Genomic DNA, 72089 nt, shown 5'->3' with positions numbered 1-72089 from the left:
TTGTCAATTCATTATATAGGTGTGTGTGTGTATATATATTGAATTTTTATTAATTGTTTTCTTGTTGCTAAAATAAGTGCCCTTTTATTGTGTGTGTCTGGGGTTTATTTTTACTAATTTGTTAAAACTGTAAAAAGTGAGATTTAAAATAATAAAAAAAAAAAAAAATAAAACTGAAAAGATAAGCGCATCCAAGGAGTTGTAATTGAATAAGGAAATTCATACAAAACAGGAGTTAGGTATGAGGACTGAGGGTATTACTTGGGTTAGACACAATTATGATTATCTGGACTTGAAATTAAATTGAGTCATTTTCCAAGTCCAATTTCAATTGTGGACAATCCATGAGAGAATGAGTTTGTTGGGCTTCTCCGCAATCAAATTTTACTAAAAAAATAGTGTAATTTGATTTTTTTGTTTTTTGTTTTTTTAAGTGTTGGATTTGACTTAAGGTAGTTTGTTATGATATTTGATGTACACACTATCTTAGGTAATATGCTCACAATTTATGTGATTAACAATATGAGACTGCCGCGCGCCTATCATACATCCATGTGGTTAGTAAAATACTATATAAAATATGAGATTTTGATTTTATGTTTTCTCCTACACATAAACATAATCTTTTTGAAATTGTTTTTGAATATAATAAATTATGTTAATGTGGTTTTTAAAGTTATAAAAAGTCCTAAATTATGTTAATTTAAATTAATTCTAATTCATGATCAAATAACCCAATAATAAGCAAAATTGTTTTAAAATGAAGTTAGATTTCTTTCCCAAAAATTATATATTTGTATATATGTATTGCAGCCATAAGGTAGTACGATATTCAAGTAAATTCATGCCCACTTGATGAGACATAAATATAAAGACATTCAAAGAATAAAAAGGAGAGTAAAAATCAAGAGATAAAGAGAAGACCTTCAGCACGAAGGAAAACCTAAATTTAATTTGAGGCTATTTCAGGTTTTCAAGCAGAAAAGTTTGCGGAAAATTAATCTTGCAAATCGCGCGATATTAAAAAACCATTGTGAAATTGCCTGTTTTGAAACACGAAAATCTGCAGATTTAAAAACGCAATCCCTCATTTATTGTCTAGCTTAACATATCATTAAAGTCAAGTTTTGCTAAACTACCGTTTTTAGCTCTCAAAATGTCTACAAAATACGGCTCCTAAAACTCAAGATCAAGGTTGTCAAAATTGGAATCTTATGTAAGATCGTGGGATGTAAGTAGGATCGTGGATCGTAGGATCGGATTGTGGATCGTAAGATCCTACCTATTTTCAGATTTTAAGCAAAAAACCTATTGATAGTAACTTTGTATGTTATATAATCATTTAAAATATTAATCCATCCATTAAAAAAAAAAAATTGCATCATATTGTACGCATTACATCGTTCTTATGTCATTCTAACGAAACAAAATATATTTAACTTTTGACATAATGTATCTCAAAAGTTCAGTACATGTTTAATTAACAACTAAGTACCAAAATATTATCCACACATATGGAAAATGTTTTCCAAATTCTAAGTTCCAAATCCAAAATAAGTTAGGCTAGTTAGCATATAAAAACTAGCTAACTACAAATTTACAATATGTAATTAAAAAGAGAATTCTCAATTTAAGGTAAACTAGCTAATTATAAATATGAAATCCAAAAGAGAATTCCCATTCTAAGGTTATTCTAATCTAATCACTGCCATTGTCATATCCCATTTCATCATCTATATCCTTCCTAGTATCAACATCCAAATCGTTAAACTTAAGTACTATAGGTTTTTTTGATATTTTATGTTGACATAGGTGTAAATTTGGAACTTCAATTCATTATTGGGCTTCTGATAACCCATTGGGCTTGTGGGTTTTGGTGGATTATCTTACCCAAATGAATCCCACTTAAAAAAAAAAAATCAAGCTAATGTTAGAATCCCATACGATCCTCCTATACGACCCTACACAATCCTTCCATTTTTGCGATCCTGCTACAATTTTAAACTTTTTGGTGAGGTGGGATCATAAAATCGTGCGATTTTACAATCCAGATCGCGATTTTGACAACCATGCTCAAGATTGAGTTACCGCTAATGGTGAAAATTATTTAAACCATTTTTCAAATTACCTAAAACCACCCTTTCTTTCCAAGGATAGAGGATGCTTGTTTCTAAATGGGATGTGCCCTCCCATATAAATATTGCCAATAGGGGATCCTATTCTATTGAGCAAAGAAAACCCAAGGGAAGTCCTAATTTTCCTATATCCACACAAGCGTAGAGAATATGGAGCTTGCTTCTTCCAAGATGGCTTCCATGGTCATGATCCTACTGGTCATTGCATCCTGTTAGTTCCTTTCCCTCTCATGGATACAATAGTATAATTTTTTCACACCACGTAGAAGTAGCTAATGAAAATTATGAAATTACTTTGAATGCAGGTTTGTCATTGTCCAAGGTGCTAAGAGCCGAAGCAAAGGCAATGGGGAAAGTTTCGTGTGATTCTACTGAAGACTGTGAAAAGGCAGCTGGTGCCTGTTTTAGTAGTGGCAAGTGCGATTATGAGGCTGCTGTAAAAGTGTTTACGATCGACGCTTGTTCTAAGGATAGTGACTGTACCGCGCCCTGTGATGTTCAATGTAAGAATGCTAACAAAACAACACGATTCGCGCAGTGTATAGGAGGAAGCTGTGTTTGTGTGTGTCAAACACTCTGAAATTTTCACTTCAACGCGTAGTGTTAAACACTTTGACGATGTAGTAAAAGTTGCGATCGATTATGAATAAAATGAAATCTAGCCATATTTTGCAGCTGCTTGTGGAAATATTGTGGGAAGTGTTGGTTAATCATGAACTTGTTTGGTCACTTTTTTTTTTTTTTTTTGTCTAATATGAATGAAAAATTTTATTCCAACAACTGCAAGACAAAAAAAAAAATTTAAACCACCACAACTAAGCCAACAACTGCAAGACTCTAAGCCTCTTGCCTAATAGGATTAACAAAACATGGAGGGCAATTGCAAAGATAAAAATAGACAGAAACTACAGATCTTGTACAGTATTTTGCTAAAGAGCGGACTACCATATTAGCAACTCTAGGTGGACCAACAAAAGGATGGTTTTGGGATAGATTCAACCAAGTTTAATAATTACAACGAATAGCTTGAATGCACCCCTGTGAGTCTCCTTCAAAGACAACCTCCTAATGGTTGAGAATGAGTTTTATATGGGAAAAATGTCTTTGCATGTCGAGGCATTTATCAATTTTCAGTATGTCATTTTAAAAAAGATACTGACTATGTTAGGCGATTGCTTCAATTAGGCTTGTTTTCATCAGCTTATCACAAAAACCTTTTTCTTTGGGGTTGGGGGGTTGATTTCTATTTTTCCCATACCAAACAATTGATTGTAAAAAGCCAAATTTTGTGGAAAAAAAATGTTTTTAGTCAAAACGAATATAACCTTAGTTCATTTGCTGATTGGTTTTTTTTTTTTTTTTTTTTGGGTCTATCTAATTTATTGTCGTAAACTGATTGTCTTATTTGGTTTGGTCCCATGGGCCTACGCGACCTTCTTCTTTAGCTTTACGATCGATCAATCTCTCTCTCTCTCTCATCAAATTCTCAATATTTAAGTTGTAAAACATAATGCAAAAATACATTTTTGATCCCTACATTTTGGGCTTATTCTCATTTTGGTCCCTCTCGTAGGTAAAGTGTGGAGTTTACAACCACAAGTAGGCAACTTCAATTTCGACCAAACCACAGGTGGGCAAGTTGTAATTTGCCCTTTGGAGTTAGTTTTGTGCATGCATTAAGTCATATTAGCCATGTAGTGCAATTAAGAGAAATTTTAATGTCTTAATTAAGAGAAAAAATAATCAAGGGAGAAAAATGGACAAAGTACCAAGCTTAAACATTTAATTTTACTCTCTCACCAAGTTTAAACTCGATACTTAAAAGTACCACTACAAAAGGGTCTAGCTCTTATATTAAATTAACAAAAATATGTGCTACAATACATAATTGAATATATATTTTGTCAATTCATTATATAGATGTGTGTATAGATATTGAATTTTTACAAATTGTTTTCTTGTTGCTAAAATGAGTGCTCTTTTATTGTGTGTGTCTAGGGTTTATTTTTACTAATTTGTTAAAACTGTAAAAAGTGAGATTCAAAAAAAAAAAAATAATTAAAAAAAAATGAAAAGATAAGTGCATCCAATGAGTTGTAATTGAATAAGGAAATTCATGCAAAACAAGAGTTGGGTATGAGGACTGAGGGTATTACTTGGGTTGGACTCAATTATGATTATCTGGACTTGAAATTAAATTGAGTCATTTTCCAAGTCCAATTTCAATTGTGGACAATCCATTGGAGAATGAGTTTGCTGGGCTTCTCCGCAATCAAATTTTTCCAAAAGAATAGCGTAATTTGAATTCTTTTTTTTTTCTTTTTTTTAAGTGTTGGATTTGACTTAAGGTAGTTTTTTATAATATTTGATGTACACACTATCTTAGGTAATATGCTCACAATTTATGTGATTAACAATATGAGACTGCCGTCTATCATACATCCATGTGGTTAGTAAAATACTATATAAAATATGAGATTTTGATTTTATGTTTTGTCCTACACATAAACATAATCCTTTAGAAATTGTTTTTTAATATAATAAATTATGTTAATGTGGTTTTTAAAGTTACAAAAAGTCCTAAATTATGTTAATTTAAATTAATTCTAATTCATGATCAAATAACCCAATAATAAGCAAAATTATTTTCAAATGAAGTCAGATTTTTTTCCCAAAAATTATATATTTGTATATATGTATTGCAGTCATAAGGTAGTACGATATTTAAGTAAATTCATGCCCACTTGATGAGACATAAATATAAAGACATTCAAAGAATAAAAAGGAGAGTAAAAACCAAGAGATAAAGAAAAGACCTTCAGCACGAAGGAAAACCTAAATTTAATTTGAGGCTATTTCAGGTTTTCAAGCAGAAAAGTTTACTGAAAATTAATCTTGCAAATCGCGCGATATTAAAAAACGATTGTGAAATTGCCTTTTTTGAAACATGAAAATTTGCAGATTTAAAAACGCAATCCCTCATTTATTGTCTGGCTTAACATATCATTAAATTCAAGTTTTGCTAAACTACCTTTTTTAGCTCTCAAAATGTCTAACCAATATGGCTCTTAAAACTCAAGATCAAGGTTGTCAAAATTGGAATCTTACGTAAGATCGTGGCAGGTAAGTAGGATCATGGATCGTAGGATCGGATTGTGGATCGTAAGACCCTACCTATTTTCAGATTTTAAGCAAAAAACCTATTGATAGTAACTTCATATGTTATATAATCATTTAAAATATGAATCCATCCATTAAATAAAAAATTGCATCATAAAATGTAGTTTGCACACACTACATCGTTCTTATGTCATTCTAACGAAACAAAATATATCTAACTTTTGACATAATGTATCTAAAAAATTCAGTACATGTTTAATTAACAACTAAGTACCAAAATATTATCTACACATATGGAAAATGTTTTCCAAATTCTAAGTTCGAAATCCAAAATAAGTTAGGCTAGTTAGCATATAAAAACTAGCTAACTACGAATTTACAATATGTAATTCAAAAGAGAATTCTCAATTTAAGGTAAACTAACTAATTATAAATATGAAATCCAAAAGAGAATTCCCATTCTAAGGTTATTCTAATCTAATCACTGCCATTGTCATATCCCATTTCATCATCTATATCCTTCCTAGTATCAACATCCAAAACGTTAAACTTAAGTACTACAAGTTTTTTTGATATTTTATGTTGACATAGGGGTAAATTTGGAACTTCAATTCATTATTGGGCTTCTGATAACCCATTGTGCTTGTGGGTTTAGGTGGATTATCTTACCCAAATGAATCCCACTTAAAAAAAAAAAAAAAAAAAAAAAAAAAAAAAAAAAAAAATCAAGCCAAATGGTGGGATCCCATACGATCCTACCATTTTTGCAATCCTGCTACGATTTTTAACTTTTTGGTGAGGTGGGATTATAAAATCGTGCGATTTTACGACCCGGATCGCGATTTTGACAATCATGCTCAAGATTGAGTTGCCGCTAATGGTGAAAATTATTTAAACCATTTTTCAAATTACCTAAAACCACCCTTTCTTTCCAAGGATAGAGGATGCTTGTTTCTAAATGGGATGTGCCCTCCCATATAAATATTGCCAATAGGGGATCCTATTCTATTGAGCGAAAAAAACCCAAGGGAAGTCCTAGTTTTCCTATATCCACACAAGCGTAGAGAATATGGAGCTTGCTTCTTCCAAGATGGCTTCCATGGTCATGATCCTACTGGTCATTGCATCCTGTTAGTTCCTTTCGCTCTCATGGATACAATAGTATAATTTTTTCACACCACGTAGAAGTAGCTAATGAAAATTATGAAATTATTTTGAATGCAGGTTTGTCATTGTCCAAGGTGCTAAGAGCTGAAGCAAAGGCAATGGGGAAAGTTTCGTGTGATTCTACTAAAGACTGTGAAAAGGCAGCTGGTGCCTGTTTTAGTAGTGGCAAGTGCGATTATGAGGCTGCCCTAAAAGTGTTTACGATCGACGCTTGTTCTAAGGATAGTGACTGTACCGCGCCCTGTGATGTTCAATGTAAGAATGCTAACAAAACAACACGATTCGCGCAGTGTATAGGAGGAAGCTGTGTTTGTGTGTGTCAAACACTCTGAAATTTTCACTTCAACGCGTAGTGTTAAACACTTTGACGATGTAGTAAAAGTTGCGATCGATTATGAATAAAATGAAATCTAGCCATATTTTGCAGCTGCTTGTGGAAATATTGTTGGAAGTGTTGGTTAATCATGAACTTGTTTGGTCACTTTTTTTTTTTTTTTTTTTTTTTTTTTGTCTAATATGAATGAAAAATTTTAGCATCTTCTTGCCTAATACAGTATTTTGCTAAAGAGTGGACTACCATATTAGCATCTCGAGGTGGACCAACAAAAGGATGGTTTTGGGATAGATTCAGCCAAGTTTAATAATTACAACGAATAGCTTGAATGCACCCCTGTGAGTCTCCTTCAAAGACAACCTCCTAATGGTTGAGAATGAGTTTTATATGGGAAAAATGTCTTTGCATGTCGAGGCATTTATCAATTTCTGGTATGTCATTTTAAAAAAGATACCGACTATGTTAGGCGATTGCTTCAATTAGGCTTGTTTTCATTAGCTTATCACAAAAATCTTTTTTGTTTGGGGTTGGGGGTTGATTTCTATTTTTCCCATAGCAAACAATTAATTGTAAAAGGCCAAATTTTTGGGAAAAAAATGTTTTTAGTCAAAACGAATATAACCTTAGTTCATTTGCTAATTGATTTTTTTTTTTTTTGAGTCTATCTAATTTATTGTCGTAAACTGATTGTCTTATTTGTTCTTGTCCTATGGGCCTACACGACCTTCTTCTTTAGCTTTACGATCGATCAATCTCTCTCTCTCTCTCTCCCATCAAATTCTCAATATTTAAGTTGTAAAACATAATGCAAAAATACATTTTTGATCCCTACATTTTGGGCTTATTCTCATTTTGGTCCCTCTCGTAGGTAAAGTGTGGAGTTTACAACCACAAGTAGGCAACTTAAATTTCGACCAAACCACAAATGGGCAAGTTGTAATTTGCCATTTGGAATTAGTTTTGTGCATGCATTGAGTCATATTAGCCGTGTAGTGCAATTAAGAGAAATTTTAATGTCTTAATTAAGAGAAAAAATAATCAAGGGAGAAAAATGTACAAAGTACCAAGCTTGAACATTTAATTATACTCTCTCACCAAGTTTAAACTCGATACTTAAAAGTCCCACTACAAAAGGGTCTAGCTCTTATATTAAATTAACAAAAATATGTGCTACAATACATAATTGAATATATATTTTGTCAATTCATTATATAGGTGTGTGTATATATATTGAATTTTTATTAATTGTTTTCTTGTTGCTAAAATAAGTGCTCTTTTATTGTGTGTGTCTGGGGTTTATTTTTACTAATTTGTTAAAACTGTAAAAAGTGAGATTAAAAAAAAAAAAAAAAAAATTGAAAAGATAAGTGCATCCAATGAGTTGTAATTGAATAAGGAAATTCATACAAAACAGGAGTTGGGTATGAGGACTGAGGGTATTACTAGGGTTGGACTCAATTATGATTATCTGGACTTAAAATTAAATTGAGTCATTTTCCAAGTCCAATTTCAATTGTGGACAATCCATGAGAGAATGAGTTTGCTAGGCTTCTCCGCAATCAAATTTTACTAAAAAAATAGTGCAATTTGAATTCTTTTTTTTTTTTTTTTTTAAAAAGTGTTGGATTTGACTTAAGGTAGTTTATTATAATATTTGATGTACACACTATCTTAGGTAATATGCTCACAATTTATGTGATTAACAATATGAGACTGCCTCCTATCATACATCCATGTGGTTAGTAAAATACTATATAAAATATGAGATTTTGATTTTATGTTTTCTCCTACGCGTAAACATAATCTTTTAGAAATTGCTTTTTAATATAATAAATTATGTTAATGTGGTTTTTAAAGTTATAAAAAGTCCTAAATTATGTTAATTTAAATTAATTCTAATTCATGATTAAATGACCCAATTGTGGGGCCGGAGAATTTGTGGTCCCGGCCCACCTCATAATAGGGCCCAAGACCCAAGCCGAGGAGGATAATTTCCGAGGACGCATAGTAAGAGTCCAAAAGAGACTTAAGAATATGGCTGAGGACGATCTTATGCCCGGCACCTCACAGAACGTTTAAAGAAAAGGACAAACTCAGTACAGGGGCAGGACAAGGGAGAAAGTTGCCAATACTGTAGTACAGAACCTTGCATCTGACAGGCCCATGCTCCTCACTATGTTATTTAGCTTTTACAACCACCCCCAACCACTCCGGGTATGGACTGATAGGACAGGTCTACACCCCAAAAAGTAAAACTCACACGTGGACACTGAGAAGGAAGTTAATACTAGTATAAAAGGGAAAGAGGGTCAGGGGGGAAAAGGCCCAGGAAAAGGAGTCCTACAAAAGGGAGAATGAGAAGATTACAACGCTTCTCGGACACAGTCCGAGGACCTAAACCCTACAAACCGCATCGACGGGAGGTTTAGCTAGGTCCACCCTCATATAAACCTCCATAAAAATCCTGATTAAACCACTGTCCGGTGACTAAGGTCTAGCCTTTTAACCCCACGCTCTACAAATTGTATTGTTTGGGCCCTTTACGTACGAGCCCACAATCATGTGTGGGTCATTACAAACTGTGTCCCTACAATTGGCACCATCTGTGGGAAAGACTTGTGCGTTGGCCCAGGCGGTGGAACGAAAAGTCCTCCCATCATTTCCAGTAATCCGCTGCCGTATCCTAATGTAAAGTTCCACTAGGGGCTGCATTTTGAAACGTTAACGACGTGGACAGTTCTAGGGGTTTTCAACGTCAGGTCAACATTTTACACCTTGACTGGGGCGAATCACCCAGGGAGCTAGCCCCCCCATATTAAAAAAAAAAAAAAAAACAAAAACAAAAACAAAGGTTTTGGACAGAACCAAGGCATTGTATGGTCCTCGGACTCAAGCCTATGGGGAAACCAACTACCTAAGAAAAAACCAAAGGTTTTGGACAGAATCAAGGCATTGTATGGTCCTCGGACTCAAGCCTATGAGGAAACCAACTACCTAAGAAAAAACTAAAGGTTTTGGACAGAACCGAGGCATTGTATGGTCCTCGGACTCAAGCCTATGGGGAAACCAACTACCTAAGAAAAAACCAAAGGTTTTGGACAGAACCAGGGCATTGTATGGTCCTCAGACTCAAGCCTATGGGGAAACCAACTACCTAAGAAAAAACCAAAGGTTTTGGATAGAACCAGGGCATTGTATGGTCCTCGGACTCAAGCCTATGGGGAAACCAACTACCTAAGAAAAAACCAAAGGTTTTGGACAGAACCAGGGCATTGTATGGTCCTCGGACTCAAGCCTATGGGGAAACCAATTACCTAAGAAAAAAAAAAAAAAAGGTTTTGGACAGAACCAAGGCATTGTATGGTCTCGGACTCAAGCCTATGGGGACAAAGGTTTTGGACAGAACCAAGGCATTGTATGGTCTTCGGACTCAAGCCTATGGGAAACCAACTACCTGAAAGAAAAAACACAGGTTTTGGACGGAACTAAGGCATTGTACGGTTCTCGGACTCAAGCCTATGGGAAACCAATTACCTGAAAGAAAAAACAAAGGTTTTGGACGGAACCAAGGCATTGTATGGTCCTCGGACTCAAGCCTATGGGAAACCAACTACCTGAAAGAAAAGACAAAGATTCTAGACACAATCTGGACATTGTATGGTCCTCACTCTATCCCATGGAGGGGTTACCCATCAATAATTGGGTTAATCCCTAGACCGAATGGAATCCTCGGTCTATCCTCGGATCCTCAATACCAAGGGAACTAATGTGATTGTGTTGGGGCCAAGTGCTATAAAAAACACAGCCAAAGTCCCTCACTACTCGGCAACCCTCTCGGATGGTTTATTTTGAGTTTCTCATTCTCGAACGGCTACCTCACGCGCATTACGGAGCACTCAGCTATTATCTCGGTTAGTCTCATAAGTTTATTCTACTGTGGATTGGCATTATTATATCTGATAATGTTGATAAGTTCAAATTAATAGCTTTTTGTTACAAGGTTTCTTGCCCTAAGTATTATTAAAGGAAAATACACATGTAGTACACCCATTCACAAAGTACTTGTTGTAGAAAAGAAAAATATTTAGAAGAAAACAGATTCATCTTTTATTAAGACAAAGAAATAGTACAACGTACAATGAAAGAGCTTGAATAAGCTTATACTAAAAATTAACTACATAAGCAAAATGAAAAGATACAAGGAAGTGAAGAAGAAGCAGTAGAAGGGGTGCAGAGAAGAGAGATGCAGCAATTCCAAGTTGTTGTTTAAGGAAACCATTTCTCAATACTTTTACATGCCCATAACTCAGGTAGCAAAAGAAATTAACATGGGGCTAGCACCTTTGAAGAAAAGGTGCAGGGAGCGGGGTATTCGTAGGTGGCCACATAGGAAGTTGATGAACCTCCATATGAGCCGCGCTCGTGATAGAGCAGATGGAGCTGACGATGGAAAACCTCACTGCTGTTACACCAAAAATCTGACGCAGCCAGTACCTACTTCGGATTTTGACTGAAAGAAGTGGAGATATCGCCCCCACCTTGTAAAAGCAGAGGATCATCTTGAGTCTGTGTCTCCCCCGTCCAGACCGCACCACCTTGAGCCTCGGAAGGATCCAGTGCCTCTAGAGTGGGTATGGTTCCTTCATCCCCATTCGTGCCTCAAACATATTGCTAAGGGTTGATTGTACTGGAGATGAAGACTGTGAATATGGCTAGAGGATTAGGAATTTGAAGGGGCCGAAGGGTTTATACATAAAGGGAGTAACCCCCTATCCTATTTATATAGAGGGAAAATTGCTGGCATTTAATCTATGCAGGTTTCCAAGAAATGCTACAGACAAGACGGCTTTGGTTCAATTTCCCACACCGTCTGCAACCATAAAGATTTGAATAACCTCGTGAAGGGTACATATTAAAAGCGTGCCTCGAGCACTAAAACGTCGAGGACGCCGCGTGAGTAAACCTAGAGGGATGTCTTATAATCCGACGCACCTCCCATGCAAATGGAGAAACCCCGACACTAATAAAGTATAGAGCTAGGCAAGCCATGGTTTGAGCCCGACATCACCAAAACCCTCCTCCCCAACCAGGAGGTCGGACAGCAGGATTTTGAGGGGCTATTGTGGGGCCAGAGAATTTGTGGTCCCGGCCCACCTCATAATAGGGCCCAAGACCCAAGCCGAGGAGGATAATTTCCGAGGACGTATAGTAAGAGTCCAAAAGAGACCTAAGAATATGGTCGAGGACGATCTTATGCTCGGCACCTCACAGAACGTCTAAAGAAAAGGACAAACTCAGTACAGGGGCAGGACAAGGGAGAAAGCTGCCAATACTGTAGTACAGAACCTTGCATCTGACAGGCCCATACTCCTCACCATGTTATTTAGCTTTTACAACCACCCCTAACCACTCCAGGTATGGACTGATAGGACAGGTCTACATCTCAGAAAGTAAAACTTACACGTGGACACTGAGAAGGAAGTAAATACTAGTATAAAAGGGAAAGAGAGCTAAGGGGGAAAAGGCCCAGGAAAAGGAGTCCTACAAAAGGGAGAATGAGAAGATTACAACGCTCCTCGAACACGGTCCGAGGACCTAAACCCTACATCACTACTCTAAGTGGGCTTGGGTTTTTCCTTTTGAGCCCTTAGAGTATTCTTATTAAAGGTGTTAAAAATGCTAAATGCTATTTTTTTAGCATTTTTAACACCGCAAATCATAAAAACTCATCTTTATCAAGGCTGCTAAATCTTAAAAATTTTAGCAACTTGCTACAGTGAGATTTTATTTCTAACACCTCACTGTAGCAAGCTGCTACTATTTTTTATTCTTATCTTTCTTTCCTTTTCACACTCTCTGTCTTGTGCTCTCCGTCCCATCTCTCTTTCACTCTCTCTGCCTCTCCGTTTCCTTTTCTCTCTACATCTCGTGTTCGTGGGTCTTGGGTGTGGCCGGGTTGAGTCGGCGTTCTTGAGGCAAACCCTAATGTTGACGTGATTGGTGTTCTTGGTTGGGGTTGAGATCGGAGAGGCTGGGCAGTTGGGTGGTGATCATCGGAGAGGTTCAGGTGGGTTTTGGCTGCGGTTTTGTGGTGGGTTCAAATCGAGGTGAGTTTGATTTGATTTTGGGTCTTGATTTGTTTGGGGTGGGTCTTGATTTGATTTACAGTGCAAAGGAGGACGTCAAGTCACGCCGTGGAAGAAGATGACAACAGGGAGGGAAGTGGTGTCCGTGTCTTGTGGGTTTTGGTTTGGCGTGATGGGTCTGCTAGCAGCAACGATGGTGGAGGTTTTTTTTTGCTGTGGTTTGTGGTGGTGAGTGGATGCGGTGGTTGTGGGTGGATGTGGATGTGGAGGTTTCTTTCTGCTGTGATTTCTTTTTTTCTATTTTTGTTAGTGGTGGTTGTGGTATGGGTGGTGGGTTTTTGGTGGGTGGTTGGGTGGTGGGTTTTGTGGTGACTGCTAGTAGTGTGGTGGCTGGCGGTATTGAGAATAGTTGGGTTGAGAAAGAGAGAGACAAAGGAGAGAGAGACAGGGAGAGAGAGGAAAAATAAAAAATTATTGAAAAATAATAAAGAAACAATATTTAAATGAAGTGGTAAAAAAATAGAAGTTTTGATGTAGGTTGTATTGTAAAGTGATGTGTTAAATGTTATAAAATTGGTTTTTGAGATGTTAAATGCTAAATTTTTTAGAACTTTTGATGGGAATGCTTTTACAATAATAATAATAATAATAACTAGTAACTAACTCGTGCGATACATGGAAAAACTATTTACTCTGAAAAAAATGAAGAAATATTTACCTTCTATACTTTTCCATAATTTAAAAGTGTTGTCTAACATTGAATGTTATTAAGTTGCAAGTGCATAGTTACTGAAACATACAAAGTAATTTACAATTCTTAAATTAATAAAGCAAAACTTCCAATAGTTATATATACACACACATTTAAAACTAATATAAACTATAAATATATAAACAAATGCCATGATATAAGGAAGATACACCAAGTTTCAAATTTGAGTAGCAATATAACTTTCTCATAGTAATAACAATATAGACAATTCAAAATTATAATACCTAATTCCATTATCTTTATGTTGAATCCATACAAATAATTAATTGAAATAATCCAAACAAATAATTAATCAACCAAAAATCATAGCTTTTAATAAGAAAACAAAAAATCACATGAACCTAAATAAAAAACATTTAAGGTGAAGAATTAAGATCAACATATGAAAGAAAATTAATTCTAAATATAACAAAAGAATAAGATAGAAAGAAAATCACAGGCACATATGAAAGCAAATAAAAAATTCATTAATAACAATATAAACAAATATCCACATATTTTGAATTGAAATTTTATTAATAATAACAGTATAAACAAATTTGACATAAAATTCATTAATCAAAGAAGAAAGTTGAATTTTTGTTTTTGAGTCTTATCAGAATCTTTGTTTTATATAGATTATCAACGTTTGAGTTTGAATTTAAGTTGGACTTATTAGAAAAATAAAGTTTTACTCATTGTTAAGTTTTGATCAAACAAAAATAATTTTGTTTTAAAAAAATGATAATGATGAGTTTGAGTTGAAGTTGGACTTATTAAAGAGATAGAGTTGCACTCTTTATTAAGTTTTGACTAAACAAAAATAATTTTATTTAAATAAAATGATAATAACGAATATATATATATATATATATATATATATATATATATGTGTGTGTGTGTGTGTGTGATCAATCCTAACGAATATCTTAAAAGATCTATAACCGACCACAAAAAATATATTAGATCATGATTTAGTTGTTGTGGTTGAGGATTATATTTAAAAAATAAAAATAAATACAGTACTTAAAAATTAAAAACCAAGCCTACAAAACCGCCTGAACAGCTCAATTTTTGGAGTGGCTTGAAAACAATGGTTAACGTTTGGTTGTGTGAATGCATATTAAACTTAAAATAATTAAAAGTTAGTTTTGCTTATCTATATATAAATTATGAGGAAAACAGTTTTTGAACATTGATTTTTATAATACGTTATAGTGAAAAAGTGTAGAATAGAAAACAAAAAAAAAATGGAAATAGTAAGAGTATGAACCTTCAATTATGTCGTCTTCGTCTTTGTCATCATCTCTTTCAATTCTCTGTTTCTTCTGAACCTTCATGCTTCCTACCATGGCTTTAATTTGCCGTGTGTGTTTTCTTTGTGAAAATTTTAGTGAGTATGAAGAGTTTTGACCTTGGCAAGGGTTTATATTTGTTGAAATATTTGTTATAGAATTTTAGTTGAATTAGAATTTTCAAGCTCTTGAACCATATATCTAATAGAATTTTATTTAAACTAAACTATTGCAACACTTGATAAGATAATTACACATTGAAGAGAAATAATAAGTATATAAGATATAAAACCTAAAATAAAAGGAATCTAAAATAAAAATAAAAACAAAATAGTGATGACGTGGAAAATTTGTAATACTTGATAAGATAATTACACATCGAAAAGAAATAATAAATATACAAGATATAAAACCTAAAATAAAAAGAATCTAAAATAAAAATAAAAAGAAAATAGTGATGACGTGGAAAATTGTGAGAGTTTTAGAGACTTCGGTTTTATATATATATATATAGATAATAGTTGTTTGCAAGATCCAAAATAGAGTACTTGAGCTCTCCCAATAACTAAAAAGAATATCACGCCTAAATCTAACTGGGTTCACAGCAATGAAGGAACTGGATCAAAATTATATTACTAGCTTTTATCATAGAAAAAATAGTCTAGAGATTTGAATAATTTTAGTTTGGGGTTTTACTTTTTCATTACCATTTTTATTACTAATTTTTTTCCTTTTATTTTCATAATACCTAAATTCCAAGTCACGTACAAGCACAAAATAACATCAACAAGGATGGGAATGCCGCATGCCTCCTATTTATTAAAAAAGATAATCGGAGCAATATTCACACTCATACCAGGCTAATAACGAGCATATCTGGTGCTCAATGTCGAATTGGTTGACAATAGGTTGATAAATTCCAAAACAACAGTCACTGAATTATTGGCAGCAAGGGATATGAAGGTGTTATCATGATCATTTGAGTCGGCAGAACCCCTTTCAGGTGGGCCAGAGTCTCTGCCGGCCCTAAAAGCGATGAAATATTTCCTTTGTTGAAGACAATCAGAGCCACAAATGCACTTTTCATGTCCACAGGGGGCTTACATGGAATTTGTTATAGATGAAGCTTCGGTATGCGGCATTGCTTAGGAAAATGCTTGCACTTGTTCCTCTTTGGACGATGGTCACCTTTGGTGTTTTGGACAAGCATGTTGTTGAGTTAATTCAACCTTGTAGTACAAGATCCTAGACATGCATGTAACTCAAATTTTAGGCCACTAGTAATGTACATGGTTTTTTTTTTGGGTGAATGCAACAATAGAATGAGGGGATTCGAACCACTTTATCCTCTATGAGAGAATTATTGGAATGAAGTGAAAACAATTACCACTAGCGCATGATTCCACAAAATAATAATAATAATAATAATAATAATGGTAATACGCTAATGCGTGGCAATTGATCGGTGTACAATGTACTAATTATTGGAATAAGTTTAGTTTCAAATCCATTTGGATATCTCCCTTTAAGTCATATGACTTTTCTAATGAGTCATGTGATTTATTTAAATAATACACATAAATAGTCTTGTAAATTGTCATTAATGAATTTGAAGAGATAGATACAAACTAGTTTGGAGTTAAATTTTGTATTTAATTATTTTCTAAGTCAGTATCTTTTTTTGTTGGAATCATTTAAATTAATCAGTATTTGTTTGTGTGTGCTTTCTCAAAAATAATAGAGCTAATCCAGCAATCAATGATTTGATCGATGAAAATTTATAATATACATACTAATATAAAGTGCAAATGAAAACAATAGGTAACTTACCTCTAGCTGTTGTGAGATTTCAAAGTAGAGGTGATCAACAGAGACCCAAAAGGCATGCTACCTTTCCTCAGGAGTCCCACCTATGGGGGATAACTTCCTCAGGTTGAAACCAAATATTATTCAAGAGGTTGTCATATGAGCTACCATCTGTGACATTCATTGTATAATTCTCTGTAAAATTTAAATACCCAAATTCTCTCGTGTAATCTGCATTTGATTCCAGGGGTAGCTCTACCTTCAGGCCCTTGCCCATACCTCTGCAGCATAAATGACAAAAATTTGCAATAAATCAATATTACTTTAGATTATAGTTACTACAAACATGGCATGCATTTCTAGATAATTTTATTCACTCTGATCCCGTGAAAATAATCCATTTTTATGATGCTCCTTATAATACTAGAGAGTATGCACAATCTTTATACAAAGTTAACACTATCCACAAACTCATAAAGCGGAATTTGGATGTAAGGTAGACAATCAAATTTACTACCTGACCGCAGTGAGGATCCTTGGCAGAAGCTTCGGCTTACATTTTCATGCTAGGAAGTGGTTTTACGTGTTTGCACAAAAAGCCAGTATTAAAAAGATCTCACGCTACGAAATGGTTTAACGTCTTTGCCAACAGCCTAGTGTCACAAAGATAAAATTTCTGAACTTTGCCTTTTGAAGTTGGACTTTGCCAAGTTTGGATTTTACCATTGAATTTGAACTTAGCCATTAAAGTTGGGGCTTTCTTTCGGTTTTGGGTGCGAGGCCCATTTGAAGCATTTCTTTGAACTGAAGTCGGCTTGACCATTTGAAAAAAAATTTGAGGACTGAAATAGACTTGTGCCATTTGTGAAAATTTTAGCACTGAAATGGGCTTGGCTATTTGAAAAGCTTGGAAAATTTAAAATGGGCTTGGCCGTTTAAATAATTTGGAGGATTAGCATGGACTTGAATAAAGAAACTTTCAGAAACTGGAAGTGGGATTGGGCTTAAGCTGAAGACCCATTTTTTTCATATAGCCAGCCGAAGGATGTGAGTTTAATTTCCCTTCAGATTCTTTTGCTCTTTAAATTCCTCCTCTTGTTACGGTTAGCTCTTCCTTTTAATTTTAACCTAACTTCAAAGAAGGAAAACTTATATTTCTTGATGGGTACTTAAATTTAGGTTGTCCACACAGAGCCTTGGACGACCATATTGCTTCAAACAAACAATAAAATTAGGTCTTTTTGGATATACATTACTGTAAATTTCTTTAAAAAATATTCTTTCCTCTCTTCATGTATGTGTTAAAAATACTTAGTATTCTTAAAAAAAAAAAAAAAAAAAAAAAAAAAAAAAAAAAAAAAAAAACAATAAATTTAGTCATTACAAATGTAAGGCTCGGAGAGAAAAGACCATTGGAGACCTCATCAATCACCTCATTAAGCCACCAATGGCATTACCCAAAGTATTAAAACCACCATTGAAGATCTCTAACGGCTAGAAATACATAATCTATATAAGCCATCTGAGAACCAAGAGAAGGTACACACATACATATTGAAGTACATTCTTGATTCTTATTATCTCTCTCTTCATCTTCAAGTATCTAACTTTGTAACTTGAACAAGATTTGTTGTGTAGGAGTTTACGAGAATAGTTAGATGATGAATGTGTGTTGAAATACATGATTGAATAGTTGGATGATGAATGTGTGTAGAAATAACATAATCATGGAATGACAGTTGAGATTGCTAGTGGGCACTCACGTTCATGAGCAGATTGCAAGGGTTATGGTTAATCATGCTATCTAAATATCTATGTTGTCATTTCATGGTTTAGTAGTTTTTCAGCATGTCATCAAACCACCTATCAAAGCCAAGCACCAATCCACCATCACTAACAAATTGGCACAAATCCACCCACCACTTCACTGACCACCCAAGAATATCCAGATTCACATCAACACACATTAGTTTCTCAAACAACAAATCCTAAAAACACAAAACCTGCAAATGCTCATTCAATAAACCATCTTTTGCTTGAAAACCCAAAAACCAAATCAAAACAATAACTTTCAACAGAGAACACACCCAAACCCACAGATCTACGAACTACCATGCCCAAACTCCTGATTTCAAACCCAAGCTGAAAAATTCAGATCCTAACAACCCAAAAGGAAACCCAATCTCCAAACCCACATAGAATCTGAAATAAGAACAGAGAGAGAGAGAGAGAGAGAGAGAGAGAGAGAGAGCAGCGGCCATCGTTGTGCTCTGTCGCCATCAATGGTGGTATGGGTCTCCTGGGTTTCAGCCTCAGCAAACATGAGTAAGGAGAGGGAGAAACTGAGGTAGAGATAGAAACTTGAAAGTGAGAGCCACGCCAGGTGGTAGTTCACAGTGGCTTGGTGGCGGTGTAGGCAACCTTAGGCTTCGTTGAAGGAAGTGTGAGAGAGAAACTAGCGAGCCATTATGATTGTGAGAGAGAGAGAGAGAGGCTTGCTTGAGTGAGATGGGTTGTGCGAGAAGAAAGTGAGGGGTAGAAATTGAGAAAAAGTGTCGGGGAGGGAGGGGGAGAAGAAAGTATAAAATGTTTTACCGATTTTTTTTAAGTGTAAAATACAGTTTTTGTATTTAATTTTTCCTTTGACTGAAGATATTTTACATTTGACCAATTATTTTATTGCAAAACAAACATTGTAAAAATATGAAAATATTTTTCTGAAAATATTTTATATCAAAATATTAATTTACAGTGTTATTCATTTTCTTTTCTTCTTGAGTTGGCCATATATCCAACAACTTTGCGTGAATGTGCTCACAAGAAGTCACAAAATAAGGAGATATTTAGAGTCTTTTGGGTTAAAATTGCAAAATTTAAAGTTAATTTGCGTTATAGCTACTGTTCGAAGTTAATTGGGAAAGTGAGGAGAGAGACTGAATTTCGGCAATGGCGTTGCCGAAATTTAGCCAAAAAAGCAGGAGAGAGAATAAGGATACCGAAATTCAGCCAGAAAGCAGGAGAGAGAAGAGAGAATAACCAAAAAGTATGAGAGAGGAGAGAGAATAACCAAAAAGCAGGAGAGAGGAGAGAGAATAACCAAAAAGCAGGAGGTAGAAACTGTTGAATTTCGGCAATTGAATTTCGGCAATGGGATTGCTGAAATTCCACTGCCTAGTTTTCCTCCCTACTGTGTGTCCGAGTGTGGAGTGCTCTTAAAATTAAAAAAAAAAAAAAAAAAAAAAAAAAAAAAGGCAATAACGGTAATGTCATTGCCGAAATAGGGGAATAAATTTTTTTTTTTAGCAATTGTGATAATGGTATTGTCGAAAATGGGAAAAAAAAAGTGATTTTGAAATCTCTAGAAGAGTAAAAAACAGGTTTTATGTCCATAATATTTTCACAATAAATCACATATAATTAGTTCACAATATTTTCACAATAAATCACATGTAATTAGTTATTATTAGTTAAAAAAATTTGTGACAACTAATTGTGGCAATGACATTGTCAAAATAGGGAAAAAAATTTGTGGTAATACCATTGTCGAAATAGGGAGAAAAATAAAAGTGACAAACTACTTGAGGTAATTGCATTGTCGAAATAGAAAGAAAAAAAATTGGAAATACCATTGTCGAAATAAGGGAATAAAAATTTTTTTAGCAATTGTAACAATGGGATTGCCGAAAATGTGAGAAAAAAAAAAGAGAGAAGGATTATGGCAATGGGATTTCCGAAATAGGAAAACAAATTTCGGCAATTCCATTGACGAAAATGTGGGAAAAAAAAAAAGAAAGAATTGGGGAAAAAAATTTTCCCTATTTGGATTACGGCAATAGCATTGCCGAAAATGTGAAAAAAGAAGGAAAAAAAGGAGAAAAGGATTACGGCAACGGGATTGCCGAAATAGGAAAAAAAAATTTCCCCTGTTTCGGCAATACCATTGCCGTAAATGTAAATAAAAAAAAATAAAAAAATAAAAAGAGAAAAGGATTACGGCAATGGGATTGCCGTAATAGGAGGAAATATCTATTTCGGCAATAGCGTTGCCGTAAATGTAAATAAATGTAAATAAATAAATAAATAAATAAATAAGAAATTGGGGAAAAATTTGGAAAAATAATTTCCCCCTATTTCGACAATAGCGTTGCCGTAAATGTAAATAAATAAATAAAAAGAGAAAACAGCAATGGGATTGCCGAAATTGGGGAAAAATTAAATAATTTCCCCCTATTTCGGCAATAGGTTGCCGTAAATGTAAATAAATAAATAAAAAAATAAAATAAAATAAAAAAGAGAAAACAGCAATGTGATTGCCGAAAATGTGGAAAAAAAAATTTGTTTCCTCCACAATTTCGGTAATGCCATTGCCGAAATTGTGGAGGAAAAATTTTTTTTTTTGCCCCACAATTTCGGTAATGCCATTGCCGAAATTGTTGGGGAAAAAAAAAATTTTTTCCCCCACAATTTCGGTAATGCCATTGCCGAAATTGTGGGGGAAAAAAAAAAAAGTGGTAGTGGTATTGCCGAAATGGGGAGGGAAAAAAATATTTTGTGACAAACTAATTGTGGCAATGGTATTACCGAAATAGGAAAAAAAGTACGCATATTATTCTTTCAATATTTTTTTGACTGAACCAGTTTGGTTTGTCATGTTCTTTTAGAAATAGATAAGGATAGATTCAAGTACACTGGTATATTGAATCTTTTTCTAAAGTGCACGCTGTAAACAAAAACAAAAAAAAAAAAGTATATAGATTCTTATAGAAGAAAAAAATGACTGATGTGCACGCTGTAAACAAAAAAAACAAAGAAAATATACAGATTCTTACAATAGAAAAGAAAAAATGATTGATGTGCACGCTATAAACCAAAAAAAAGTAAAGAAAGTACATAGATTCTTACAATATAAAAGAAAAAAATTATTGATGTGTACACAGTCAACCAAAAAAGTAAAGAAAGTACATATATTCTTACACTACGGAAGAAAAAAATGATTGATGTGCACGCTTTAAACAAAAAAAAAAAACAAAGAAATTACATAAATTCTTACATGTACGTTGTAAACAAAAAAAAAGCAAAGAAACTAAACCAAAAAAGACAAAGATTCAATCAACCAATCACCTCAACTCCTCATCTCATCTGATTTTTATTCTCTGCAAAAAATATATTTTGCCACACCTAAATCTTCAACGTGATTCTTTTTTGTCTACTCCTCATCTCATCTCCAACATAATTCTTTTTTGTCTGCTCCTCATCTCATCTCCAACATGATTCTTTTTTGTCTGCTCCTCATCTCATCTGACTTTTATTCTCTGCAGAAAATAAATTTTGCCACGCCTAAATCTTTCTTTTTTGTCTTTTTATTGTTCAATTGGTAATAAAAGAGAAGGGAAGTACATAGATCCTTATAGAAGGAAAAAATGACTGATGTGCACGCTGTAAACAAAAAAAACAAAGAAAGTATACAGATTTTTGATGTGCACAATATATATTGATGTGCACACTATAAGGTGTTATTGAAACCCTAAACTATAATGCACAATATATATATAGACACACACAGACACAAAATAAATAAACGTACACCCAAATCTAACTTGCAGTGCTAGAAAACATCATAGCATATGGAATTAGTACCATGTTCTTTCAAATAATACAAACTAACAATATGGTCCAACTCCTAAAAACATAATTAAAAAAAAAAAAAAACAACAGTCCAACCAATCCACTGAAGTAGATTGAATACTTATGTTGGGTCATTCAGTTTAGCCACTAGTGGAGCCAGCCACAGTTCGAGTGGGGCATGTTCTTCTATTATGGCCTTCTTGCCTATAAAGACTGCACAATGGCCTTGGTTGATGCTCTGCCCCTTCGTCCATTTCATTTCGAAGCCGAGTTGTTCTTGGTCGACCTTTTTCACGGCGCAGCTTGACATTAGGATACAAGACCGGGAAATTAGGCTCATTCCAATGTACACTGTCCGGAACTATGCGAAATCTAGGTGCATAACAAGCAACTTGTTCTTCCAAATGGTAGCAACGGTCGATATATCGCATTGCAGAGATGCCTTGATATTTACACACAGCAATGACATGTGAGCACGGAATCTTATAAACCTGCCATTTTTGACAACTACAAGTGTTCTGCCTCAAATTTACCTCATGACGATGATTACCCCTATATGCAGAGTTAGGGTTTATTGGTGTTCTGACTTCAAACAGACCATCTTCATGACTGAACACAGTAACTGAATGCTTTGGTGCCTTTTTTTCCCATTTATTGAATTTATTCTTTGCATAGGCCGTAATGCGTTCACCGGCAGTAACCTCTGCACATGCCTTAGTATACCGATCGGCAAAGTAGGCGACACAACGATAGTATGTAAGTTCAACTAATGCAGTTATGGGCAGATTTCTAGCACTCTTTAGAATTCCATTGAAGCTTTCAGACAAGTTTGTGGTCATTGCCCCATAACGATGTCCACCATCGTATGCTAACGTCCACTTTTCCACCGGCATTTCCCTTAAATACTTCTCACCATCTGCACTTAATTGAGTAATTCTATCCCTGGTGATTTGATACTTTCGTAACTGATTCTCCATGCCTGCCCACATTACCATAGCCTTCAAGTTTTTATTCCCAATTTGTTGATTGAAATTGCTAGCCACATGGCGAAGGCAAAAACGATGATACCAACGTGTCGATTGACATATAGTCCGTATCGCTGCCATTATACCAGGATGACGATCAGATATGACACATAACCCTTCTCGATTAGTGACATTAATCTGAATACAACGCAAAAACCAATACCAGCTATCATTAGTTTCCTTCTCCACAATGGCAAAGGCAAGTGGAAAAAGTCTGTTGTCACCATCCCAAGTTGATGCAATCAGTAACGTACCTTTATACTTACCATATAGGAAAGTTCCATCTATACTAATCACTAGCCTACAATGTTGAAAACCTTCAATTGATGGACCAAAAACCCAGAACACTCTCTCGAATATCGCACAGCCTGGCATAGTAGCAGGTATTGTTCTCCAAATAACCCTGTTGTCCGGGTTTGAATCAGTCAAAGCTTTCAACCATTTTGGCAATAATTGGTAAGATTTGTCCCAATCACCAAACACTCTACCAATTGCTTTCTCTTTTGCCTCCCACACCTTGAAATAAGAAGGTCTGTATTGGTACTTATTGTAAAGAGTCTGTTGAAGTGAAGCAATCTTTATGGTTGGATCATTTTTGACAACATCCCTCAACTCTTTCTCAATAACATGGGTGTCTAATTGCTCGTGATCTTGTGTGAGCGTAGACTCTGTACATGTGTGTGGACCATTGTACTTCCTAACCTCAAACAACCCATATGTAGCCCGGAAGCATGCTCGAAGACGCCAAGAACAATTTTTGCACCTTACAGACCAACATTCTGGATCTGACTCTCTTACACAAAATGTTTGGTTCCTCTTGATGTGATAGCGTTTAACAGCAGCTTGTAGTTCATCCTTATCGGCAAAAAGCAAGCCCACATAAAACTCTTGGGTAAGGTCCCAAATACTCTGAGTGGGCTTTTCAAATGGTGGGGTTGGATCAATTATATTATCCCACGTGTTCTGTGAAAAGCTTAGTGATGAAGGTTGATGGACTCCCATAGTTGGACTGCTTTCATGATTACCTTCATTTGGAGGCTCCTGTTCATCTCCAATATCATCAAGGACCTCATCGTCATCAAGTTGGTCATCACTATCCATAGTCCGCATCCTTTCTGATAATGTATGGACCGCATTTTCAGTAGTAGCAGCTATGCGATGTGTATCATTAGGATCATTAGCAGCTCTCTGAGAGGCGGTTTGGTCATACTGAGCTTCAAACTCAAAACAAGTAGTCTCTTGTGTGACATGCTCAGTTGGATTATCATAGTCAGCATCACTGTTGGAAATTGGCCGAGAAGGAACATGTTGGTCCTCAGTTGCAACATGGGTATATGGAGAATGATAGTTAGCACCGCCAATGTTGATTGGAGAATGAGCCGCATCTTGAGAATAATGACCAATATGAGTGGCATATGGATCATGGAAGTGCCTGCCATGTGAATAACTAAACAATGCACTCGGTCCTTCGTTGGCATATCGAATGGGGAAAACATCTCGGTGGCTTCTTATAGGCTCTACACCCACGTATAACTCTGCACCTACAAATCCATATTGGCGGTCTAACATATCGAATATTGCATTGACACCATTATCATCTGCTACCAAAACTTGCTGGTAAGTCATAGGATGTGGATGACATTGAAATGGAAATCTATACCAAATAGTGAATTTTGAATCTTCTCTGTTTATATGAAGCGTGGATACTACTCTATCACATAGATCTTCAAATGTAATACCCCAGCTTAATGGAAGCATAGAAGGAGGTGACCCTTCGTAATAAACCCCATTTTCTCCATGTTTAATTATTCCACCGGAATGGATGAGAAAAATGAACAACTTTTCTGCCATCTACAGTAAAGCATAATAATAGTATTAATAAATTAACACAACACAACCATTACAATGCAATACAAGAAGGTAATCCATTAAAAATATTCACTGATAATAATAGTATTAAACATACGTGTATATTATAGGCTAACAAACTAAGTATTTCTTTAAGGAAATATACGTCAATTTTGAAATTTAGGCAAGAATTCATGGATAAATAATTTAAAACATATCATACAAATCAGTTCATATTACAAAACACATAATACAGAAACAAGATTTGCATGAACAAATAATTTAACAAAAAAAAGATTTTCATGCTTAGCTATACCCCTAAAACATATCAACATGAATATTATAAAAAGAAAAGTAACTACTTAAGAAATATAACTCACCTTCTAAGAGATAACGAACGGATAGATATTTGTAAATGTTGTTACTTATAGTTGTTTGTAGAATATATGGCACGCATGATTTGAAAATGGTTGGTAAAATTATGAGGGGAACAAGAGTGGAGAAGAAGGTTGATGGAATTTATAGGGGAAAAAGAGTAGAAAATAAGAACGGTGAAAATTTCAATGACATTAGTACTGTTTAAATAGGATGCAAGTTTCATATCAGTTAAATTCAGTGACATTATAGGGTACTTTTACCATAAAAGAGCATGACAAACAAAACTCCTTCGGTCAAAAAAATACTGAAAGAATCTCTGCAATGCCACTGCAATGCCATTGTACTTGAATCTATCCTTATAGGGTACTTTTTTTTATATGTGTACTTTTTTTTTATCTCTCTCTCCTCTATTTTGGCAACAAAAAAATACTGAAAGAATCTCTGCAATGCCACAAATACTGAAAAGAATCTTTGCAATGTCATTGTACTTGAATCTATCCTTATAGGGTACTTTTTTTCATATGCGTACTTTTTTTTTATATCTCTCTCCTCTATTTCAGCAATGCCATTGCCACAAACCAGATGAGATAAGGAGTTGAAGTGATTGGTTGATTGACCCTTTGTTTTATTTTTGTTACTTTCTTTGCTTTTTTTGTTCACAGCGTGCACGTAAGAATCTATGTACTTTCTTTACTTTTTTTTTTTTTTTTTTGTTTACAGCGTGCACATCAATCAATTTTTTTTCTTCTATATTGTAAAAATCTATGTACTTTCTTTGCTTTTTTGGGTTTACAGTGTACACATCAATCATTTTTTTCTTCGGTATTGTAAGAATCTATATACTTTATTGTTGTTTACAGTATGCACATCAATCATTTTTTTTATTCTATATTGTAAGAATCTATGTACTTGCTTTGCTTTTTTTTTTGGTTTATAGTGTGCATATCAATCATTTTTTCTTTTCTATTGTAAGAATCTATATACTTTTTTCGTTTTTTTTTTTTTGTTTACAACGTGCACATCAGTCAATTTTTTTCTTCTATAAGAATGCATGTACTTTTTTTTTGTTTTTGTTTACAGCGTGCACTTTAGAATAAGAATCAATGTACGAGAGGTGTGGAGAATAAGAATCTATGTACTTTTTTTTGTCTTTGACACTTTTATGAGGGTTTGGAAGAGAGGCTGTGGAGAATGAAAATAAAAATGTACACCACAGTAGCCATCATGCAAAGGAAAAAAGATTTACCAAAGGAAAAATGTACACATTTCTTGTTTTCACAAAGGTCTTACGGTTAGTAGTATAATGTGCTATGTATACTATCTAGGCATAATATTTTTTTGCTACAATGATGCATAAATAATGATAATATTTTAATATATTTTTAATAAACAGTCATTTTACATTGATTAGTGATTGCGACGATGGGGTACATTCAATTTTTGTTGTGTTCCACAACATGGAGGATGCCTATTTTCTCGTTGTGGGTACCTTCGTGCTTGCACAGGACTTCTCCCCATGCGCCTCGGCTGTGTTCTTATATCAACCTCTGTTTGATAATTACCATAATCGTCATCTTCATTATCTGAAGACACCTCCATATCTTGGGTATCTTCTGCATCTTCCCCACTATCCTCATTTGAGGCATCTTCCTCAGAGTCTGTTACGGAGGCCTCTTCTTCAGAGTTTGGAGCACATACCCATGTATTTTGTGGCGTGCAAAAATCACCAACATGAGGGGGTGGTTGGGAAGGTTGTGGTGTGCAGAAATCATAATTGTACTGGCTATCTTGGCCATAATTGTATTGCCCAGCATAAGATGGAGGTGGCGATGGGTGATAGGAGGAAGGTGTTGAATTAGGTTGGGAATAATGGTCATAGCTAAACAAACCCTCAAATCCTTGTCCTATGGAAGTGGATGATCCAATTTGTTGATATAAATTCATGCAATACTCGTTGACATTAATTGGATTATACTCACTGAAGGTGGTTGGCTCATTACCAGCAAATGTTGATGGCCCAGCTTGGGTAGAGCTGTACATATTGTGTTGTGCGGAGGTGGATGGTCCGGCATCATCATTTCGGCATTGTCCACGTTGTGCAGAGGTAGACGAGTGGGTTTCAGTATAGGTTTGCGGCTGTCTTCCTTGGCGCCTTTGTCGTCGCCCGAAGTTTGTCACCCTTTCAGTAGGGACGGAGGAAATATTTGCTTCCATTGATAACTTCAGTCGAGTAAGGCCCTCTACTATTGGTGGAAGGACTTGTTGTGCTGTGAGATCATTCCTCTGTTGGTCTGCAACAGCTAAATTTAACATTTTATTGACCTCAGTTTGCTGCCATAGAAAAAGGAAAATAACATTTATTAGTGCAGTAATATTGAAAAAGTGAAAATAATAATTTGTTATCAATATTAGTGTAGTATTTGGATGTGTAAATAACTTGTTATCAATATTAGTGCAGTATTATCGAAAAAGCTAAAATAATAACCTGGTATATATGGGCAGCCACCTCTGGTGTTGTGAATAGGTGACCATTTTGCTGGTACCATGTTGCATAGTCCACACTTGAATCAAAATGGTCATCTCCAACTAGAAGTTCAGCTCGCATGTTCCAACGTCGGTAGTATTGGTCATGCCGCATTCTCCAATTGACAGTGAACTTTCCTGTTAACTTTATACAATGCACAGATTTATCCAAATTGTCTGTAGGCCACCTTGGACATCTTTGCAACAACCCAAACTGTTGCATGACTCTTTCTGGGTGGTAATACTCTACAATTTGGAAGCACAGCAATGGCGCTGTTGTAGTCCATATATTTCTTTCTGCAAGACACCATGGATGCATATAGTTATCGTATGGTGTCCAAACAACCTGCAATTCCAATTACAATAACTATGTTATAATCAATCAAGACAATAATATAACTAGTAAATTAATCATTGATGTATTGTGATATATTACCTGTTTATTATTATGTGAATCGTGATTAGAACGGTATGAACGCAAAACATGCGTTGGTGTATGAGTAAATGTTCTCCTAGTATCCCACCTATACACAATTAATGATTGTCATACAATATTTAGGGTTTGGAAGTATCAAGAATTACAAAATTGTATAGAAATAAAAAGAAAATATTATACCTGCAACCGTATGGGTCGTCACCATTTAAATTTATTGGATTTATTGGAATTGGGGTCAGATATGAAAGATGCTCTCACGCCCATAATTGTAATATGAAAACAGGACTTGCAATCTCCGTGCTTTTTTTAATAGCAGCAGTACACAGCTCTTTATAAAGGTAAGCAAGTGTAGCACTACCCCAGCTATATTCCCCAGCTACACCAAAGTCGTCTAACAGCTTGAGAAAGCAGCTATGCAATCTACTTTGGCTCTTATTTCCAAATAGTAAAGCCAAAACCTGAAACATGTATGCCCTAGCATGCTGTTGGGTTGTTATAGCATTGGCACCCTCTGGTAGGTTTGAGAATGTATCCCTTACCCATGTTATTTTAAGACCACCAAATTTCAATGTTGTTTCAGGTGGTGTCACCCCAAGTAAATTACGACATTCTGTACTCCAAGTCAAATTTATTGGCCCGCACACTGCAATGCCATCAATAGGCAATCCTGTAAGGATTGCTATATCCTGTAGAGTTATAGTCATTTCACAATTAGGTAGGTGAAATGTATGGGTACTACATTGCCATCGCTCCACCAAAAAAGTGATAAGACTCCAATCAATATCTATATGTGGTAGGCGGGTAACACGGTATAATCTACATTGATGCAAATATGGGGCGATACGCTCGCCTAACTGCGGGAGGGGTGCAAATGATTGAGGTCGCACTCGTAAAGTGAAAACCTGAATTTTTTTTTTTTAAAAATATACAATGTTATATTGCTAATGTTTAAATTATTTTCATGTAAATTGAATAATTGTATATATTATTAGGACATTAATAAATTTGGATCTTGCAACGTACATTGCCTTCCATTGCGTCATTAGAGATGTGATATTGTTGTTGCTCCATTTCAAATATACCCTACAACAAAATTGAAAGAAAATCAAATAAAGGATTTATGAAGCAAAATTTTTAATAATAATAATAATAATAGTTTTAGCAAAAATAATCATACACACAATAATTAGAATTAACTATAATTGAGATGCTTACCACAATTGTGATGCCAACTAAAAGAGTGAGAATTATAGAGTGATACTTGCAAAAAAAAAAAAAAACACACAATCAGATAACCATAAAAAATAATTCATTAATCTAAAATTTGAATAACAAGAGCAACAACAACAACAACAACAACAACAATTATCATAATCATAGGCATACAAATAATATTAATTACAATTACAACAATACATAATATTTTACAATGTATTAGCTTCTAATATTTACAAAACACATGTTTATACAATAATAATAAATTTGTTAATTTCTAGAGCTATAAGTTAATAAGCAAAGCAAAAAAACTTACATTAACAAAAAACTTACAATCCTTAGTTGCAGCACACTGAAACAAAGTAAAAGAATAACTTTGCAACCTGAGGAATTGTGATGAGATGCAATTCTAATTCGCACTTCCCTTCTCTTTTATTACCAATTGAACAATAAAAAGACAAAAAAGAAATATTTAGGCGTGGCAAAATTTATTTTCTACAGAGAATAAAAGTCAGATGAGATGAGGAGCAGACAAAAAGAATCATGTTGGAGATGAGATGAGGAGCAGACAAAAAAGAATTATGTTGGAGATGAGATGAGGAGTAGGCAAAAAAGAATCACGTTGAAGATTTAGGTGTGGCAAAATATATTTTCTGCAGAGAATAAAAATCAGATGAGATGAGGAGTTGAGGTGATTGGTTGATTGAATCTTTGTCTTTTTTGGTTTAGTTTCTTTGCTTTTTTTTGTTTACAACGTACATGTAAGAATTTATGTACTTTCTTTGTTTTTTTTTTTGTTTAAGGCGTGCACATCAATCATTTTTTTCTTCCATAGTGTAAGAATATATGTACTTTCTTTGCTTTTTTGGTTGACTGTGTACACATCAATAATTTTTTTCTTTTATATTGTAAGAATCTATGTACTTTCTTTACTTTTTTTGGTTTATAGCGTGCACATCAATCATTTTTTCTTTTCTATTGTAAGAATCTGTATACTTTCTTTGTTTTTTTTTTTTGTTTACAGCATGCACATCAGTCATTTTTTTCTTCTATAAGAATCTATATACTTTTTTTGTGTTTTTGTTTACAGCGTGCACTTTAGAAAAAGATTCAATATACCAGTGTACTTGAATCTATCCTTATCTATTTCTAAAAGAACATGACAAACCAAACTGGTTCAGTCAAAAAAATATTGAAAGAATAATATGCGTACTTTTTTTCCTATTTCGGTAATACCATTGCCACAATTAGTTTGTCACAAATTTTTTTTTTCCCTCCCTATTTCGGCAATACCACTACCACTTTTTTTTTTCCCCCCACAATTTCGGCAATGGCATTGCCGAAATAGGGGGAAATTTTTTTTTTTTCCTCCACAATTTCAACAATGGCATTACCGAAATTGTGGGGGAAAATTTTTTTTTTCCCCACATTTTCGGCAATTCCATTGCTGTTTTCTCTTTTCTTTTTATTTATTTATTTATTTATTTATTTACATTTACGGCAACGCTATTGCCGAAATAGGGGGAAATTATTTAATTTTTCCCCAATTTCGGCAATCCCATTGCTGTTTTCTCTTTTCTTTTTATTTATTTATTTATTTATTTACATTTACGGCAACGCTATTGCCGAAATAGGGGGAAATTATTTAATTTTTCCCCAATTTCGGCAATCCCATTGCTGTTTTCTCTTTTTATTTATTTATTTACATTTACGGCAACGCTATTGCCGAAATAGGGGGAAATTATTTTTCCAAATTTTTCCCAATTTTTTTATTTATTTATTTATTTATTTACATTTACGGCAACGCTATTGCCGAAATAGATATTTCCCCCTATTACGGCAATTCCATTGCCGTAATCCTTTTCTCTTTTTTTTATTTTTTTATTTTTTTTTATTTACATTTACGGCAATAGTATTGCCGAAACAAGGGAAATTTTTTTTTCCTATTTCGGCAATCCCGTTGCCGTAATCCTTTTCTCCTTTTTTTTCCTTTTTTTCACATTTTCGGCAATGCCATTGCCGTAATCCAAATAGGGAAAAAAAATTTCCCCAATTCTTTCTTTTTTTTTTTCCCACATTTTCGTCAATGGAATTGCCGAAATTTGTTTTCCTATTTCGGAAATCCCATTGCCATAATCCTTCTCTCTCTTTTTTTTCTCACATTTTTGGCAATCCCATTGTTACAATTGCTAAAAAAAAATTTATTCCCTTATTTCGGCAATGGTATTTCCAATTTTTTTTTTTTCTATTTCGACAATGCAATTGCCTCAAGTAGTTTGTCACTTTTATTTTCTCCCTATTTCGACAATGGTATTACCACAAATTTTTTTTCCTATTTTGGCAATGTCATTGCCACAATTAGTTGTCACAAATTTTTTTAACTAATAATAACTAATTATATGTGATTTATTGTGAAAATATTGTGGACTGATTATATGTGATTTATTGTGAAAATATTATGGACATAAAACCTGTTTTTTACTCTTCTAGAGATTTCGAAACCACTTTTTTTTTCCATTTTCGACAATACCATTATCATAATTGCTAAAAAAAAAAAAATTTATTCCCCTATTTCGGCAATGACATTGCCGTTATTGCCTTTTTTTTTACACACGTGGAAAACTAGGCAGTGGAATTTCGGCAATCCCATTGCCGAAATTCAACATTTTCTAACTCCTACTTTTTGGTTATTCTCTCTCCTCTCTCCTGCTTTTTGGTTATTCTCTCTCCTCTCTCCTACTTTTTGGTTATTCTCTCTCCTCTCTCCTGCTTTCTAGCTGAATTTCGGTATCCTTATTCTCTCTCCTGCTTTTTGGCTGAATTTCGGCAACGCCATTGCCGAAATTCAGTTTCTCTCCTCAGTTTCCCAATTAACTTCGAACAGTACCTATAACGCAAATTAACTTTAAATTTTGCAATTTTAACCCAAAAGACTCCTTCTTTGCGCTACCAATGAATAAATGCCACATCATATTTCTATTGAAAACCCAATACATTCCAGCACACACAATTATAACTCAACCTCAAACATGTATCAGACCCGAAGAACTAAACAGCTCCAACACCTAAACCCGTTCCATCTTCTTTGCTCATACCACCGGAGCTCCACCCCGTCGTTCAAGGTTTATCTCTTTTTCTTGATTCTTCTCTGTTTCTTACTTAATGGGTCTTCGTTATCTTGATTCTTTGGCTCTATACTTGTTGTTAACGTTATGGGTTTGTCTTTTTCTCATCTGGGTATTGATTTGTTATTGATTTTTCTCTTCTAAACGTTGATTTCTTATGTGGGTGTATATTTGTTATCAATTTGTGATTGTTCTTTTTGTTTACTTCAAGGCTTGTTTCTCTACCTACAATGCTGGTTTGGCAATATGGTTTTTCATTTTGAGCGATTCTTGGTCATATATTGACTACTTGTTCTTGTTTTGACATGAATGTATTATATGAGTGTGTTATCTAAAATAGAAGGGGAAAAATTTGAGTCTTTCTTTCCTATTCTGTGGCTTTTCTATTTTCTATTGTGGGTTTTAATTTTATTTGCTTTATGTTGCTTGGTATATAGCCCACAAAGCAAATATAAGATTGTGAGGAGAGTAGAGGAGGAAATGAAATGGGTTTAGGCGTTGGAGCTAATTAGTTCTTCAGGTCTGATACGTGTTTGAGAATTTTGAGTTTAATTGAGTTATAATTATGTGTGATGGAGTGTATTGGATTTTCAATAGAAATATGATGTGGCGTTTATTTTGGTGGCGTAATGAAAGTTCTTTACGCCAGCTCCTCACTAAGGTTCTCTTTTAGTATATATATTACAACATATATTACATATACATATACATATACATATACATAATTATGTCTCTTATTCATTCCCACAAAAAACTAATAAATAAAAATTACTTCTTCTTTTTTCCTAGAAACTCATCCAGTAGTTATTCTTGTGCATCGCATAGGTTAGCAATTAGTGTGTATATATATATATATATATAACAGCCATACCAACTGCTAGCTAAATAAAAAATGGAGAATAAAATCTGCTACTATTTTTTATTTTTTATTTGATGATGCCAAAAATCGTTAGTAAGCCACAAGTCCTCACGTGAACCTACGTAACAAAATAGAAGACAACCTTACAGAGAGTACCGATGTGGTATTGACCAAATATCTTTCGAAGGTTAAGTTAAATAACTTTCTCAACTTTTGAGTACCAAAACTGAGGTGAATTATGTGTACCTTGATTTCTGAGAGCTTTGGGTTTTTATAATAGTGTGGAACCGACCTTTGGTTCTTGGTAAAGAAGGTGTTTCCTTGTGAGGAAGATCCTCATAAATATACATATTTTTTCGGATTCTTCCCATATAGAGTCTTCATTGATTGTAGGGCGCAAGATATTTCCATTTGAGATTTCTTGGAGACCACTTAGGCCACGTGGCTTCACTACCCATCTCTCTTGTGTCCATTTAATTGGAATTCGTCCACTATGGTGGGTCCATCTGTCTTCCTTTTCTTCGTTCGAAACATGATTTATTTTGCTCGTTGTTCATCAATACGTTTAGACCGTCCCTTTCTTTAATATTGTCGCTTATGATTGACTTTTTACGAATGGATCTGTATATCTCAAATTTTATCCCCTTTAATATTTTATTTAAAACAAAATGAGATGTTTAATTGAAAAAATAAAATAAAAAATTCTTAAAATAAAAAATTGTTAAAAAAAAAAAAAAAGTAGGTTACAGCAGAAGCTGGATCTGCTATGAAAAAAGGTGATCGACTTTTTCAGTGAGATGTGTCATTCATCCTGAAATTCACTCCAATCATTTTACAATATTTTTTATTTTTTTTACCTTTATTTTTTAATATTTACTCATTTTTATATATTTAACGGTTGAAATTTGAATTTATTTTTTGTAATTTTAAAATTTAACTATTCATACGAATTCCAACAGCTCTCAATCAAAGCATTTTTTTCAAAGTATTGTCAGATACTCATTAAGGCTGTGTTTGGTTGGTGGAAATCGTTTTCCGGAAAATACATATTTTCCGGAAATGCTAATTTCCGGAAAAGGAAAATGTATTTGGGTGTTTGGCTGTTTCGGAAATCGTTTTACAGAAAATCAATTCCGGTGTTTGATTCGTCCAAATATTTTACGGAAATCGTTTTACGGAAATTTAATTCCGGTGTTTGATTCGTCCAAATATTTTACGGAAAATACTTTACGGAAAATACTTTACGGAAAACGTTTTCCCATGTTTGGTTCGGAAAATACTTTACGGAAAATAATTTGGATCAACATAATTGAGCTGGAGTTAGAGCTTAAAAATAACTAGTTTGAAACTATATTTTACTCTTATAGATAAAATTCAAGAACCTGCATTCCCTATACATATCTGTAACAATACTTTACGGAAAATTATAACATCAAACATAATCATTCGAATATACCCATAATATTTATATAAAAACCCATAATATTTATATAAAAACAGCCACATCAATCGTTCACCATTGGCATTACACCTCAATGGCATACAAAAATGATACCTATTTGTGGTATCTGAATAGTACAAATACATAATTTGGGCAATTATATCGTCCCAATAATACAAAAGAGTACATATATAATACATTGATAGGTCAATATTAATACTACAACATAAGTTAATTCCTAAATCTACCATCACAGTCAACATGAAATAAGCAAATCAAATTTGTGAGAAAAAATAACCATCTAACCATAGATTCCTCAACCTAGCATTCTTGGCTAAAAATCCACGTGCCGTCTTCTCATTCTCACAAAGATGGTCGAAGGCAGTAGCGAGCATATCTTCGCTATATCCCTCCGCCATCATAGCCATTACCTCATTATACAAAGTTGTATAATCTACCGGGCCCCGATTAATTTCTTTCAGAGCGCCAGCTATTTCCTTCAGCTGATCAGACAGATCAGTCAGCACACTATCATCAACAGTAGAAGCTGCACGCCCTCTTTTGCGGGACTTGGAAATTCCCGACCCAGTGGTGGATGATTCATTTGCGTTCTTCCCCTTTTCAACCACACATTCCTCCACATTATCTGCGACAAACTCTGCACTATCCCCATTATCCCCATTATCTGGCTCATTTTCGATATCCACTCCGGACTTAGCAAAGCCACCTGTGGCTGTGTCCTTTCCCACCACAATCGCTAATTCATCGTAAAACTCAATTTTTTTGTTCAGATACTCGGCATGCTTCCGATGTGCCTGTAAGGGAGAAAAGAACGTATATAACAATGCAATAATAACTTCTCTCATAAATTCAATATAAAAGACTATGCACACTTTCCCAACATTATCAATCTTTTCTTTACCAAAGAAAATTGTAGCTCAGACACATATACACATATAGATAGATGAAAATGCATAGATATGTATAGATATAATACATAGGTAAGGTGACATGAAAGTTATGTTTGGAAAACCTTATAAAAGCAATGGAATTCTAAAAAGAATGACACTATAAATTTCATATGAAAGGCAAAAACATATATTATTATCTATATTAAGAAAATATAGTTGGAAGCCATACCATAACTTCTTCTTGGTATGTTTTTGCGTCACAAGTTATCATTTTCAGATTTTCGTCCCAACCGAATCCACTCTTCCTTCTAAGCTCTTGAATAGTTGACCACATGGACCTTAGAGTCCGCATCCGGTTCTCCACAAATACAGGGTGGCACTCAACCCCGAAATGGGCCGTTATCTCCTTGGCTACAAGAGCAAAGGAGCCGGCCCTAAAAGTATTAGAGGGCTTATTGCCCTTTCCAGCCTCCTCTGTAAGTATCTTTAGCATCATCTCATGCATAGGTGGCAGCCACCTAAATTGCTTGCTGCCACCAACTTTTTCTTTCCCCTTTGACATTACTACATATGAAAATAGTATAGTCAGAGTAGCATTTAGTAATTACGCTCGGAACATGAATAACAAATCAAACACACATACAACCACGCTTATGAATGTGTACAACAGAATGGAACATGCTAACTATGGAAATGACAATGTAATACCATCAAATAACAATGTAATGCTAAAAATTCTTTTTCATTACATCACCAAAAGTCTATATTACATACATTGTCTTTACAAAAAAACAACAAGGAAAAACACATTACAATCATAGAAATCTAAATAAAATACTACTCTTCACTCCTGATATAATCAGACCACATGGCTTGGCATATCTCATCTCTCTTAGCATTCCATGATCTACTATCTTCGACGGACTCCCGATGGGATTGTGTTTCTTGTTGGTGGTCACTAAGCTCTACTTGGTTCATTGCATCTTCCATAATATGGTCATTTGGTTCAACCCCCATAATGTGATTATGAACCACACAACACGCTAACACTACTTTCACTTGGGTTGGGAAAGACCAATATGGTTCTGCATCCAACACTCGAAAACGTTTTTTCACCACTCCAAACCCTCGCTCAATGGTAGTTCTCAATGAAGAGTGTCGGAGGTTGAACAATTCTTGCGCATTCTCAGGAGGACGATCACTAAACTCTTTCAAGTGATATCGTACACTCCGATACGGTGACAATATTCCATTTTTATTACCATACCCAGCATCACCAAGATAAAATTTACCTACATATATTAAAAAAAAAAAAACCAAATCACTACTATGTTTAGGAAAACACATAATATTTATTAAACTAACAAACCAAAAGGGTGAAGTAATCGTGTAATACCATTGGGAATTGAAAATCCCCCTGGCCTAGCAAATGCATCATTTAATACACGTGAATCATGTGCACTGCCTTCCCATCCAACCAACACATAGGTGAACTTTAAGTCAAAACTAATGGCAGCTAACACATTTTGCGTGGTTCCATCTTTGCGACCACGAAATCTTCCTTGTATTTCAGGTGGCACAGATGCACGAACATGTGTACCATCTATTGCTCCAACACAATCCTAATTTTCGACAAACATAATGGTTTAAAATTACATAAATCTTCACAATTTACAAAAACACACAAGTCACAATATTTACCTTAAAATATGGGTAAAACCTTCTGCTATTCCTTATCTCTGGAGGTGTATCTTCGCTACGCAGTCTTATTAGAGCTCTATATAATTTCAGGACCCCCCTAAGGACAATCTTGAAGTATCTATGAACAGTCTCAGTTGATCTATAGATCCGACTACCCATTACACGAAACCTCACATTATGACCAATAATGTGCAAGAAAATGAACACTTGCTCCGTAACAGACATGTGAACAGTCGGACGTAAGTGCTCCCCCTCAGTGAGGATGTGACATAAGTGGTGGAAAGCTATAGGCTTCATCCTAAGTTGATTCACACAATGTCTCTCACTTCCATGCAAAACACTATTTATGTATTCCTCTCTCTCGGTGGCATGGTTAACATAAGGCGCCCTAGGCAGTTCTCTACGTCTACGTCGTAATTTCTTTAACAATGCAACCCCCACAAGGAGGACAGATGCAACTGAGGCAAGAATTGCGGCTTTGGTTTTTTTCTTCATCTACCAAAATCACAAACATTGTAGTTTAAGAGGTATGTAAACAAGTATGGTATTGATTACACCATAAATAAATTCAGCCACAAACATATAACATCCAAACCATCACATTGCATTCTATTTACACTATACCAATACCATCACATTGATAACTACACATTGATATCGCACAATACCATCACATTACATTCTATTTATAATCACCTATATACCCAAAACACCTTCAATGAAGTTGTAAACACACACATATTGGTCTGCAAGAACATAATTACACGAAGCATGGGTGAAGGCCCAAAATTTCTACACATAACCCATAACCGAATTCTAATAAAAATAACAGCAAAAACCAATCATGCATAACCAGTCAAGCCCCAAAATTCTAAAAAAAAATTTCAGACCACAAACCAATTGGGAATAACCTGCAATCAGAAAAGCCCCAAAATTGATATATGCATCACCCATAATTACACAGTTTCATAAACAATGGATAATTAAAAAAGTTGATAAATATCCTGCAATCAGAAAAGCCCCAAAATTTCATATACATAATTCACAAATACACAGTTTAATCGACAATGGATAATTGAAAAAAATTAATAAATAACCTGCAATCAGAAAAGTCCCAAAATTTTGATATACATTACCCACAAATACACAGTTTATAAACAATGTATAATACAAAAATTAATAGATAAAAACATGTAAATAATTATATAAATATTTATATAAATAAACAACTAAATAAATAAATATATATATATATATATATATCAGAGATCGGATCGGGAGGATGGCTGGACCGGTGAGGTGAGTGGATCGGAGGTGAGTGAGTGTGTGGATCGGAGCTGTGTGGATCGGACTGAGAAATGAAATGAGAGAGTGTGGATCGGAGAAATAAGGGTGATCGGACAGAGAAATGAGCGGATCGGACTGAGAAATGGAAAAGGGCAACTCACCGTGCGTGGAGAGGATCAGCTGCGTGAGGGAGATGGGCTTGAGCGTTTGGCGTGAGGGAGATGGTGGAGCTCGGTGTGTGGATCGGGGCTTGGAGGTCGGAGCTTGGAGCTTCTTCGCTCGGTGTGTGGATCGGGGCTTGGAGCTCGGAGCTTGGAGCTTCTTCGCTCGGTGTGTGGATCGCTGGAGCTTGGAGCTTCGTCGCTCGGTGTGTGGATCGGGGCTTGGAGGTCGGAGCTTGGAGCTTCTTCGCTCGGTGTGTGGATCGGGGCTTGGAGCTCGGAGCTTGGAGCTTCTTCGCTCGGTGTGTGGATCGAAGCTTGGAGCTTGGAGCTTCTTCGCTCGGTGTGTGGATCGGGGCTTGGAGCTCGGAGCTTGGAGCTTCGTCGCTCGGTGTGTGGATCGAAGCTTGGAGAGCTCTGTGTGTGTCAAGTGCGTGTGAGAGAGCAGAATGGAAAATGTTTGAAGTGAAAATGAGGACTGAAATGATTTTCCGCCCCAGAAGCCTTATTTTACAGTCAAACTGAAAATATTTTCAGTTTGACCTAATTTTCCTAATCTACCAAACACGCTATTTTTCGAAAAAGGATTTCTGAATTCCGTTTGAAGTCAAAACAAACGGAGCCTAAGTGCATAAGTTAAAGTGACATAATTTTTCTTCTTCTTCACGCAAAGTAAAATTCCCAATTCATCGGATGCCATGTCTTGTCTGGGAGTAGAAAAGTGATTGATTACTGCAATTTTCAGAGGGAGAAAGAGATCAAATTAAATGCAATTTCAGAGCTGAGGTGAAAAGAGAAAAAAGATAAGGGACTTTCAAAAGAATTTAGGGGGTGTTTTCGTCTTTTGCTCTGTGTTGGTCCATTGAACAAATGTGTCAGTTTTTAATTGGTTTCGTGCCAGGCTTGAGTTTCTTAATCACGTAGAAGATAGACGTTGCAAACTGATTCAAAGCTTTTCCCAAGGGCGTTCACGTGATGAGACTCATTACGTAATAACGTTAATGCAGATTTATAGGGATCGAGCATGCGGGAAAAATCAGAAACAGCAGCAAATACAGCTAGCTGTGTGTCAGGACTCAGGAAGATATTTAAAACGATTACTAAACAAAACGTTATTTTCGTGGAAAATTCTAAACCACAAAATTTGTCAAGAAGTTGTTTATGAAAAATTTTAAAAATTGACATAAAAATTAATTATTTTTCGCTTTCACATACAAATTTTTCTAAAATGGTCAATAAACGAAACGTTATTTCAATGGAATAGTCGATTAGGTGGTTAATGCGAGAGATTTTAAGTGTGTTTGAATATTATTTATTTCGTTAAAAATTAAAAATATTATAACAAAATAATTTTTAAATGTGTAAATAGTACTGTAGAACCTATTTTTAATGAAATTTTTTTTGAAAAAAGAAGTTTGTGAGTCCCGTGAACAGTACACAGGAACCACTGAAAAAGTTAAAATGCGCTTCTAAACAAAGAAAAATGCAGACACAGATGCGCAGCTTATCAGCTATATCCAAACATTACCTTCGTGTGCGTTTGCCAACAGCTGAAATTATATTTCAACTGGGTTTGGCCTTTTTTTGGGTCTTACAACACTGTTTATGGGACCACTAAATTCAGCAAAATGTGCATACTCATGCATTTTTGGTCCCACAGTATTATTCACACCTTTAAAAATTATTTTGTTACAGTATTTTCAGTAATAAGTTTTCAGTTTTTAACAAATAAGTGGTATCCAAATAAGTTTTCAGTGTGATTTTGATGTTGATGAAATTTGCCAGTTTATTTTACTATTCAGTTTATTTTTGCTATTATTTATAGGTCTCATTATACTTTTTAGTACTATTCATGGGTCTCGCTCTACTATTCCAACTAACTTTCATTTTCACTCTCTCTCTTTCTCGTGCTCTCCGTCCTTCTCTCCTTCAGGTGTCTCTCTCTCTCTCAGGCGAGCCCTCCATAGCTCGCTAAAACATGCCACTGTCGTTATTCTTCAAACCCACATGCTTTCTCCTCGTCATCATCATTGTTGTTATCTCCATCCCCACTGTCTGATCAAAATACGATTCCTCCACCATCTGAATACACTCCGATCTCTGCGCTATCTCCATACCCTCATGCTGCTGTTGATCTCGTGCTCTTTGTCCACTCCTTCTTTCCTTTTTCACTGTCCCTCTCATGCTCTCCGTCCATTCCTTCTTACTCTTTCTTTCATTTTCTCTCTATCTCTCTGTTTCCCTTTCTCTTTGCATCTCGAGTTCATGGGTCTTGGGTGTGGTCGGGATGCGATGCTGGGTTTTGCAATTTGATATTGGTGATTTTTAATTTCAGTGGTTTTGATTGATTTTGGTGGGTTCTTTATTTCGATGGCTGGGTTCGTGGGTTGATTGGGGTGGCTTTGGGTGCTGGGTGTAGGTTGATCGGGGTGGTTTTGGGTCTTTGTTGTGATTTTGTGATTCTATGATTTGGATGATTCTTTGATGTGGTGGTTGTGATATTGGTGGGTGGATGTGGTGCTTGTGACATGGGTGGGTGGATATGGTGGCTGGTAGTGCTGGGTTGAGAAAGAGAGACACAGAGGAGACAGAGACAGAGACATAGGCAGAGAGAGGAAGAATAAAAAATGATAAAGAAAGAATTTTTAAATAAAGTGTTAAAAAAATAGAAGTTTTGATATAAGGGATGTTGTAAAGTGATGTGTTATATATTATAAAATTGGTTTTTGAGATGGTAAATGCTAAATTTTTTAGAATGTTTGATGGGAATGCTCTTACCCTCTCCTTTTCAGTTTCACTTAACCAATCGCATCATTTTTTATATATAATTAAAATTATATTTCTATGCTTTTTCCCTCCAAAATCAATAATTGCTTTTTAAAAAATTGCACTCTTAGATTCAAATATTCATAAATAATGTTTCTAAAAAAAATCATAAATAACTATATACATTATTATTGTATAGAAAATATGTTATATACATAAACAAATGTTTAGTTTATATTCAATTAAATATAAAATTAAGTATTTTAAATACACAATATTATTTTAAATTATCAAAATCTTACATAAACGGAAGATATATATTTAAAGAGTTCAAATTTGGTAAGGATAAGGTGTAAAACGTTAAAAAAAGTGATTGTCATATTAGTATTTTACTTATTATCCATTACATCCTATCACAATTAATAACATTTTAATAAACTCCAAATTTGGTTTGGATTTATACATGGGTATTATAATTGTTTGAGTGTGGTTACACTTATTCTTAAATATGTGATAAGATGATGTGGCATGTTGGGATTGGAGGAGGTAAAACATGAGTTTTACGCCATATCCTCATAGAATTTAATCTCATATTTAAAATGGAAAAAAAAAATTAATTGATGACCTAAGGGTATTAATTTATAAAATATTTTTAGAAATATTTTATGGGAAAAAAAAATAAAGCAATTAATTTTTTTACAACTTTATATATATATATATATATATATATATATATTTGTGAAAGTGATATTAAAACTTTTCTAAAATGAGTTATTAACGATTGCTCTAATGGCCATGTTAACATAACCCACTTAAATTTTATAATGCTAAAATTTTTATAAGAATTTGTTGGATCCAAGATTTAAAATAATAAATTAATTTGATAATTCACAACTTTGTAACAAGCATACAATAAATAAATGAAATTTTACTTTTCTTCTCAAAGCATTCATATAAATAATAACATTTTAGAGCATTTCCAATAGGAGAGCTAAACACAAAATCCTCTCTACTATAAAGAGTAAATCCACAAAATACGTCTTCAATGAACTCTATACCTGGAATTTTTTTTGGCTCATGAACAATAACTCATCAAGTCTGATGGGCTATTGTTCATTTTTCAAATGTTTTATTTTTAATTTTTTTTATTATAATAATCAGGTATTGAATAAAAAAATGTTAAAAGATGTGTAATTGTTAAAAAAAGAATAAATAATGAATGAAGAAATAATATTTAAATGAGATAGAGAATCTGTTGGAAAGTGTATTTGAAAAAATTGATAGATAAAAGGTAAAAGTCACTATTAATTCTCCAAACAGTACAAAAATTTGTCTAATCTACTAAAGATGGTCTTACATGTAAATAGTTCTATAAAAATAAAAATTATAATGGGGCATGACGCTTGTTCTATTTAAGACGTTTTGCGTCACTGTTGGAGCAAAAACTTATAATACTTGACAGAGCAAAAACTCCACCGCAAGAACACCCATCTTTGTCAAATCATTCTCAAAATATGTAAACTTGTAAATTACTTTCTTACATATATACATAAATATTGTTATAATATAGACATGTAATTATAGGAATGGTGCAAATGGGCACACATATGATATATAGGCTCACATAAATCACTTAAGAATAATGAGCCGTGTCACCAAATTTATTTTCATAAATATTATACTTATTATTGTATTAATAGAAGTTATTTAGAATTAAGGCCTTGTGTTATATGCAATACTGTAATTGTCTATTATTTTTGAAACTCCTACACCTTTTCAATTACTATAAAAATCAATATAAATAAATAGCATAAGTAAATATTTCAACTTATTTGCCAATTGTTTCTAAAAAAAAAAAAAAACTTATTTGTCAATTAATATTAAAATGCTCCAATAAAAACAAATTGATATTTAGTGGGAATAAATCGTGGCACTCAATTATCACGGTACAACTTTGAAGAATGGGACTAATATAAAGAGAATATAGTAAAAGGAAACTAAAATTATGAAGAGATAGTAAGAGGAGAATAGTTATTCGGACTTTTATGTGGTTTAAAACTACTCTAAAATCTTACTTTTAATAGAGAGAAAACTTAAGAATAATTTGGTAAAAATATATATCAAATTTCACTTAAAATTCTTAGAGCATTCTCATCAACAATTGTAAAAATTTCAACATTTACAATCTCAAAATACTACTTTTACAATTTTAACATCTCATTTTACAATATACCAAACATCAAACATTCTATTTTTTTTTTACAACTTCATTTAAATATTATTTCTTTAATATCTTTATTCATTTTTTAAAATTATTTCTCACTCTCCCTTTGTCTCTCTCTCCTATTGTCTCTCCATCTTTCTCAACCCACAGCACAACCTACACTCGAGGCTAGCCATTGCCAACCACCACCGCAGCCTAACCTCACCCCAATACCAACAACCACAACAGCCACCACAAAACCCACCACCCACCCACTCTGATCTCAAACCCAACCAAAACCTACCACCACCCATACCCAACTTAACCTAACCAAACCCATGACCCATCACCATCCACGGCCAAAAAACCCATCACCAAAACCACACCCACGACCAAACACTACGCTGAACCAAAACCACTACCACAAACCAAAGAAAAAAAAAAAAAAAATCCTCCATTGCTACAACCACAAAACCCACCACCCACCCACCCCGATTTTAACCCCAACCAAAACCCACCACCTCAATCTCAACCCCAGCCAAAACCCACCACCTAGATCTCAACCCCATCAAAATCGTCATTGAGCACCACCAATACACACCAAATTAGACCCATGAAACCCACTAAATCATGACCACAATCGCCAACCACAAACCCTTGAAGCTTAACGGAGAGCAGATGAGTTTCAGAACGGAGGCAGCATGATGAAAAGGGAAGGGAGACGATGCCTGGGTTATGAGGGAGAACCAAAGAATGAGAGGGAGAGTATGAGGAGAGAGAATTATAAATAATAAAATATTATACAATTTTGCTATAGTGAGCACTCAAAAATGATAGTGCACTGTAGCAAGATTGCAAATTTTATAGCATATACAAGTTTTGATAGAGTGGGTTTTTTGGGTTTCAGATGCTAAAAAATAGCATTTACAATGGTTGATGAGAATGCTCTTAGAGCATCAGCATCAGAGAATTCTATCATATTCTATTTTACAATCTCAAAAAGCCATTTTATTACTTATACCATACCATTTTACAATATCTTCAGCATCCCAAAACTCTATTTTTATTAAAGTATTATTTTTTAATCTTTCTTTATTATTTCTTTCCAACCATCACTTTTTTTTAGACTTTGGCATGAATCAATTTTCCTGGGCTTTCCAACAGTATTTTTTTTGCTTAGTCTCCCTCAACCTCTAGCACTGGTTCAACACACAGAGCCACACGCATAGACCCATGATACACTGATCAACCTATCCATACCCATCACCACACACACACAGCCACACACACACACACAAACACAAACCATCAACAAAGCCACATACACACAAACCATCAGACCAGTTGGAGCCAACAACGGCCACCACACCCACCACCCAAGCCACCGGTCAGCAAACCCACCAAAGCAAACTCATTAAAAAAAAATCATCATCGAAGCCACCATCGGAGCTACCGATGATCAACCCAACCGATCCATCCACCGATGAACAAATCCACCATTTCAAACCCACCATTAACCGATCCCAGCCCACCGATCCAAACCCAGCTCGCCGATCCACGATGAGAGATAAGAGAGAGGCCGTGTGAAACATCGGACCCAACCTCGCTGGACCCAAACACTGGCGATCTTCGACGACCAACAACCCACTTTAGCCGCAACCCAACCACGACCTAAACCAACCATGACCCAAACACCCAACCACGACCAACGATCCAAACACCGGATCCAACCATGACCCACATCCCCTTTAAGCACCGGTCACAGCAAAAAAAAAAAAAAAAAAAAAAAAAAAAAAAAAAGCAACCACAGAATCGCCGGATCGTAACCCACCAGAAAAAATGAGCCATTGTGATGAGAGTAGATGGAGAATAGTGTTTGGGTTCGAAGAGAAGAGAGAGCAGATGGAGAAACAGAGAAGGAAGAGAGAGAAGAGAATTGAAAGAATGAGATCAGAGAGAAATTTCAGAAGTAAATAAAAAATATATATATATTTTTAGAATACTGTTACAGTACAATTCTTCTAAAGTTAGAATTGTAATGTAGCACTATTGCAAAAATTTTTACAATAGTGGGGTTTACAATTTTCTGATGCAAACGTTTTTGAGCCATGAAATGCCAAAAAGTCCTTAGATATGGCATTAGCAAGAATGCTAATGCTCTTACAAAATAGGACATTAGCTTATTAATCTATGTCTTTAAAATAAACTAATCTATTTTTTTTTTAAATGAAAATTATGACACTAAACAAAAAAATGTCTCATCACACACACAAAGCGTGTGTGATAAAACTAGTGTGATATAATAAGATGTTAAGTTAATTTCTTTTAATTAATTAGAAGGTCAAGTTTCCTTTATAATTGTGGATTTAAATTAAGTTCCTTAGCTGCAATTCAAGTTATACTCTGAATTTATGGTGCAGGCAAATTAAGGACTGTCCTAATTGCTAGAAAATTTCCATGACCTTAAAAAGATGTCACTTCATATTTTTATCTATTTCCATTCCAACACATATGCCTTTCAAAGTAATGAATTTAGAATTTTGAGCATTTAGTAACTTAAAAAACTATTTTATCTATTTTAATAACTCATTTTATAATATATCTAGTATTTAATATTTTATTTTAACATATAATGTATTAAAATAATATAAATAATATAATACAATAATATATCCAACACAATAAACAACAATCATAATCATTAACACATTAAAATATTATTTTTTTAATACTCCACATTAAAAAATTATTTTTTATTTAAAGTTTTAAGCTAACTACAAATTCTTCTAGAGCAATGGCATCAATCTGCCTAAAATTTTCCGTTAATTTTACGCTAAAACTTATTATTATTTTTTTGGGTAAATTCCAAAAACCTACCCCGAGGTTTGAGGAAATACCAAACACGTCCAAGAGTTGTTGAAAATGGCCAATTTGCTCCTTAAAACAGACGGCGTGTACTGCCGTTTGTTCACTCTCTCCAGACCATTTTTTTTTCCATGTTCTGTGTCTGTTCACTTTCTTCTTCGCGCCATAACATAAACGCCTCTCTCCGAAACTCAAACCAGTTCAAAAGATATACACAAAACATGTATTTTGAGGAAGATTACAGAAAAAAATCACTAAACCAATACCCATTTTTCAAATCAAAACCATACATTCTCATTAGGAAAAATAAAAATTTACATTACATTCCAAAAACAAAAATCCTCCCTTCATCAAACCAAGATCAACCCAATTAGATCCAGTATCACACAAGGCAATCAAACAGACCCATTTACATCACACCTCAAACAGATCCAAAAAATAAAATAAAATTCAAAACAAAACCCAAACCCATTGGTGAGCATCATGTAACCTAGCAACCGCCGGCCACCACAGCACCATCCATCACTACCCACCCATCAATTTCAAACCCAAACCATTCCTACCATCAAACATCACATGATTCACACCTCAAACCCAAAAAAACCCCAAATTATTAAAAAAAAAAAAAAAACCCACTGTTGAGCATCGTGTGACCCAACCACTATCCACCACCGTCCAGCACGGCACCACCCATCACTACCCACCCATCTTCCTCAAACCCAAACCGTTCCAACCAAACATCACATGATTCACACCTCAGACCCAAACAAAACCCAAATAAAAAAATTAAAAAAAAAAAAACCCATACCCACAACTGTTGCTCCACCAGACTGACCTTGCAACCACCATCTCCACTCATCGTGACCCAGCAATCGCCATCTACAATTCATCATGATTCGCAACCCAACCACAAAGCTTTAAACGGCGGAGTATGGCGTGAGATTTGTGGTTAAATTGGCTTTGAAACCATTCCGGTGGAGGAGTTGTTGCTCCCGAGTCTGAAAATTTGGCTTTGAACTTGAGAGAGAGATTTTTTGGTGTAAAGAAGAGAGAGATTTTCTGGGCGTGAAGGAGAGAGTGATTTTCTGGTGTTACTCGTGAAGAAGAGAGAAAATTTGGTTTGATATATGGTGCTCAAACGGCGTTACACGCCGTCTGTTTTAATGAGCAAGTTGGTCATTTTCAATAACTCTTGAACGTGTTTAGTATTTCCTCAAACCTCAGGGTAGGTTTTTGAAATTTACCCTATTTTTTTTTACCCTACTACTACTCAAAACAATCTTTTATCTGTTTTTTTTTTTAAAAAAAAAACAATCTTTAATCTATTTAACAATCTATTATATTTAAATAATAATATATTTTTTAATTTTTTAATTTTCTTTTGTCCCTATCTCTCTATCTTCTTTTTCTTTTGTACTTGTCTCATTACTCCATCAGGTCAGACGATCAGCTCTTTCTCAACTCAGCTCTCCACCCTCTCCAAAACACCCTACTCTTCTTCTTCTTCCATCCTTTCACGGTCATATCACCTCTACTCCATAAGCATCTTCTTCTCTCTCACGGTCAGATCATCTCTTCACCACAAGCATCAAACCCACAAACTCTGATCCACAAACTCAGATCATCTCTTCGCGGATCTCCGTTGCCGGCACTGATCCACAACTCCTCCATAAACATCTTCTTTCTCTCACGGTCAGATCATCTCTTCACCACAAGCATCAAAACCCACAAACTCTGATCCACAAACTCAGATCATCTCTTCACCGATCTCAGTCTCTGTTTCTTTGTCTGTGTGGGTGTGTTTGTGCGTCTGTGTTGGTTTGTCTGTGTGGGTGTGTTTGTGGGTATCAGAGGAAGAAGAAGATGATGAGAGAGAGCAGAAGTCTGAGTTTGTTTTGCAGATGTAGAAGAGAGAGAAAAAAAAGATCGAAATTATGAAATTAATAAAATATTAGAATGCCTGTTAAACTGTGTATATTTACACGGTTGCTGTAGCAAAAATGGAAATCTAGAGTAGTTTAGAAGGACGGATGTGGGGTTTTTTAGAAGAAAAATGTGTGAAATTGATAACTCCTTGTATTTTGCAAGGACTGGTGAGTTTACTCTGAACTTTGGCTTCTTTGCTGTAGAAGGTGTGCTCCTATATTTTCATCTTTTTCCAGTGGAGAGAAGAATCATCATATGCCCCCTTGAGAGGCACAACCCCAAACCACTCCACCTATCTCCATTCCCACGACTAGTCAGCTAACCCTTTTGGTTTTCACCCTCCAACATCCCTAACCTCTATTCAAAATCCCCAACAGCCAACATCCCAAGTCCCGCAAAGTTGTCATTCTTTTCACATCCACCCGAAAACACCATACAACAGTGATCTTCAACCATTCCAAGGCCATAACACAGCCCCTCAAAACACTAGAAACAAACCACCAAGAAAACCCATGAAAATCCTTGCTTTTTCCCAAACCCGAAATCAAATAGCAGAAACTGCAATCCTCCATCAACCCCCATCTCTCTCCATCAAATAATCATAAAAAAAACACAGAAAGTTCCTTCCTTTCAAGAAGCACAAGCAGCAGCAATAACAAATATCTGCATCAAAGAAAAGTGAAGAGAAGAAGAAGCAGAGCAGAGACGTCACAATACTAGCAACAGAGCACAGGAGCAGAACAACGAGAAGCAGAGCAAACAGCAGAAAACAGAGAACCAAAATTAGTAACCTCTATTCCCTTCTTCAAATTATCTCTCTTAAAAATGTCATGCAATCCCATGTTAATATTTATCTCGTCTTGCCGTTTAAAATAAATTTTTTACATGTACATGTCATTACTCGTCATTGTAAGGATAAGTTTGATCATTGTTTCATTTCACGTGTTTATTCTTTTTAAAATCAAATGCTAAATATTTTAGTTGTTGCTTAAATGGTGAGATTTTAAGATTAAATGTGAGATGAGGTACTATCCTTTTTGATAGGGATTGTGGGGGTGTCTAAATCTTTGATTTTTGGTTCAAGATGTTCTTTTATATTTTAGCATTTAGCTGAAGAGCCTTTATCAGTTTCCTAGATGAATTAGAAAATAAGATTTTGGTGGCCAATCACACCTTCCAATGATTGGTCTCTACTCCTTAAAAATTAATAAGGTTAAAATATTCACGCACATACCCCACTCCAGTGTTGCGTGTGGGGTTCATTGGGATTATTATGAGTGGGTATTATTGTGTAGCATAGATTACCCACTCCTTTGCCTGTTTGTTGCTTAATACAAGAATATAAGGATACATAAATTTCAAATTAAAATAAAAAACAATTTTGCCTTAAAAGCTGTAAAACAAACATAAATAACAATTATTGCTGGCTGTGGGCACAACAGGGACAAAATGCGGTGTCTACACTAGCACAATAACAACAAAAGTTAGAAATTTTTCTGTATAATAATACCAGTTTAGAACTAGTAGAGAGATATAGATGTATCAAATTAAATATACATAAAATTCTAAAATCAGATTTTAAAATCACAAAACAAGTGACTGGCAAAATAATTCGTACACATCTTAAGTGTTATGCAATCACCTACAAAATGAAATCACACAAAATAAGTCACATGCAAATATAAATATATATATATATATATATATATTGTTCGATTAATGTAAATGCCCTTAGACCACACATTAATCGTCTATTTTAAGAATTTTTTTATGAGAAATTGAAAAATTTTTCAAAAAAGTTAAATAACTTCGCTTTCCACTCAAAATTTTCTAAAATGGTTTATAGAGGTATTTGCTTCTTTTACCATATCGCTTTGATTTGATAAAATAAGAATGTCATGGTGAAACAATTTTTTGATGTTGGAGTCATATTCCTTATTGTGAAATGTCCTCTGCATCGAAAAATTGTTTCACCGTGACATTCTTGTTTTATCAAATCAAAACGATTTGGTGAGAGAAGCAAACACCTTTGAACATGTTAACAATATAAATGATTAAAAAAACTTCTACTTGTGATAAATGACAAAAAGAACGTAACAAAAAATGTTATATATTTTTACACATGAATCCAATTAATGGTTAATGCTGTTGTTTTTATTATATCTAGCTACTACTCAAACTTACGAATCAATCTCTCTTAGATGGATTAGGGAAATGATATTGTTAGACGAAATAGGAAAAAAACATAAATAACAATTATAGTAGCACAATAACAACAAAGGCTAGAAAAGATATAATAAATATAAAAATAACTAAATTAGTTAGTAGTTGAGAGAGATATTGATATCTCAAATTAATTATACATAATATCCTAAAACCTAATCATCAAAAAAAAAAAAAAAAAAAAAAAACCTAAAACCTAACTATGAGGGTGCAAAACAAACTTGCCTTTTCCTAGTAAAGTCATAAACTTTTCAAGTATCCTGATTATCAAAAGCTTGTATCCTGTAATTACTTACAAAAGTAAACACAAAATAAGTCACATATAATATATATATATATATATATTAATTAATATATCAAGAATCTTATATAAATATAACATACATAAATAAATAGAAAAAGTATACCTTTACTTAAATCCACCATAGAATATATTCTTCAATATAGGTACCTAATATTTAAATCTTAGATGTTAAATAACAATAAAATTTATTTATTTTAGCCTAAATATGATTAAAAGTAATATTGGAAGGAGACTCACTTGTAAGGAAGGATAACAAACGGAAACGATGCTGTAATCAAGTAATCCATAAATGTTCGATTACATTGATTTGAAACAGACCAACTGGCATGATTGCCACGGATATGGGAATCTACTACGGCCTCACCTTACATTGAATCCATTACTTTATGAGTAGGATACTATAAAAAAAAGTGTAAACAAAAATAAAAATAAAATGAAAGAATAAAAAAGATAATAGTTAAAAAATATAGAGTATACCATGTTATTCTGATGGTGGCAGTGAAATTGGAAATTTCTCATATAGATGAGTAAGGTGTAGCTAAGACATTTAGAACCTTTGTATGGTTTAGGGTTAAAAGCTTTCAATTCTCAAGAAATTGGGGGATACCTGGAACATATGGAAGTTTTAATTGTCAGCTATATACCATACCCATCTATATGAGGAAATTTCAATTTCACTGCTCCCGTCAGAATAACATGGTGCATACTTTATATTATTTAATTATTATCTTTTTTATTCTTTCATTTTATTTTTATTTTTGTCAAAACCCATTTGTTTTATAGCATCCTACTCATGAAGTTATGAATTCAATGGAACACGAAGTGTTTCCTAGTGTAGCTGAAGCTATAATAGATTCTCATATCCGTGGCAACTATGCCTATTGGTTTGTTTCAAATCATTGTAATAGAAATTTATGGATTACTTGATTTCGTAGCCATTTCCGTTTGTTATTTTTCCTCACTATTCTTCCGATATTGCTTTTTAATCATGTTTTGGCTAAAATAAATAAATTTCTTGCTATGTAACATTTAAATTGTAAATATTTGGTACCAATATTAAAGAATATATTCTACTGTGGATTTAATTAGAGTGTAGGTATACTTTTTATATTTATTTTTCTTGTTATATTAGAATATATATGTTTACATGTGACTTATTTTTGTAGTTGATTACAGGATATAAGTTTTTGAGAATCAGGATACTTGAGAAGGACTTACGGTGCTAGGAAATGATATTGCAGGCAAGTTTGTTTTGCGTTCTTATGATTAGATTTTAGGGTTTTTTTTTTTTTGAATGAGTTTTAGGATATTATGTAAATTAATTTAAGATATCAATATCTCCTCTCAACTACTTTTGACTGATTTAGTTATTTTTATATTTATCATATCTTTTCTAGCCGTTGTTGTTATTGTGCCTACTATAATTGTTATTTATGTTTTTTATTTTATTTTTTTGCATTTTAAGGTAAAATTTATTTATTATTTTTATGGGAAATTTATGTATCTTTACATTTTTGTATTTGATTAAAATACAAACTTACCTTAATCCATTGAAGAGAGATTGGTTAGTTTGACTAGTAGCTAGATATAATAATAATAACAAAAAATAAATCAACATTAACCAGGCTACTAGTTTATTAAAACCCTCCGAACCCTATATAAAAGTTTTCAATTAGGGGCAATTTCCAGTTGGTTCAAACTCACGTGAAACCAAAAAGATGATGAGAATATCCCATTAAAGAAAAATGGGAATAAAATGATATGGGACAAAAGATGGACCATTTCAAGGTTATTAATACATATGTTTTTAGGAGAAGATAAAAGAAGCTTTTATTCTGGGCCTAGTTAATTACCATACTACTGATAGTGACTATACAATGACAATTAAAGCTTTGCTGGGGGAAGAGCTCGTCTAGTAAGAGAATAATCAGAGATTTTGACCCGGAAAAGCCTCTGACCCATAGAGCTTTTGTTGGGTATGTATGTGTTCATACGTACCTATTGCTCATGGCCTCACTTTCGCACCTTTGGCAAAGGCACCTTTGATTTCCTGCACTTCTTTTTTATTTTTGATTAGATTCTTTAGCACTTCTTGTTCTGATTTTACTCTCTCAGAACAGCAACAATAATCATGTTTTTACCATCTCCTGTCTTTTTTTTTTTTTTTTCTCAAATACACAACGCGGTCCTTTCAAGCTATTTTTATACATGAACTAATTTGAAATTAATGAAATAAACTTGGACAAGGTAATGATAAATGAGAGTATCATTAACGAGTTTATATAGAGTATGGTAATAAAATGTTAATGAACTTGCATCAGTACTGGGCCAGTGTGAGTAGTAAATTTTCTGCAGATAAATTGATTATGAAGCTGGTTGTTGAATTTGCGCAGTTGCACATATTCGTAGTTATTAGTTATTCACAAGAGTAAACTTACTGATAAACCAGTTTTTTCTGCAAGGGTCATTTTCACTATTTATGAACGCAACTATTTTACAGTGGCTTGGCTTCCCTTGTCGAAATTATTATGACTTGTCAGTTTAATGGCACTTTACATTAATCAATGTAATATGACATAAATGTAAAATTTTGACAAATCAAGCCAAAAAATTATTTAAATTTTTTCGCATATACAACCATTGTTTATGCGTATAAAAAATAATTCATTGAGTTGGTGTGTATGTGTGAGTGATGTGGATATTTTTAAAAAAAGTGGATGAATGAAGAATGAATATTTTATTAAAGTAACTTTTAAAAATGTTTTTAAAAAGTGACAAGTAAAATTCTTACACTAAAATAGATTAGAATTTATGCATGAATTTTTAAAACCATGCATTAAAAAGGGCAAAGTTTTTAACCCATGCATAAGTTTATGAAAGATTTCTACTAAGAAATGAATAAAGATGTGCATCATTCATAACTTAGAAGCCATGTAGGCCACGATTTATTTTTTAATTCTGCGATCCCCAGCATAATATTTTTTGGACAAAATCTATGATAAAATATTAATTGTTAATTATTGGACTTAGATTTACTATTGAATTGATTATAATTCTCTTGTCAAGTTGGTATAACTTATGGTTTGTTTGGTAAGGTTGTTTAAGTGTTATGGAAATACGTGTGGATTAAAAAATATTGTGAAAATATGTGTTGTGTTTAAACAAAAAAAAATTATTGTTTAAACAACATTACCAAATATGCCTTTAGTTTTTTTAACAAATTCTAACTTGACAGGAAAAGTAAAGAGCTAGTGACAAGATACCATGTGAAACTATGTACAAAGATCAGGAATTTGTTTTTTACTATTTTTATTTTTAAAATTAACCCGTTTACTCTTTTATTATTCAAGAAATGTAATTGAAAGTTATTTTTTTCCGACTTTTATGGGTGTTTGGTACATGTTTTCAAAAAATAATTTTTCAGTTTTTAAATAACATTAAATGTATTATCACACTTTTTTATCCATACGAATTTTTACATATGTTTTCATATAATAATTTTCAGTTTTTAGGTGTATGAACAGAACAATTCCTTAATCTCATTCCACTGGATAATTATTGCAATTCATTTTCAAACACGGTATGTTTGTACAAATGTCAGTTGTGCAGCATTAAGGACTTATACTAATTTAAATTTTGTCTTGAAATTAGTTTTTATTTCTAAAATTTATTTTGATTCTCTGAAAATAAGTTGATAAGTCAATAAGGTAACTAAAGCAGCAAATATTTTTGAACATATAAAAAAAAGTGAGCTACAGCTCATAGTCATATACATTAAAAAATAAATAACAAATAATTTAATAAAAATCTATTGAATGATATAAATAAATTTTATTCTATGGGATATATGAATATCTATCCGTTTTTAGTCGAAAAGAAAAAAAAAAAAAGAAAAAGAAAAAAACTTAAATAAATCTCTTCCTAAAAAAGGAAAATTCAGATTCTTAGCTAGTCCTGGACTCCAAGTTCAGTTTGCTGAGTTTGTACTCTGGACCAATAAAAAGAGAACAACTCATATAAAATGCTGACATCACTTAATAGGAAATCAGATCATCAACCTGCGTCAATGGTGCTACTTTGGTGCTATTCAGCTAAGTTTGAATTAAAATCTCAGCCCTTGAGTTAATCCAACGATAGAGACATCATCAATCTGCGTGAAATGATAAAATCCCGAATCTCTAATAACCCGCCTCTTTCTTTCTCTTTTATATCAAAAACTTCTCACTCCGTTCTGCTCGCTTTCCATCTAAAGCCGCTGCCCACAATCTAAGATTTTGGCTCCAATTGGAACTTAATGAACAGCCATAGCTCCAATAACACGACTACGTTGTTCCTCTTTCTTATCACCATCGCTTAATTTCTATGGCTTTGTTTTGGGAATAGCTAACAGTAACTGGTACAGCATCCATAGCTAGCTTGAGCTACCGCTAATGGTAGAGAAGCATCACCTTTACGTGAAGTCCCATCCTCGAACGAGCCACGTCTCTCTCAATCACAACTGCACCGTCGCTGACCCCTCTACCCAGCATCGCCGGCCTAGCCTCTGCCTAATGAGTTTTCTGTCTCTCTTGTTTAAAATACTTTTTGTTAAGCATTCAACAACTACTTTAACATCAGGAGTTAGAACTATCAAGGATCTCACACTGATATAAAACACAATCAATTAATCATGAGACTTACCTTGATCCATTCCCATTCTTTACAAAGACATGGATATTGCGATTCCTGATATTGATGCTTCAAGTATTCTTGATTAAGTATCCTTGTGCACAGTTTCTCCTCCAGCATCAAAAGTGAACAGCCTGTGCTAACTTTAAACATCAAAAAATCTGCGGTTAGAATTTAGTGATCATATCAAGTGAGACTGAGGGTTAGTTTTCTTTGTTCCATGAGCATTTCTCTAAAATTGGTACGTATTTTCCCATCCTAATGTATTGGGAATTGTTGATCATAAGTTAATTGATATGTTCCAATATACGGTCTCTGTAATCAATTGAAAGTTTGCTTGTAGATGTATTGGAGAGAGAATTGTCTAATCCTATTAGAAGCAGCAATTTTCATTTTACTAAATATACTACCAATAGGTATTAAGATGTTTTCTAATCCTATTGGTAGCACATGGTGTATTGTCCACACTCATACGTGCACATGGAGGTTGTTTAGCTTGATTAGTCCTCTTGAATAGAACATGTTCGATATTATCTTAGATCGCTTAAAAGTAAATTCATGATGTATGAATTCCTACACCAAGTAAAAGCCAATTAAAGTATCACAAGCGGTGACTATCAATTTCATAAAGGTTGGCAATTTTTATTTATTTATTTATTTTTTAAAGTAATTTGAACGGAGTAAATTGGAACTACATGCTTTTTTACACTTCAATACATTACAAATTGCATCTAGAAGCTTAATAATTTCTTGTTAGTTGCAAGTAGCAGATCAACTAATGCCATTGCTCTTACAAAATAGATATTGATTTGATTTGGTTATTAGACTAATCAATTATTAAAAATCAATGTAATGCGACACCTGCACACCTTTTATTTTACTGCGTCTAATGTTAGTTAACATTAGAGCTTTATTTGACTTAAACTAAACTGCATGGTAATGATTATTTTATTATTATTATTTTTTATTTTGTGCTGCTGAATCAGGGGTATAGATATAGATCATCATTCTTCATGAGAGGAGCAATAGTTGGCCTGGTAATAGTTACCCATTGTCCCAGCCAAACATTTCAAATTAAAACAACTTCAAATGCTCCCTGTCATCATCACAACCATTATTTAATATACGCTAGAAAATGTTATGAATTAACCTCTTGAAATTGAAAGGGAGAAGGGATTTTATTGTTAATTTTCTGCGTCCATCATTTTAATTTGTTTCCCTTCAAATGGCATTCAAATGTGCAATACAACTAGTGATAAAATCACCCAACTAATAATATAAACTTGATAACAACTAATTAGCAAACAACCTAATTCTATCCTCTACACTTCCAAAAGTTTAGGAAATAAGGTATTAATAATTTCTATCTACAACTAATGAATCCTACTGGCTAGGGACGTCTCACTCTCCCTCGTAGGAGTGTTCTCTCTTGGCGTATGATAGAAAGTCTCCTGCTATCGTACGCTTGAGTTGATCTCTGCCGTGTTTGCGAGCCCTGCTCCGGAGCGTGGCCTTCTCTACCTTAGTGGTAGGTCGGTTTTCCCCTTGCAATGGGTCGCGCCGTTTGGCTGCTCCGCCTAGTTGTGGGACTTCTCCCACCAGCGTGGGCTTTCTCTGCTCGGTCAGTGGACATTTTTCTTGGTCGGCGTGGGTTATTTCTCTACCCTCAAGTGGGTCATTTTCTCTGCCTCCTCAGTTTGGATGTTCTTTTTCAGTTTGCCAAAAGTTTTCTTGTGGGATAAATTCTCCGGCAAGTGAGGGTATCTCCGGATTTAGTGTGTTTCAGCCAGGGATGGCTACTCTAAGAAATCAGTGAGTAGTTTTATTTGATTTGGGTTTTCCTTTTGTTTTCTCTTAAGGGACTGATTTCGGGTCTTTCTCCTGCATTTGGTGTTGCTGGATGCTCAATTTGTACCCCTATTTTTATTCTTTCTTGGATATGCTTTGTATGGAGTATGTTATTGGAAATTAGCTATAATGGCGGGAGCAATAAGGGTTATAAGTTGGAACTACCGGGGGTTGGGGAATCCTCGGTTAGTTCGAGCGTTGCACGACATGGTGCGACGGTGGAATCCCTAAGTGGTGTTTTTGATTGAGACAAAAGCAAAAACTAGGCGAATGGAAGGAATAAAAAACAGAATTGGGCTGACAAATGGGCTTATTGTTTCTTGTGTTGGCAGAAAAGGGGGACTTGCCTCTTACTGTGGACTAGAGAGACTGATTTGGAAATCAAGTGTTACTCGTTGAACCACATTGATGCCGTGATCAATGATGCAGAGAAATACATTACATGGAGGTTGACAGGCTTCTATGGCCATCCGGAGACGCATCGAAGGTATGAATCCTGGCACCTTTTAGCTTTTCTGAATAATCAACTGCACCTTCCTTGGCTATGCTTAGGAGATTTTAATGAAATACTGTCTAATTCTAAAAAATCCGGGAGGGCTATCCGGACTCAACAACATATGGATGGGTTTAGAAAGGTGATTGATTATTGTGCTTTTTAGGATTTGGGTTACTGTGGTTCTGAGTTTACTTGGTGTAATATGCAGAGAGATGAAAACAGACTATATTTGAGATTAGATAGAGCCTTTGCCAACCTTGAGTGGACTGAAAAATTCGAGGAAATAAAAGTGCATCATTTGGTAGACTCAACTTCTGATCACAGTGCCTTGCTCCTATCTAATTCAACTGTCCATCACCAAACCCGTCAAAATCGTTTTCACTTTGAAGTAATGTGGACAAAAAATATAGATTGTAGGGCTATTATCGAAAATTCTTGGGGGATGGGGTTTGATCTCAGTACTCCAGAAGGGGTTATGGATAATCTTAATAATTGTGCTGCGGACTTGAAGAGTTGGAGCACTAATGTGTATGGACAGATTCCAAAGAAGATCCAGGCAAAAAGAAATGCCTTGAACTCTCTGACTTTACAAGACAAGGATGGAACGCTTAGCACTGAGATTAACAGTTTAAGAAGGGAAATCAATGACCTTCTGGACAATGAGGAAATTTATTGGGGACAAAGAGCCAAAGCTCACTAGCTTAAGGAGGGTGACAAAAATACTAGGTTTTTCCATGCCCAAGCTTCTGAGTGGCGCAAGCACACTATTTTGGGAATTTGGGACAGCCAAGACAGATGGTGTGATGAAAAAGATAGTATTGCTCAAGCGGCCATTGACTACTTTGTCAGCATTTATACAACAACTTCCCCATCACGGATGGATGAAGTAATTGTTGCTATTCCCACACGGGTGACAAAAGACATGAATACACTCCACTAGGGAGGAGGTTACCACCGCTCTCAAACAGATCCACTCCATAAAAGCAACTGGCCTCGATGGCGTGTTTGCCATTTTCTATGAAAAATATTGGAGTTTTGTGGGATGTAGTATTACTTATATGGTTCTAAATATTCTCAATAGTGATATGTCTCCAGCTTGTCTCAATAAAACCAATATTGCCCTCATCCCTAAAGTACATAACCCCTAAAAAATGTCTGATTTCCGCCCCATAAGTCTATGTAATGTAGTGTATAAACTTATATCTAAAACTATTGCAAATAGATTTAAGGCTATTCTCCCTCATATCATCTCAGAGAATCAAAGTGCTTTCACTCTTGATAGATTAATCACTGACAATGTACTTGTGGCTTTCGAGTTAATGCACTTTTTGAATCACAAAAATGCAGAGAATGATGGCTTTATGGCTGCCAAATTAAATATGAGTAAAGCTTTTGACAGAGTCGAATGAGGCTTTATACAGGGGGGTTATAGAGAAACTAAGATTCAGCTCAAGGTGGGTAAACTTTGTAATGAAGTATATCACTTCAGTCTTATACTCAATTATTATAAATGAGGTTGCTTATGGTAACATTTTGCCTACACAGGGGCTTAGGCAAGGGGACCCCTTCTCCCCAACTCTTTTCCTTATTTGCACTGAGGGGCTTTCAGCTCTTATCAATGAGGCAGCCCAGAACCTGCGTTTGACAGGCATTTCCATTTGTAGGGGCTGTTCTAGAGTTACCCATCTTCTCTTTGCAGATGATAGCATCCTTTTCTGCAAATCTAGTGCGGGGGAGAGCAAGGAGCTAAAATATTTACTCCAGAAATATGAGGATGCTTCGGGTCAGAAGATCAATACTGATAAGTCCTCAATTTTCTTCAGCCCCAATACTACTCTTGAAGTCAAGGAGGAGATCTTTGCTACCCTAGACCTTATGCAAGACTCTAGACACTCAAAATACCTTGGCCTTCCTTCTTTCATTGGAAGATCGAAAAAGCAAGTGTTCTTTATCCTAAAAGAGAGGATTGGGCAAAAGCTAGTTGGCTGGAAGGGCAAGCTCCTTTCTATGGGGAGGGGGGGTGGGGGGTGGGGGAAGGGAATCCTTATAAAAGCGGTAGCTCAAGAAATTCCCACTTACATTATGAGTTGTTTCCTTCTTCCGCAAGGCTTATGTGATGACATCGAAAGCATGGTGAGGAACTTCTGGTGGGGTCAAAGGCAGCAAGAATCTAAACTGAATTGGGTCAGCTGGAAAACAATGTGTAAGCCTAAAGTTCAAGGAGGCATGGGCTTCAGGAATTTGCAAGCTTTCAACAAAGCAATGCTTGCAAAGCAATTATGGCAAATTCTCCAAAACCCAAACTCTCTAGTGGCAAGGATTCTCAAAGCTAAATACTTCCCTACTGGAGATATTCTGAATGCTAATCTTGGAAGCTCCCCCTCATATTCTTGGAGGAGCATCCATAGTAGCCTTGGTGTAATAAGGAAGGGAACTCGGTGGAGAGTGGGAAATGGGAAATTAATCCATATATGAGAAGACAAGTGGCTGCCAACCCCATCTACGTACAAGGTAATTTCTCCACCAAATGATATGCCCCAATTCCCAATGGTCTCTTCTCTCATTGACCCAGTGACAAATTGGTGGAGAGTAGACATGGTAAGAGCAACTTTCCTTCCTTTTGAAGCTGACTTAATCCTGAGGATACCATTAAGCCATAACCTTTCGAAAGACAAAATTATCTAGATAGGGAATAGCCGGGGAGACTTCACAGTCAAAAGTGCTTACCATATAGCCCATAACTTGCTGGAATCAAGGGAGAAAGAAGAATGCTCAAATGAGACCCTTGCAGGCTGGTTTGGAGGAAATTGTGGCACCTTAATCTTCCAGCAAAAATTAAATTTTTTTTTTTGGAGAGCTTGTATCAATGGTCTCCCTACAATGGAAGCCATTTGTCGCCGTGGGATTACTCAAACTAAGGGCTGCCCTCTTTGTGGTAGTGAACTTGAAAGTCTTGACCATGCCTTTCTTTGTTGTACCTTTTCAGCATCGGTTTAGTGTCTTTGGTTAGACAATCCTCTTCACACTCATGGCATCAACAAATCCTTTCTTGATTCCACAATATTCACTCTCCCATGCAACTCTTTAGGACTTGGAGATTTTCTTTGCCATTGCGTGGGCTATCTGGATTAACAAAAATAAGATTGTGCACAAGGATTCTAGTCTACTTCCTCTTCAAGTGTGGCAATTGGCAAAAAATGTTTCTGAGGATTTTGTTAGTTCGACAACTTGGGATATTGGCCAACCTAGAACCACCCCATCCAGCTGGGTTCCTCCTTCCTCAGGATTCCACAAGATAAATGTTGATGGGGCCTCTTCTGAGCTTGACAGTTTCTCTAGTGTTGGAGTTGTCATTAGAGACTGCAAATGTGATGTTGTGGCTGCTCTGTGTAAACCCCTTCAGACTTGCTTCTCTGTTGAACTAACAGAGGTTTTTGCTTTGGAGCATGGTATTCTATTTGCTCAAGAGCTTCATCTGGCACGGGTTATTGTTGAATTTGACTCCTTAAATGTCATCCAACCAATCAATGAAGGTGCCACGGGGAGTAGCATGGGACATATCATTCAAGGAATTCTTTAGGTGAGTGTTTCTTTTGAGTCCTGCCTTTTCAAGCACATCAATAGAAGCTTCAACACTGTGGCTCATGAGCTTGCTCAACAAGCTCGAAGATCTGGTCTCCATCGCCTCTGGAAAGGAGTTGCTCCCCACTGCATATCTTCCTTCCTACAATCTGATTTGAATGTAAACGGCTTGTAATTTTATTGTTTCTGGCTTGCTTATGCAGGAACCTAAATGTGCTTTGCCTTTTGGTTTTAATACCAGTATATCTCACTTTCAAAAAAAAAAAAAAAAAAAAAAAAATCCTACTGGCTAGGAGACCAGGCAACCTTCAATCTTGAACTTCGTCACTTATCCACCTCATCCAAAGTCGATAGTGACAGCTCCTTCAAGTTCAACTTGCTAATCCTCATCCTTGCCCTGTTGCTCATCCTTGGCAAATCCAGGCTCCCTCTCTCCATGCGTCTTCCAAGTTTGTCTAAATCATAACACAAATCATTATGTTAATGTTCATCAATTAAAATCTATTGTCCAACTACTCCACGGTAACATCTATCCAGTATCCACCATTGCATCATTAAAATGCACACAAGTTTGCTAACAATAAAGGTTGGTCAATCTAGCATCCACCATTGCATCATTAAAATGCACACAAGTTTGCTAACAATAAAGGTTTGTCAATCCAGCATCCACCATTACATCAATAAAATGCACAAAAGTTTGCTAACAATGAAGGTTTGTCAATCTAAAGATTTGTGGGAAAATCAAAATTTGGCATGCAACAAAAAAACAAATGCAAGTGAATAAGATTTCAAAACCAAAGATAATTTTAAGAATCAGTTTCCAAGTATCAATATCCAAGTGTGACCATAAATGGAGAAGCAAAAAGCACTTGGAAGATTTCTATCATAAATTGAAGAATAGAATGCATTTGATCAAATAAGTACAATCCCTAGATACCAGAAAAGAACCAAATGTATGTAAATAAGATTTCAAAAACCAAAGATAATTTTAAGAATCAATTTCCAAGTATCAATATCCAAGTGTGACCATAAATGGAGAAGCAAAAAGCACTTGGAAGATTTCTATCATAAATTGAAGAATAGAATGCATTTGATCAAATAAGTACAATCCCTAGATACCAGAAAAGAACCAAATGTATGTAAATGTTCTACTTAGATTCACTTTGCACACCGTAATGCAATATACATGTAGAGACCAAAAAGATCACAACACTAACAAACAGAAAACAAAACTTATAGCATGGTAAAAGCACTAATCTTGATCTAGTGTATAGAGCATTGCACCTCAGATCTAGAGACTAAAATGACTTGCAAACAAAAGTTGCATGTTTATGCATCGTTCACAATGATCAAGAGTTCACATGATAACATGTTCAAGAATGAGTCTTCATGATTGAACTAAGCTTCTCTCAAGGAAATAAACAAGTTTCATGAAAGGTCTGTACCCAAATTCTTTAAAGATGACATAGTCTTTCCTTGATGCATTTTATCAAACACGTTGAGTACAGAGGAAATATACATAAGTTGTCATATCAATTGGCCATGAATTTCAAAATACCCAAAATAAATATCATAGTCATCAAAGAGATCAAAATGGTTATTGAAGGAACCATTGAAAAAAAAAAATCTTAAAATCATCAAGAACACCCGTGGCAGAAAATTTCATGGGCCAAGAAAATACTATAAATTCATCATACCAAATGAAAGGGAAAGTATACTCACCCATTAATTACTTGAAAGCAAGCATTATCATCATTTGTTGAAAGAATTTGGCATAGAAGTAACAATGCACAACTAGGAAGTATAATTGTTACTTTTACAGGATGTAATGAAGTTGAAATGAAATTACATGACATACACATCTGGCACAATTTTTTTTTCAGAAGCACCAAACTGTTTCGGTCAAAAAAACCACTGGCACCTATCTATGTGGTGTGATATCTATGCTATGCATAGTAGGTTTTATACGGAAGGAAAAAGAATCTACGTTATTTTTTTAAAATTTTATTTTATTTTATTTTTTGAGAATAAGAATCTATCTACCTGTTTAGCGTAGATTTTTGTAAAATATTTTTTTTTACGTTGGAGAAACCTGACCGCCTATTTCCCTCTCTCTCCTCCAATTTTCAGCATCTCCATTGCCACAATTTTTTTTCTCCTCCAATTTTTAGCAACTTCATTATCACAAATCAATTTTTTCTCTCCTCTTTTCTCCGATTTCAGCAACTCCATTGCCACATTTTTGGCAACTTGGCTACCACAATTCCTATTAAATTTTTTCTATCCCCTCTTCTACAATTTCGACAAGTTGGTTGCCACAATTCCTTTTTTCTTATTCGGGCACTCCCCTAATCATCTGGGCAGCTTTGGGTAGCTTGCATTTTGGGTAGGAATTTCAGTGATGTAGTTACCGAAATTCAATTTTCTCTCTTTCCCTTCATCACATCATTTCTCTTTCCTTTCTCATACTTTTTCTTAGAATTTTAGTAACATCATTGCTGCAATTTGCTTCTCTCCTCATTTTGCCAAATAACTTTGAACAATATTTATATAACAAATAAACTTGATTTTTTGCAATATTCAGCCAAAAGACTCCATTAACTAATGCCTATGAAGAAGTTCGTGATGAGTTTCTACTTGAAGGTCTCAATTTTAGAAAGTCAAGCCTGGCACGACCAACCAAAGGATGAAAACACCCCCTAAATTTGTTTGAAAGTCCTCTTTCTTCTCTTTTCACTTTAGCAGCCAGCTCTGAAATTGCAATAAATTTGATTTCTTTATACCTCGCACTTTCCTACTCTCAGACAAGACAAGGAATCCAATGAATGGAGAATGGAATTTTGTGTGGAGAAGAAGAAAAATTATTTAACTAATGCACTTTATCTTTATGAGTAGTCTGAAATTACACTTGAACCTATTCGTAAATTAAAGATGCATTTAAACTTGAAAAAGGAGAATGTAGGACCACAACTTTTCTTACAATTTTTGCCACAACTTGCTCACCTGGCAGGTTGTGGATGGTGGAGTAAAAATGATGGGTTTACAACTCTACCACTCATTACTTGTCACGTAAGCAAGTTGTGGTAAGAGTTGTGTGAAAAGTTGTGGTTCTGAGAATCATGGATAGTTGTAATCCACTTGTGTCTTTATATATTTATTTATATAGGAATCCCACTTGCTTTTATACATTGAAGAGCATAGCCAACTTACATTATATAAAAATGTTTTACGGTAAAAAGATTTAATTGATTGAGAAATTTTATTTTATAAAATTTCTAATATCACTATATCATTTAAATAAAGTATTATAGTAAAAAATAAAAATCGTATTTTCATAATAATTAGGGGTGGCAAAGTAAGTCTAAACCTATTTGTCCGCCCAAACCCATTTGTCCACCCAAACCCACCCATTCTAATTGAACCCAAACTTGTCCAATTATTAATTGGGTTAAATGGACATCAACCTAATTCGACCTAGTGATTATTGGGTTTTAACTAAAAACCCATTGAGTCCCATTTAACCCAAAAACAATAATAAAATAATGAGCAAAGAACGAAAAGGATTTACCGTGTTGGTTTTGGAGTGAAGGTGAACGAAATCCCTGAGAAACTCAAGGGTGAGCCTTGTCTTAGGCAATGGGTACTTGGTCGGGTCAACTTGACCCATATGGATCACCTTCTCAACCCGAAGCTCCACTTTCTGCTTGGTCCTAGCCAAAGGAAGTTTCAGAACGTCGTCGATGGCGATGCATGTGCCGGTTGGCACAAGTGGGCTAAGATCCGCTACGGCAGTGTCCACGATGACCTTCAGATGATGGATCGGGACTCGATTAGAGAACTCGGCCTTCAGAGATTCTATGGGGGAAGATGACGTGACGTCTTTTAGCGTTGCGGCGGCAAGTTGGGTCAGCAGTGCTAATAATGGGATTTTTTTTAAAAAAAATTTTAAAATTGGGTAATTTAAGAATGGAGTAATTGATAAGGATGTGTTCATTTTTCTCTTTTTTTGGTTCAGAAGAATTTCTATTTGTTTCAAGGATAGTTGCTTTTGAAATTTCAGGAAAGTTTTGAGCTTGAAATGACATTTCTTTGTATTTGTTGCACCGTTTGGTTGCTAAGAAAGTGAGAGAAAAGAGAAAAGAAAAGAAAATATTTTTTTATTTGGATTTTTAATATAATTGCTGATGTGGATGTGTTTATGTGGAATTTTTTAATCTCAAGAATGGAGACTAGAGAGAGTGGAAAAGAAAATCCAAGAAAGTGTTGGGGTTTTCACTTTAATGGAATCTTGGTAATTTTGATAATTGGGTAATTGGGTGAGTTGAGGTTTACCCATAATAATTGAGTTGAGTTGGATTTGGATTAGAAGCAATTAGTTAAATGGGTTTTAATGGGTAAATGAGCTTTATATACCTAACCCAATTATGCCCACCCCAAACCCACCCATTTGACACCCCTAATAATAGAGACAAATTCATATTTGGAATAAACCATAAAAAATTTAACTCTATTTGTTTTTATGTGGTGATGGATAAAGACAGATAGAATAGAAGATTTGGGTTGTTATTTTTTTATTTTTTATAAATCATAATTAAATGAAAAGAATACTACATGTCTACATCTCCATATCTATAAGATAGACTAAACAAATATCTTTGAAAGTAATTAAAAACATTTTATGTTATAGGGTAAAGCTAAAATTTTAAAATTTAGTGATAACAAATCTCAACACAAAATTCAATCAAAATAAAATATAGTGTTCAATAAATCAATAAAATAGAACGATATACATATATGAATGGAATGGAACTGTATATTCTTACAAAATTTATATTATAGCCTACGCTTTTTTTATTTTATTTATTTATCGAGGCGACTAAGAGGCATAACTGCATAGGACTTTTTATCATTAGACTTTTTCTATATAATAATTATAAATATATTGACCATTGAGTTAGTATTCGTATTGAACATTAGCTTCTATAAATTATGTAAGGACACGTTTTGCTCCATAACCAAAATGGATGGACAATGGCCCAATGAGCCAAAAACAATGAATTTGTTAGAGAGTGGGCTTGAAATTGAATGTTCAATGAGTTAGGAAGATACTGATCACAATAGGCTAGTTATCAGTGGAATGAACAGAACAAGCAGTTTGAGCAAGAAAAGTTATCCTTGGTCGAGTTTGAGGAAGATATGTTCTTATATATTTCTCTTAGACTTGTACAGAAATTACAGTTCTTTGTTACATAGTCATGTTTCTTTGCTTTTTTCTGATGATCCCCTTTGTAAGGGAGTTCATCCCTTTATATTTCTTTTCTTTCTTTCATCTTAACCCTCCAAGTGTAGATCAAATTACTAATCTTCTTAATACTTGTCTCATCAGTACCTTCTTGAAGTTTTTGGGGGTAGCTGTAAGACTGAAAGTTACTGTTCAGGTATTAATTCCACATTAATGCGATCAGGGGGTTAGATGCAGAGCATTCAATGCAGTGGTAGTAGCTTTCTTCTCTGATATTTCTCAATTCTCTTTTGTCTTATATCTTTCTGCCTGCTGTCTAATACTTGATGGGTAGTCGGACTTTAGGCCTCCATGCTGCTGGCTGAGGAGGTATTGCTCCTCGGACAACATCACTTGCTCATCATGACCTAATCTCTTCCTCAGCCCAATATCTATCTGACTTCATTTATATTGGTCTGTCCTCGGGTGCGGCCCATGGCCTAATATTCTTATCTAGGCCCTTCATCCCTACAAATTACATGTCAGGTTTCGCCAACTTAGGTCGCCTTCCTCTATCCATTTTTTTATTCATTAAAAAAAAAAAATTACATGTCATGTTTGATAACTTTGATTTGACACTTGACGACACTATACATCAGTAGCTGATTTTAATGTTCTTAACAAAGCACGCATAGTATATTCTTAGTTTGAAAAAGTCGCATATGTTGACGTACAATTGGACGATGACTGGGAGACGAAAACATTTTTAAATATTATGTACATACGTGTACAATACGCATACTGTATGCGTAATTACTAACTAGGCTAAAAAGTATATAATCATAAATCAAATCACAATATTTGCTTTCTCAAAAAAAAAAAAAAAAAAATACATCAGCCTCCACAACATCCTAACCTTAACAACACTAACTATATTGATAGGCCAAGAATATATTGACCCCTTATGATAAATTAACTAATTAATTTAGCAAAGTTAATTAATTAAGTCAATTAACATGAAAAACGCGTGGTAACATAAACAAATCACCAACTAAGTTAAATGCAATGAAAAATAAAGTTGACACGGTGATTTGTTTACGAATGGGGAAAACCTTTAAGGCAAAAACCCAATCGGGTGAATTTAAGGTCACCACTCCTGAGAATCCACTATTATTAAAATAAGCGGTTATAAGTAAAGGAATCTCAGTACCTTATACCAATCTACAGTTGAACCCTTACCCCAATACACAATTGGACTTATTCTGCAGTGACAATTTCTCATTTTCAATACACGGCTCCAAGTACGTGACCAACCAATCGATGCACAGATCCAAGTACATGACTGACACACCAACTTGAGAAGGATGTTGGCTGCAAAGTTCTTCAGTTCATCACACAATGAAGATCAAGAAATTTCTTGGTTACAAGACCCTACGGCGTACAAATGCAGCAGTTTCTTCAAGAGAAAGATGAATTAGGGCAAATTGTCTCCGGTCACAATATGTTTGCAAAAACAAGTGCAACAACCTTATGACGGCCCTTAAAATAATTCTTATATATGTTTAGGGTTGTGAGAAAAGAAAACCTAAACACATATACATGGATATATGTAAAATCAAATTTGAAAAACTGATTCTCGTAATTCTCGATAGATACAGTTGTTGAGCTTATTTGTCGAGCTTTATTTTTTAAATCTTGATAAATACATCTGTTGAGCTATCCATCGAGTTTTAAAACACAGCACTTCTTCACTTGATTCTTGGACAGATTTGCATGGCTTCAATACTTGGAGTTGAACTTTTGTTTCTTGAAGTATTAAACACATCTTAGATCTACCCAATTACAAGTAAAATGTATTTTGTCAAAGGATTAACCAATTCTAAATGACATATGTTCTTAAAATGATCCACATATGTCCTAACATATATAATCTGCATCATGCCTTGATTTGATTTTGCCTAGATTTTGAAATTTCCAAACTAAAAGAAAGAAAATGAAAAAAAGATTGGGGGAAGGGTTCATTAAGCTAACTATTCTATAAATGAATTAGTAATGACATTTCAATTTAAGTGGAAAAGGATAAATAAATTACATACAAATGCAAAACAAAAAAAAAGAAAAAAAAGAAAAAAAGAAAAAGAAAAAAAAAAGAAGCAAAATTGTAATTTTTGCTACAAACATAAAAAAGCATACATCTCCAATAAATTTTGGAAAATTAATTTTATTTCATAAATATTACACTTACAAATACATCCATGCTAGAGACCACATAGCACAAACCTACTCTTGTTTAATAAAAGCAACAAACTTGTTAATCAAATCCACAGCCTTCTCATATTTGAGATTAAACAAATGGAAGCAATGCTCCTCTCCTAAATTCTCAACAATCTCCACAGAACCACCCCACCCACTTTTCTTCAATTCCTCATAGTAATTCCTACCCACAACCATCAAATGGTCCTTCTCAGCCACAAAAATCAATAGCTTCTCACACCCAAGCCTAGCTAGATCCCCTGTAACCGGTTTCAACCTAGGATCATCCAACCCACCATTTGTAGGACACATGTACAGCCACATTTTATCATCGTCTGTACCACCAAAATATGGGTGTATCAATACAACCCCAACAACCTTGGTCCCAGGTAACCCAATGGACCCAACTCTAGCAGCTAAAGTATGTGAAATATTCCCTCCAGCACTGTCTCCCCCAATAAAAACCCTTTGAAAATCAGCATGATTATTTAACCATGAGTGAGGTCCTTTTCCATTACTATGTGATGCAACCCATTGGAGTGCAGCCCATGAGTCCTCATAACAAGCGGGTACAGGTCGGGTCGGAAATAAGCCGTAATCGACTGAGACTGCAATAACATTGGCTTCATTGACTAAGGTTGTGACAAAATTATGGTATGTAGTAGAGAAAGGGGATTGCATGCAAAAGCCACCACCATGCACGTAGAAGACGAGGGCGAGTTTTTGGGTCGGGTTAACGGATTCGGGTAGAAAGATGCGGACAGATACTGCGGGTTCGGATGAGATTACAACATCACTGGATCGGACCCCGGAAATCGGGTCATCAGAGGGTGGGACTTTTTCAAAAGTGGGGAAGTGAAGCACTACACGGCCATCTTTGTATACATGAAAGAAACGGAAGGAGTGTGTGATTTCTGGGTCACTTGAGGCCATTGAAAGAAGCAACTAATATTCTTGGAGTGTTTAGCTTTGTTGACAAAGAAGGAAAGTGAGAGATTAAGGTCTTCTTGGTTATTCAATTTATGTAGAGGAAGAATTATTCCTTGAAATAATTGGTTGCCGATGTTTAGTTTCATCTAACAGTCTTATCCAACTAAAATTCTCGGTCTCCTCATTAAATTAAAACGTACCAGCACACTTTGACAAAAAAGAAACATGACTTGGTATATGTAACAACTAGAAGTCGTGTTGAGACTTTAATTTATGGATGTCCGATAACCAATCATAGGTTTGGCTTCAATCTCGAACTTTTATGTTGTATCTACTTTCTAGTACTACATGATTGAATCCACATCCCAAAGGCCAAAACTCAAATAGTCAAATGTACTATTTCCTCTCCTACTACACCCTTGCCTTGGTGCCTTAAAACCCTCATAGATCTTAATATGATTCGGAAAGCCGAGGTGAGTGAGAATTATGACCTGAGAGGACTTAAGAATTCCGGGTGTCTCTGTAAATAGTGAGCAGGGCCGGCCCTAGGTCTAGGCCATATAGGTCATGGCCTAAGGCCCCCTAACATAGAAAGGCCCCAAATTAAAATGGGGCCAGTATTTTTTTTTTTTTTTCTAATTAAAAAATGAGTGTGTAACTTGCACATTTTTTTTCTATCACATGGGCCTTATAAATTGATATGTTCAATCACAATAAGTAATTCAATATTTATTTATTCTTTTCTTGAAATGTCACATTAGTTTGTGTGTTTTTTTTATAGTACTTTAGCATCTTCTTCACACACAAAAAAAAGAAAAAAAGAAATACAACACAATTACCAATTCACCATTAAGTGAATGAAAAATGCTAAAACTAATACAAATTTTATGACAAAAAACTTACAAACTGATCAAACAATATAATAAATTAATGTTTTGAATAACTTTTATTTATTGATAACTCGTCAGTTTGTAAAATCTACATAATAAGTATCATTAACTCACTTTGGATGAATTAGTCTTATTAATTAGTAAGAATTAATAATAAATTTGAAATAAAAAATTATAATATAAAAAATAAAATATCATTTAAGTGATATTTAGATATAAAAAGGGTCCCTTTACAATTTTCGCATTAGCCCTCAAACTATCTTGGGCTGGTCCTGATATTGAGTCTCATGCTTGAGGTTCAACTAACAATTCCCATTCCTTCTGGATGTAGGGATGTATAGATAGAGTCAGCAACTTGATTATTATTGGGATAAAAATCAAGAAACCTAAGAAAACACATTTTGGGTCATTTTGTTACACCAGAGATATCTTTTGTGTAAAGTAGGAATTGAGATGCTAAATTCAATTTTTAAGCATAGTAGTATTTTGGAACTTTAGTTTGTTATTAGAATATGTTGAACCCTTGCCTTGTTGTCGTTTTAGGGGTTAAGTATGTCTACCCGCCTCAACTGATTTTCCTCCATAGTCAGCATCCAAAATCTAGTAGAATGGAACATAGTTCTAGCAATTAGAGAAATGAGAAAGCAACTTACCTACTATCGGCATCTAACACCCAAAGCTGTGT

General features: G+C 34.6%; 3 protein-coding genes and 1 pseudogene across 3 annotated transcripts; all 4 read right to left on the bottom strand.

The window, feature by feature from the left end:
* Positions 1-15748: 15748 nt before the first annotated feature.
* On the bottom strand, positions 15749-16971 carry LOC115962025 (annotated as a pseudogene).
* Positions 16972-35060: 18089 nt separating this feature from the next.
* On the bottom strand, positions 35061-39647 carry LOC115959537. Its single transcript, XM_031077975.1, has 3 exons — positions 39230-39647; positions 36310-36644; positions 35061-35984 (listed from the first exon to the last, which is right to left on the bottom strand). Exons 2-3 carry the CDS (start codon positions 36640-36642, stop codon positions 35445-35447), a joined length of 873 nt encoding a protein of 290 aa, XP_030933835.1. The 5' UTR covers positions 36643-36644; positions 39230-39647; the 3' UTR covers positions 35061-35444.
* LOC115959538 lies at positions 37382-38139 on the bottom strand. Its single transcript, XM_031077976.1, has 2 exons — positions 37782-38139; positions 37382-37702 (listed from the first exon to the last, which is right to left on the bottom strand). Exons 1-2 carry the CDS (start codon positions 38076-38078, stop codon positions 37436-37438), a joined length of 564 nt encoding a protein of 187 aa, XP_030933836.1. The 5' UTR covers positions 38079-38139; the 3' UTR covers positions 37382-37435.
* A 29889-nt stretch (positions 39648-69536) lies between the features above and the next one.
* LOC115960284 (probable carboxylesterase 5) lies at positions 69537-70592 on the bottom strand. The gene has a single exon (XM_031079086.1). It carries the CDS (start codon positions 70515-70517, stop codon positions 69612-69614), a length of 906 nt encoding a protein of 301 aa, XP_030934946.1. The 5' UTR covers positions 70518-70592; the 3' UTR covers positions 69537-69611.
* Between the last annotated feature and the right edge of the window lie 1497 nt (positions 70593-72089).

Source organism: Quercus lobata, chromosome 9, assembly GCF_001633185.2.
Source record: "Quercus lobata isolate SW786 chromosome 9, ValleyOak3.0 Primary Assembly, whole genome shotgun sequence".
NCBI classification, from domain to species: domain Eukaryota; kingdom Viridiplantae; phylum Streptophyta; class Magnoliopsida; order Fagales; family Fagaceae; genus Quercus; species Quercus lobata.
The sequence above is the reverse complement of the archived record's forward strand: the minus strand, read 5'-3'. Positions and strand labels throughout refer to the sequence as shown.

Excerpts from the sequence above, each read along its gene's own strand:
- LOC115959537 (XM_031077975.1), bottom strand. The coding sequence starts at position 36,642 with ATGTCAAAGGGGAAAGAAAAAGTTGGTGGCAGCAAGCAATTTAGGTGG. Across the intron at positions 35,985-36,309 it reads CATACCAAGAAGAAGTTATG|GCACATCGGAAGCATGCCGA; the intron begins GTATGGCTTCCA and ends TCTCCCTTACAG.
- LOC115959538 (XM_031077976.1), bottom strand. The coding sequence starts at position 38,078 with ATGAAGCCTATAGCTTTCCACCACTTATGTCACATCCTCACTGAGGGG. Across the intron at positions 37,703-37,781 it reads GGTTTTACCCATATTTTAAG|GATTGTGTTGGAGCAATAGA; the intron begins GTAAATATTGTG and ends GTCGAAAATTAG.
- LOC115960284 (XM_031079086.1), bottom strand. The coding sequence starts at position 70,517 with ATGGCCTCAAGTGACCCAGAAATCACACACTCCTTCCGTTTCTTTCAT.